Below are 72,089 nucleotides of genomic sequence, written 5' to 3' on the forward strand. Positions count from 1 at the left end.
TTCCATGCTGCTGGTGGCATCCAATCCTGGTTTTATCACATTTATACCCAACAAAAATAATAAAAGAACAAAAAAAGAAGTTGTCCAAAAGACAAAAGTAGTGATGTCTTTATGGCATGAAATACCTTACAGATTGGACATCACAAGAGAAAAATAAGTAAAGAGAATAAACCAACGCTTCACAAAATTTGGGCATTTTTATTACCAGAAAGCAGACAACAGAAGACTTGTTTTCCTGTGCCTATTCCATATTTATTTGACCAGCTGGTTTTTGTTTGGTCCAATAGAGGATGAGGTGAGCCCTCTTATCACTTTTCTTATGTGACGTCTTTTTTTGTTTGTTATTCTTAGGCTTTGGGTTTTCTTCACTTTCTTGACAAGTCCGATGAGCACAATTGCTCACAGTTCTGTTCCTTGTCGAACATGCAAAGACCTCCCCGGACTCTGTAAAATCCTACACACCCCATGGCAATCTATCCTCTAACTCTGAATACTCTTTGTGTGACTTATCCAAGGACATTATCTTGTACTCACATTATCTCACTGCTCTCTTGTCTGTCACCCTGATGTAAGGATCAAAGGAGCAAGGACTTCACCTGTGCTGTTCATCTTTTTCTTTATGGGTGTGGATGTATATGCACTTACATGGAAACAAATTTAGGAAAATGAGACATTATGAAGCACAGAGAATAACAGAGGAGATAAAACCAGGTTAAAGAGAGCTGTTTCAGTACAACCGTATTCACCAATAGTGAAGGACATTTTGAGAACTAACTGAAACAGCATCTACAAGAGCAGTAATTCCACAAAATCAACATGGACGAATAGTAAAATTCCCCATGACCTTGAGATAAAAGAGTATAACATATGAAGTTCTTAGAAATTTCTGGCACTAGCAGATGCTTTTTTAGTATTTGTTGAATGAATCAGGAATTAGGTTTCATTATATATGGAGATTTAATACATGACAAAGCTGCATTTCAGTTTAGTTGGAAAAGACTGGATTGTTGGTGGAAGTTGGCGCAAACAGCTTTCTACGTGGAAGGAAGTGCAGTGGCTCCTGGTCTCACACATCTCACAAAAATCAGAAAGAGTAAACCCTCAGTGTAGAGTAACCATCCCATTTTAGGTGCACATCCAGAAAACTACATAAAAAATCCCCTGATGACAAAATCATCATAATTAAGGCAAAAAATTCAGAAGTAAGAAGACAGAAATATTTAACTAAATAAAATTTAAAACTATTTTGTGGTCAACAATATTTAACTAAAAGTCAGTAGAGAAACTGTGATTTACAACAATTATTTGAAATGCTGCTAATTATAAATAGGCATATCATATGTGGACATATAATAATAATAGGAAATGAACATGGTGATCAAACATATGGATCTTTGCTGGGACTCACTAATAGTTTAAAAAATCAACAGAAATCTTTTTCACACCCACCACCCTGAGAAAACATTTAAAGAGGTCTCACATTGGTTGGGGTTGGTATTTTTAATCAAGTAGCAAACGGGTATTCTCTAATTTTGCTGTCAGAATTGTGAAGTACGACAACGTCTTGGAGTGGCTCTGCAGACACTTAAGAATTTTAAAAACACGTATCTTCTTTGGGGTGCCTGGCTGGCTCAGTCAGTAGAGCATACAACTCTTGAATTTGGCATTGTAAGTTCAAGCCCCATGTTGGGCGTAGAGATTACTTAGAAAATAAATATTTAAAAAAATACAGATATGCTTTAACTCAGGGTTTCTCAGTCTCAGCACTATGGATATTCTGGGCCAGAGCCTTCTCTGTGGGGGGCTGTGTCTGTGCATTGTAGGGTGTTTAGGGCTTCTCCACCCTCCACACATCCCTTCCCAGAGTGACAGCCCAAAATCTCTTTGAACATTGTTCAATGTCCCTTGGGAAAAAATCACCTAGGTTGAAAAACATAGTTTTAACTACTTAAAAAGTATTTTGTAGCATATATATTCAATAGTATTTCTCATTAAATAGTAATTTAATGAGAAAAAATAGGAAACACCATCAAATGTGTAAACAACACAGCCATGCCATGAAATGTCATGCAGACTTTGAAGTAATGAATCAGCATTACACTGGTTGACTAGAGGGACCTGTAGAAGGTACCCCTGAGTCAAAAGGACTGGGAGAGAAAAGCTAGAAAAAAAGATTGTTCCAGAACATGAAGAGTACTTCATACGCATAGGTGTCTTTGTATACATTCAAATTGAAAGTGTGTGAATGTGTATGCGTGCATAGCACAGAATAGTTTTAAAAGAAATTTAGGCTTCTGAAAGAAAGAGTAACGGTGAAAATGAACTTAGGTGAAGCAGAGTGGCTCAAAACAACCGTCTGAAATGAAATCGAAGGAGGACCTAAAGCCAACTTCTGAAAGAAAAGATTTAAAAGAGCTGGGGTAACTGGGCAATGGGCATTAAGGAGGACATGTGATGTAATGAGCACTGGGTGTTGTACGCAACTGATGAATCACTGAACTCTACATATGAAACTAATGATATGCTATATGTTAACTCATTGAATTAACATAAAATAAGTATAAAAAATAAAAGAGTAATAATTTAGTGAACTCGACATGGGTCCAAATCTACATTAGATTGCCAAGGACTTGGGAATAAAAGAATATGGGGACGCCTGGGTAGCGCAGTCATTAGGCGTCTGCCTTAGGCTAGGGCGTGATCCCGTCTATCCGGGATCGAGTCCCACATTGGGCTCCTCCGCTGGGAGCCTGCTTCTCCCTCTCCCACTCCTTCTGTTTGTGTTCCCTCTCTTGCTGGCTATCTCTGTCAAATAAATAAATAAATAATCTTAAAAAAAAGAATATGAAAAAGTCCTTTGACATGGCGAGAAAGTGAAATCTAAAGTTTTATTTCCATCTCACATAAAGAGATGTGGGACAAGTGTGCTTATGGAAGGTAAAAGTGATTCTTGGTCAAACGAAAGAAGGTTCGCTTCCAGGTGATGGCATTGTATTTTACACATAGATCCAATAAGAAGGGGCCACAAGGAACAATAAGGACTACAGAGACGTGAACACTAGTTGGAAATGTGTAAAATGGGTGATTTGTGAGCAGTAAGTATGCAGAAGGACATTCACGTTCATTTTTTGGAAAGCTGGTATTCACAAGTGAAGCATATTAAGGTGACAGATCATTTTTTTCAGAAAAAAAAACTAGAAAAAGCAGTGGAATGAATACATTATGATTAACTCACAGACTTTACCACACAAAATTTATACACTCTCACACATTCTGCACAAATATGTCTACACATACATAAAAAAGCCAAATGACAAGTAGCTAAATTGGTGAAATAAACAATTCTTTGCTCAAAATAATGTAACAAAAAACAGGAATAAAACTACTCTGACCCCACTATGCAAATACCAAAGACACCCACAGACATTTTCAATGGAGAAAGTGAGTGTTATGTTCAGGCTCACAGGTAATGAAGTAATTGTAAAGGAAGCTCATCAGCATACCCTTTTTCACATAATCCATGTAAAACATTTCATTTGAATACTCGAGAGAGAGGAGGTACTGTGATATTATGTTTCATGTACTGCTCTTGCGAGGATGCACCTCGGAGAATTCTTTCATCTGGATATTCTCCTCAATATGGAAACGTAGTCTAATATGTCCCATCTTAAAAGACAAAAGACATACACTCACTTCATTGTATATCCCTCCACAGCTAATACTTCACTTTTTTACTTTGGTTAAGTGCAAAGATCCCTGGGCTCATGTTCTACTTTTATGCTTCCCATCCCCTGTCAGTTGGGTTTCTATTATTATCATTTAGTAGTTAAGTTTGAACCTTGCATTTCTGAGTTCAATACTCACTTCTATTTTCAGCATCAGCAATACATAAATGAATCCATCAATACATTTCTTAATCAAGCCAGGAAACAACCTCAGCAAACTCTCAGGTCTGGGCTGGGCTGGACTGGTCCTCAAGTGACCTTAAGTAAATGCTCTTGACTTTCATTCTCTTGACCTTCTCCTGCAGTCCCTACTGGGCAGTAAAACTCATCTAGATAGGGTCTCTGAGAGGAAGGTTTCTACATGGACATCAAAATACCTGTCTGGTTGGTCGATGATGGAGGACGGAGCTCTGTCCCCAGACAAGAGAGCAGGAATGAGTCAGACTCCAGTGCCCCATCCAGACTCAGGACTGCACAAGAGACAACCCGGACTTGTCCAGCCCGAGGTTGCCTGTGCTGCGGGACTGCAACAGAGGAGTATTTACAGCTGGTTCGGTCTGCTCATTAGGATCATTTCCCTTTGTTCCTCCGACCTGTAGGCACATGATTTCCCTGCGGGACACTAGTGTGGACAGAAAGGAGAGTTTTCCTGTTGAGTTTTTGTTGCTAGGAGACCGGGTGATAAGCTAGGTGAAGTCAGTTTTTCTTACTCTTTTTCTATGATTTCTTCTGCCTTTCGGAGTTCTAAACTCCCAGCACCTTATCTCACTCCTGAGTGAACACTTTCTCCTGTTTGAGACTGAGGAATTGATCCTGACTAGGTCCCTTGGGTCCTTCAAAGCGTTGACTTGTGGATGATACCTTGATATCTCTAGAAAGTTACTTTTCCCTTTTCAACAAAGAGGATAAGTTTGTTCCTTTAATATAAAACCCTGCACACTACACTCCTTGGCTTCATGACAGTCTTGCCAAAACAATGAGGAATTTCACACTTCTATCACAAGTTCAGAGCTATGGCTTGAAAAGTCATTATAAAATATTTGCTAATTGTAAGAGATATATTGAGATATTTTATGCACTATACTCTGAGTTTAGCATCTTATAGGAGTTGCCTTATTTAATTTTTATTAAAGTTCATTCTGTGAGGAAGCACTAGTGTGAAGTCCATTCCCCATGGAGAAATGGGGCTTGAGGAATTTAGTGAGCTTCTCAAAGTTATCGCTGCAGAAAGGGATGGGTGCTGATTGCATTCTGTCAGGATGCTCCCAGTTTTCAATCTCTGTGCCAGTGGTCCCAACCAGAGGTGGTCCTTCCCCCCTGGGCACATCTGGCAATGTCTGAGGGACGCTGCTAAACACCTCCACTGAGCAGGACAGCTCCCAACACAGATAATGACCCTGCCTCAAAGGTCAAATGAGAATGTGAGAAAATGTACTCTAGGCCAGCACTTCTCCAACTTCAAAGTGCATGTGAATCACCTAGGATTCTGGCTCAAATGCAGATTCTGCTTTAGCAGGTGCTGGTGGGCACAGGAGTTCAGTGTTTCTAACAAGCTCCTGAGTGACGTTCATCCTGCAGGTCATGGTCCTCATAGAATGTCTTTAGCAAAAAATAAGACAATCTAGATAAGATTTTAAGTTCAGCCCATGGTGCCTTAAAAGGTCTAACTGGATATCTTTTTTTTCTTTTTGTCTTTTTTTAATAATAATTTTTTATTATGTTATGTTAGTCACCATATGGTAGATATATTATACTTACCAAAAGTTTTCTAAGTGAAGGACTAAATGTCAACTTTTAACCTGTATTAAGAACACAAAACTCCTAATTGATTTGTCAAAAGAATTATGAATCCAAGGATTTTTATATCCATGCTTTTCTAGCGAAGGAAGACACTCTTGCTTGTTGAAGAAGAAAGAGCAATTTTCTAGAGCTATCAGGAGTTGTTCTCCCACCACAAGTCAATGTTTTGGAGACCAAGGCGGATGGTCAAAGCAGGTTCCTCAGTCTTTGGGGAAAAAATTTTTCACTCAGGCCTGTGGAACGTTTCCATGTTAGAGCTCTAGAAACCCAGCAAGTTCAGGGAGGAGTAATAAACATTGGATGTGCCTGAATTCTAACCTGGTGTCTTGGGAACAGAGAATCAACAGGAAAGAATTCTGTTCTGTCCAGATAAATTCCCTTGGGGAGATGTTCTCAGGGGTTGGAGTAATAATGGGAAACATGTCTAATGAGCAGGTATAGGGAAGAGATACAGCAAACACAGGAGCTGTAAATATCCCCTCTGCTGCAGCCCCTGGGCATGTTCAACCTTGAGCTGGAGGAGACATAGTTTTTGCATTTGAATTCCTGTCTGCTGGAGGACCCATGCTTCACTCCTTCCTGCTGTCCTGTCTGGTAACAGAGCTTCGGTCTCCATCATCAACCATCCAGGGAGATAGACAGGAGGTGAATAATCCCTAATAGACTAGTGGGCAACTCCAAGCAGAAAGCGGCAGGTGTATGGAGACTCCGAGCCTGGAGACTGGGTTCTCAGGTGAAACTACAACTCGGGTTCAGTGTTTGTGACATGGACATGGGCAAGGCAGAGTGAGTGGGAAGCTGGTGGGTTGGTCAGGGGAGGTAAGACAATATTGGAAGCTATGGAATTTGGGGTTCAGTCTTCAGTGAAGAGTCCCAGGGCAGGAGTTAAGGTGGGGAGTTGGAAAGTAACTTAAATGCAATACAGAAAAAACTCCCTGGGTAAATGTGAATATTGGCTACAGGGCGCCCGCCATCCTGTGGTAGGTGTAGAGATGACAAGGGATTGAAATAAGGGGGTGGAACTGGGGACCCAGAGGTTGGGAAGGGATGGGGACATTGGAGAGAAGAGAAAACTCAGCCAAATCTCATTACCAGTGATAAGCACTCATTATTAGTAGGAGGGAACTAGGCTGAGCTTTTTCCATATATTCACAAAACCCGTCAGCCACCTTAGGGGGATACACGCCTCTAGTGTCTATTTGGGGGATGATAGTAACATTTGGAAGAGTTTAGTTGGCACTCCGAGTTCAAATAGCAAATGTGTGTAGATCCAAAATTCAAACCCTGACTTTTTATTATGAAAGTTTCACATTTTATAGCCTTTAGGAAAGTTCTTTTAAAAAACCAGCTTTTAACATCCCCCACTTTTGTTGTACCGTGTGTATTTCCTCTTGCAAATTGTGGTGTCTTCCCTTTGCTTGTTCTTCTGAAGGGATATTCAATCAGTCAGAAGTCTTGATAACGCAAAGACATCCCTACTTTTTTTTTTTTTTTGGATAAATTGCCTTTTGGTGCTTTATTATTCTGGGCATCAAGGTGCTGTAACGGGTTGGAGTGTTGCCTGAACTGAGGACATTTGCTCCTCCTCACCATCTCTGGGGACCACCTGAGCTTATTGGATCTTTGTCCCCACTTTTCTTCCTCAAAGTTGTTGGAACTGATTTTTTATGTTTCTTTGAATACTGGACACAAAATGATCCTATTAAAATGGAGACCCATGATTATATGCTCATAGGAGACTTATCTCCTGGAATTTGAATGCAGTTATACATTTTTAGGGGAAAGACAATTGGATATCTGTAGCTTGCCATGTGTCACTGTTTGCCTAATTATTGTGGTGGAGGTGACAATAGCCTGGTAGGGACTTTTAAACCAATAAATGAACAAATGTAAAGCAGAATGGTGAAGGGGAGTGGGAGATACAGGCTTCCAGTTAAAGAATGAATGAGTCATGGGAACAAAAGGCACAGCCAAAGGAATATAGTCTGTGATATTCTCATAGTGTTGTGTGGTGACAGATGGCAGCTCCTCAGGTCACGAGCACGGCATAATGTTTAAACTCTTGAGTCACTGTATTGTACACCCAAAACTAATGTAACATTGTGTGTCAACCATACTCAAGTTTTAAATATTAACTAATGAATCATTAAACATTATTTCAAAAAGTAATGAGGTTCTATATCTTGGATAATTGAATTTAAATAAAAAATTAGAAAAAGGAAATGGTAATTCACAAATGAGTGAAGAAGAAAAAAATTAAAAATTAAAATAAAAGTTCTCAAGTCTTCTCTCAAAGACTTGCACTGGTTTTGCCCTCTGATGGGAACACATTTCCCTAGATAACCTTGTGTCTCCTGCTGTCTCCTCCTTGAGGCCTCTGTGTAAATGTGTGTAGCCTACCCCAGCGCCCAGTAAAAAATAACCTCCATGCACTCTTTCCTTTTACGAGCTTTTCCTTCATTGCACCGGTCACCTTCTGATATTCTCTCTGATCTTTTGTTTGGTTATCTTCTCCATCACTGAATGTGCAGACACTTGTTTTCTGACACCTATACTCTTTTCCTGGAGGTAAGTAGGTACTCAAGTTTATTCCTCAAACATGTGACAGGATTTCTCATTAAAAGCATAGAATTCATGAGTACTTGGGGAAAAGGCCAAGTGTGGGATGCACATTCCTATTCAGAACAAGCATGGGGGATCCAGACAAGGGACACATTCCATACAAAAACTATTGATATTGACTTTTTGAATGTAAAATAAAAATTGTAGAATTACAATGATATTAGTAACGTTCATTATTGAGAAAAATAGTCATGTTAGTTTTTGTTCCCTGGTAGTGACCTCCAACACATGCAACCAGGAAATGATACACAAGTTTCAGAATTTCTTCTTCTCGGCTTATCAGAAGAACCAGAACTGCAGCCCCTCATATTTGGGCTTTTCCTCTCCATGTACCTGGTCACTGTGTGTGGAAACCTGCTCATCATCCTGGCCGTCAGCTCTGACTCCCACCTCCACATCCCCATGTACTTCTTCCTGGCCAACCTGTCCTTTGTAGACATCTGTTTCACCTCCACCACCGTCCCCAAGATGCTGTGGAACATCCAGGTTCAGAGCAAAGTCATCACTTATGAAGGCTGCCTATGCCAGATATACTTTTTTGTACTGTTTGCAGGATTAGACATCTTTCTCCTGACTGTGATGGCCTATGACCGCTTTGTGGCCATCTGTCACCCCCTGCACTACATGGTCATCATGAACCCCCAGCTCTGTAGACTGTTGGTTCTGATGTCCTGGATCATGAGCATTCTGAATTCCTTGTTAGAAAGCTTACTGGTGTTGCGGCTGTCCTTCTGTACAGAGGTGGAAATCCCCCACTTTTTCTGTGAACTCAATCAGATGATCCACCTTGCCTGTTCTGATACCTTTCTTAATAACATGGTGATGTATTTTGTAGCTATGTTGCTGGCTGGTGGTCCCTTCATTGGGATCCTTTACTCTTACTCTAAGATAGTTTCCTCCGTATGTGGGATCTCATCAGCTCAGGGCAAGTACAAAGCATTTTCCACCTGTGCGTCTCACCTCTCCGTTGTCTCCTTATTTTATTGTACAAGCCTAGGAGTGTACCTTAGCTCTGCTGCTCCCCAGACCTCCCACACAAGTGCAGTGGCCTCGGTGATGTACACGGTGGTCACTCCCATGCTGAACCCCTTCGTCTATAGCCTGAGGAACAGAGACATAAAGGAGGCTCTAATGAGATTCTCTGGGATGGCAGCTCTGAAAGGGACAATAGTCCTGGGTTGAAGACGTGCCCACAATTGCAGGGCACAAAGCCTGAGCCAAATGTATGATTCTTTGATAAGATTGTAGAAGTGGAGTGTGCCTCTTCTAATTTTTTTCCTGACATTTCTATTTTTTTTTATTTTGACCTCTCCTACAAAGTACATAACTCCATTGATTAAGCTTTGTGATATCTCTGATACCCAAGAGATTTTCCCTTTGTCATTTCCCTACTCTCTCAATGTTATTCCTAACCCTGCACATGAAATATTTGGATATTCTTGCTTATTTCAAAGGACTACATGGACCTACAGAATAATTTATTCTTAAATAAAATGCATCATAGTGAGTATTTTTTCTTTTGTTTGACTGAATACTACTCCTATGAAAATCTACTCTTGGCCACCACAGCTATTTATGTAAGTTTATAACAGAGAACAATCTGAGACCGCTGTGCTTCCCTTTCGTGAACAGCATTCCTTTGTATATCACCACCTTCACTGCTTTTCCTGAGAATGCAGACCTTGATGTACTGGCTGATTATGGGGACTTTTCTACACATTGGGATCCTTTTGTTACATAGCTTGTGTCTATCATGACTGCCATAGTCCCTGGCAAAAAAAGTGATAATAAAACACATATCTCCACAAGTTCATTTTTTTCTTTTGTTTCTCTGCCTTTGGAGATGTGTCATGAAAGAAGTTGCTGTGGCCAATGTCAAAGAGTTTGAAGCCTATGTTCTCCTCTAGGATTTTGATGGATTCCTGTCTCACATCGAGGTCTTTCATCCTTTTGGAGTTTATCTTTGCGTATGGTGTGAGAGTGGTCAAGTTTCATTCTTTTGCATGTAGCTGTCCAATTTTCCCAGCACCATCTATCAAAGAGACTGTCTTTTCTCCACTGGGTGTTTTTTCCTGCTTTGTCAAAGATTAGTTGTCAATAAAGTCAAGGGTCCATTTCTGGGTTCTCTATTCTGTTCCATTGGTCTATGTGTCTGTTTTTGTGCCAGTACCATACTGTCTTTGTGATCACAGCTTTGGATACATTTTATCCCTTTTTGTTGTCTGATTGCTGTTGCAAGGACTTCTTAGTTATATGTTGAATAATAATGGCGAGAGTGGGCATTCTTGTCGTGTTCGTGATCTTAAGGGATAGGCTTCCAGCTTTTCCTCATTGAGAATATTTGCTGTAGGCTTTTCATAGATGGTCTTTATGATTGAGGAATATACCCTGTATCCCTACACTCTGAAGGGTTTTAATCAAGAAACGCTGCTGTATTTTGTCAAATGCTTTTTCTGCATCTATTGAGAGAATCATATGGTTCTTGACTCTTTTCTTGTTTATGTGATCTGTCACACTGATCGATTTGCAAATGTTGAACCACCATTGCATCCTAGGGATGAATCCCACTTAGTCTTGATGGATAATCCTTTTAATGTACTGTTGGATCCTATTAGCTAGGATCTTGTTGAGAATTTCGGTGTGTATATTCATCAGGGATATCGGTCTGTAAGTCTCCTTTTTGATGGGGTCTTTGCCTGGTTTGGGGATCAAGGTAATACTGGCCTCATAGAATGAGTTTGGTAGTTTTCCTTCTGTTTCTATTTTTTGGAACAGCTTCAGGAGAATAGGTATTATTTCTTTGAATGTTTGGTAGAAAACCCGGGGGAATCTGTCAGGCCCTGGACTCTTGTTTTTGGGGAGGTTTTTGATCACTGCTTCAATCTCTTCATAATTAATTGGTCTGTTTAAATAATCAATTTCTTCCTGTTTCAGTCTTGGTAGTTTAAACTTTTCCAGGGAGGCATCCATTTCTTCCAGGTTGTTTAATTTATTGGCATAAAGCTGTTGATAAAAGTTTCTAATGATCCTTCTTATTTCATTGGTTTTGGTCATGATCTCTCCCCTTTCATTCATAATTTTATTAATTTGGGTCCTTTATCTATTCTTTTGAATACATCTGGCCAGTGGCTTATCGATCTTTTTTATTCTTTCAAAGAACCAGCTTCTAGTTCTGTTGATCTGCTCTACTGTGCTCCTAGTTTCTAATTCATTGATCTCTGCTCTAATCTTGATCAACTGCCTTCTCGTGCATGGGTTAGGCGTGTTCTTCTGTTCCAGCTCCAGCTTCTAGAAGTGATAATATAAAAACTGCATTTTAGATTTTTCTATTCTTTTGAGTGAGGCTTGGATGGCTATGTATTTTCCCCTTAGGACGGCCTTTGCAGTATCCCATAGGTTTTGGACCGATGTGTTTTCAATTTCACTGGTCTCCAAAAATTGCCTAATCTCCTTTTTCATTCCCTGGTTTACCCAATCATTCTTGAGGAGAATGGCTCTTAGTTTCCATGTGTTTGAGTTTCTTCCAAATTTTTCCTTGTGATTGAGTTCCAGTTTCAATGCATTGTGGTCTGAGAATATGCAGGGGATAATCTCAGTCTTTTGGTATCTGTTGAGACCTGTTTTGTGACCCAGTATATGGTCTATTCTGGAGAAAGTTCCATGTGCATTCGAAAAGAATGAGTATTCTGTTGTTCTGGTGTGTAGTATTCTGTATATATCTGTGAGGTCCATCTGGTCCAGTATATCATACAAAGCTCTTGTTTCTTTGTTGATTTTCTGCTTAGATGATCTGTCTATTGCTGAGAGCGGAGTGTTGAGGTCCCTTATTATTAATGTATTATTATCTATATGTCTCTTTGTTCTGCTTAAGAGTTGGCTTGTGTATCTTGCAGCTCCCCTGTTGGGGGCATATATATTTATAATTGTCATATCCACTTGTTGGATACATCCTTTAAGAATAATATAGTGTCCTTCTGTATCTCTAACAACAGTCTTTAGTTTAAAATCCAATCTGTCTGATATGAGAATTGCTACCCCAGCTTTCTTTTGAGGTCCATTGGCATGAAAAATGCTTTCCATCCCTTCACTTTCAGTCTGGATATATCTTTAGGTTCAAAATGAGTCTCTTGTAGACAACAAATGAATGGGTAATGTCTTTTTACCCAATCTGCAACCCAATTTTACCCAATCTGTGGCATTTTATGGGAGCATTCACATTGAGAGTGATTATTGAGAGATATGATTTTAGTGATGTCATGTTGTCTGTGAAGTCTTTGTTTCTATAGATTGTAAGTTTCTGTTCTGTATCACTCTTGGGGTCTTTTTACTTTTATAGAACCCCCTTAATATTTCTTGTAGGGCTGGTGTGGTGGTCACATATTCTTCCAGTTTCTGCCAATCTTGGAAGTTATTTATCTCTCCATCAGTTCTGAATACCAGCCTTGCTGGATAAAGGATCCTTGGCTGCATGTTCTTCTCAGTTAGAGCTCTGAAAATACCTTGCCAACCTTTCCTGGCTCACCAGGTTTCTGTAGACAGGTCTGACATTATTCTGATTTTCCTCCCTCTGTACATGAGGATTTTCTTCCCCCTGGCTGCTTTCAAGACTGTATCCTTGGATCTAATATTTGCGAATTGCACTATGACGTGACGTGGTGTAGGTCTGTTCTCATTGATCTTGGAAGGGGTCCTCTCTGCCTCTTGGACATGAATGCTAGTTTCCTTTGCCAGATGAGGGAAGTTCTCAGCTAAAATTTGTTCAAATATCTCTTCTAGACCTTTCTCTTTCTCCACCCCTCAGGGATACTGATGATTCTGACATTGGAAGTTTTCATTGAGTCAGTAATCTCCCTTAATCTACGTTCTTGAGATTGGATTTCTTGAGCCAAATTTCTGTTTTATTTTATTTTTTTTATTTTAATGTTCTTTTATTATATTATGTTAGTCACCATACAGTACATCCCGGGTTTCTGATGTAAAGTTCGATGATTCATTAGATGTGTATAACACCCAGTGCACCATGCAAATTTCTGTTTTAGCTTTCTCTTCTACCATCCCATCTTCCAATTCACTAATTCGATCAAAATAAAAAGCTTCTGCACAGCCAAGGAAACAGTCAAAACAACTAAGAGGGAGCACATGGAATGGGAGAAGATATTTGCAAATGACGCTACAGAAAAATGACTGGTATCCAAGATCTACAAAGAACTTCTCAAACTCAATACATGAAAACAAATAATCAAATCAAAAAATGGGCAGAAGATATGAACAGACACTTTTCCAATGAAGACATACAAATGGCTAACAGACACATGAAAAAATGTTCAAAATCATTAGCCATTAGGGAAATTCAAACCAAAACCACATTGAGATACCACCTTACACCAGTGAGAATGATGGAAACTGACAAGACAAGAAATAGCAAATGTTGGAGAGGATGTGGAGAAAGGGGATCCCTCTTACACTGTTGGTGGGAATGCAAGTTGGTACAGCCACTTTGGAAAGCAGTGTGGATGTCCCTTAAAAAGTTAAAAATTGAGCTACCTTATGACCAAGCAATTACACTACTGGGTATTTACCCCAAAGATACAGACGGAGTGAAGAAAAGGGCCATATGCACCCCAATGTTCATAGCAGCATTGTGCACAATAGCGAAATTGTGGAAGGAGCCGAGATGCCCCTCAACAAATCACTGGATTAAGAAGATGTGGTCCATATATACAATGGAATATTACTCAGCCATCAGAAGGAAGGATTACCCAAAATTTGCAGCAACATGGAGGGGACCAGAGGAGATTATGCTAAGTGAAATAAGTCAAGCAGAGAAAGACAATTATCATGGTTTCACTCATTTATGGAATATAAGAAATAGAAGGAAGATTGGTAGGAGAAGGAAGAGAGGAATGAAGGGGGGGAAACAGAAGGGGGAATGAACCATGAGAGACTACGGACTCTGGGAAACAAACTGAGGGCTTCAGAGGGGAGGAGGCGTGCATTGGGAAAGGCTGGTGATGGGTATTAAGAAGGGCACATATTGCATGGAGCACTGGGTGTTATACACAAACAGTGAATTATGGAACACTATATCAAAAACTAAGGATGTATTGTATGGTGACTAATATAACATAATAAAAAATTATTATTAATAAAAAAAAGAAGAAAGAAAGAAAGAAGAAAGAAAGAAAGAAAGAAAGAAAGAAAGAAAGAAAGAAAGAAAGAAAGAAAGAAAGAAAGAAATCTGCCAATGGAAAACACACACACACACACACACACACACACACACGAAGAGGAAGACATGGCTCATTTATTAACATCACCCCAAAGCTATAAAGGGTAAAGTAAACCCTCAACTAAATATATTCAATATCATATCAAGGTTGAGGGAAAGTGCAAGGAGGTTAGACCTCTGGAAGTCAGACTAATTCATGAGAATGAGGAATACAAAACTGGATTCACCTAATTTCTAATTTGGTCTCCCAGGACCAGAGTCTCAGCAGGAAAAGTTTCCTCTGTCCACATCAGTGGCCCACGGGGAATGAAGTGCTCTGCGGTGGGAGTAACAATGGAAGCAGCGCCTAGTGAGCAGACACAGGGAACTGTAAATATCTCCTCCACTGCAGTCCATCGCCATGTTGCATCCTTGTGCAAAAAAGGCATGGTTGTTGCTTTTGTGTTCCTAAGTCTGGCTGGGGGACCCATGCTTCACTGCTTCCTGCTTTCCTCTCTGGGAGCAGCTTTGGTCTCCAACATCAACTATCCAGGAAGGAATTGAGACCTCCACACAGAGACTTTCATCTTATAGACCCCACCCAGGTGAGTCTGAGAGCTCAGAAGGTATTTTAGGAAAGGATCAGAGAGAATGGAAGCTGAGAACTTTTCCTGAAGTTATCTGAGACTAGATAGACTCATATATAATTATTTATATAATGTGTTCAAAAGAGAAGTGTCCATTGGTCTCAGCAATACAGGCATCATTGTTGAGAATATGTGGTGGGAATGGAAGACCAGTTAGAGGAGAAGGGGGAAGGAAATGGGAGACCTAAAGTGGGTCCAGTGAAATTAGAACATATCCAAGGAGTTTTGCAGCTAAGGGGAGCAGGAAATCAGAGTATTTGGCTTGGAGATGTGTGCAGTGAACTCTTTAAGATGTAGTATTTTTCAGCACATTCTGTTTTTACAGAAAGACCCAGACCCATGCAGGTAACTATTTCCTTATAAAAGTAGTTCTTGAGACATTCGTTTCTCAGCATCTTCTCTCACAGTGTGTATTCACATAAAAAAATTGTATTTAATATGCAAAAAGAAGTACATTAACTAGTTTTACTTTGTAATACTTCATGACCAAGATGCGTGGAAATGATGAAGACAGTTGTGAGGTAAGAGAAAAAACTCAGCCAAATCCCTTCACCAGTGAGAATCACGTATTTACGCACAGGAAGGAACCATACCTTAAGCTTCTGCATATACTGACAGTAACATCCACCCTAGGAGGACGGGTGCTGCTGTCCCCACTGCTTGACTATGGATTTTCATATTTGGAACAGATTGGTTGTCTCTCCCAGGTTCAAACAGCTTATATGTGGTAGATCTGACATTCTAAACCTGGATTTCTGATTCCAAAAGTTTTGCATTTAACATCATTTGGAAGGTGTTTCATTATTTCATCTTTAAAACTCCCCTTCTATTGTCATACATTGTATATTTTCTGTTGTAGATTGCAGGTTTATTCCCTTTGCACATTTTTCTAGAGGGATATTCGATCAGTAAAATGTCTTAACAACATAAAGATACCACTCCTTTCTTGTTTAGATACATTATTTTTTCCTGCTTTGTTAATTACTGTGGGCATCAGGGGATGTGGACTGGAGCTGGAATGCTGCCAGGACCAGGGAAGATTTCTGCTCATCAGTCTCTCAGGGACCACCTGAACTTATTAGATGTCCTTTACCCCTTGTGTCTATTTCTGTCCTGTGTTTCTGGAACTGCTTTCTTATGTTTCTTTAAATACAGGACACAAGATGATCATATTAAAATGGAATCCCATGTTTCCATGTCCTTGGGAGGTCTACTAAGTAGAATTTAAGTACTATTTACAGAGTCTTGGGGGTAAAGGAAATCTGATATTGACAGCTTGCCTTGTATCATTTCTTTCAATGTTATTGTGGTTGAGAGCGAGAAAAGCATGGTAGCAGTGCAGTGCCAGGAAATCATAGTGCACTGTGTGTGTGTGGGGGGGGGCATGAGCAGTCCTCAGGTCAATGGTACCCAAGGTCATATACTCCAGTATGTGACCCTTAAATGCCCGAAAGTTAATTAACCAACAGATTTAAATAAGGAAGGGATCTATCTCCATTCCCAGAAACTAGGAACAAAGTTAATAAGATGCAAAGAACACCACGTGAAGGAAGGACTCCATGTGTCTTGAAGTCCCATCAGTGGCAGGAAAGCCGCCTCAGTCCTCAACGGTCTCTGCCACCACCTCTGATCTCTCCCTCTTGCTCATTCCCTCACCGCACTGACTGCATGTTGAGATCTGCAGATCTGCAGTAAGTGCCTTCTGCAGGGCCTTTGCTCTGCTTTCCCTGCAGGGCATACACCTCCCCCAGATATCCTCCTGCCTCCTGCTCAGTCTTTCTTGAAGCCTCTGTTAAAATGTCACCTTCTTTGTAGGACTTCCTAATCTCCTATTAAAACTTAGCACACTCACCAGCCACTCTTCTTTATACTGACTTTTTATTTTCCTTCACAATAGCTGTCACCATCTAACATGACTTTTAAAATTTTTAATGTGTACTTCCTACGGTCTTTTGGTATCAGTTGAGACCTGTTTTGTGACCCAGTATATGGTCTATTCTGGAGAAAGTTCCATGTGAATTTGAAAAGCGTGAGTATTCTGTTGTTCTGGGGTATAGTGTTCTGTATCTATCTATGAGGTCCATCTGGTCCAGTGGATCATTCAAAGCTCTTGTTTCTTTGTTGATTTTCTGCTTAGATGATCTATTGCGGAGAGCAGAGTGTTGAGGTCCCCTATTATTAATGTATTATTATCTATATGTCTCTTTATTCTGGTTAAGAGTTGGCTTGTGTATCTGGCTGCTATCCTGTTGGGGGCATAGATATTTATAATTGTCATATCCACTTGTTGGATACACCCTTTAAGAGTAATACAGTGTCCTTCTGTAACTCTAACTACAGACTTTAGTTTAAAATCTGATCTGTCTGATATGAGAACTGCTATCCCCGCAAGGCAAGAAACAACAAATGTTGGAGAGGATGTGGAGAAGATGGATCCCTCTTACACTGTTGTTGGGAATGCAAGTTGGTACAGCCCCTTTGGAAGACAGTGTGGAGGTCCCTCAAAAAGTTAAAAATAGAGCTACCCTATGACCCAGGAATTGCACTACTGGGTATTTACCCCAAAGATACAGACGTAGTGAAGAGAAGGGCCATATACACCCCAATGTTCATAGCAGCATTGTCCACAATAGCTAAACTGTGGAAGGAGCTGAGATGCCTTTCAACAGACAAATGGATAAAGAAGATGTGGTCCATATATACAATGGAATATTACTCAGCCTTCAGAAATATGATTACCCAACATTTGCAGCAACATGGGTGGAACTGGAGGAGATTATGCCAAGTGAAATAAGTCAAGCAGAGAAAGACAATTATCATATGGTTTCACTCATTTGTGGAACATAAGGAGTAACAGGGAGATCGATAGGAGAAGGAAGGGAAGAATGAAGGGGGGTTAAACAGAAGGGGGAATGAACCATGAGAGACTATGGACTCGGGGAAAGAAACTGAGGGTTTCAGAGGGGGATGGTGGGGGAATGGGCTAGCCTGGTGATGGGTATTAAGGAGGGCACGTATTGCATGGAGCACTGGGTGTTATACGCAAACAATGAATCACGGAACACTACATCAAAAACTAAAGATATACTGTATGGTGACTAACATAACATAATAAAAAAATTAAAAAAAATATGTACTTTCTTCACAATTAGATTGTTAGATTTTCTTTCTTTTCTCCAAGTTTTTATTTAAATCTCAATTGCCTAACATACAGTGCAATATTAGTTCCGGGGTTAGAATTTAGTGATTCCACACTTACAGACAACACCAGGTGCTCATCACCGCAAGTGCCCTTCTTCATCCCCATCATTATTTTCACCCAGCCCCCACCACCTCCCTCCAGCAACCCTCAGTTTGTTCATAGTTAAGATTCTTTTTCCTGGTTTGCCTCTCTTTTTCCCCCAACTGTTTTCATTTGTTTGTTTCTTAAATTCCACATATGAGTGAAATCATATGGTGTTTGTCTTTCTCTGCTTGACTTATTTCACTCAGCATAACACACTCTGTCCACAATTGCAAATGGCAAGACTTCATTCCTTTTGATGGCTGAGTAATATTGCATTGTGTATCCACATCTGTATCCATTCATCAGTCATGGACATTTGGGCTCTCTCCAGAGGTTGGCTGTTGTTGACATTGCTGCTATAAATATCAGGGTGCCTGTAACCCCTCAAATTAGTATTTTTGTGTCCCCTGGGTAAATACCTAGTAGTGCAACCTTCAGAATGAGAGAAGATATTTGCAAGTGACATATCTGATAAAGGATTAGTATCCAAAATCTATAAAGAACTTATCAAACTCAACACCCCAAAAAACAAATAATCCAGCTAGAAATGGGCAGAAGACATGAATAGATACTTTTCCGAGGATACACAGATGGCCAACAGACACATGAAAAGATGCTCAACATCATTCATTATCCGGGAAATACACACCAAAAGTACAATGAGATATCACCTCACACCTGTCAGAATGGCTAAAATTAACAACACAGGAAGCAACAGGTGTTGCCGAGGATGCAGAGAAAGGGGAAACCTCTTGCAATGTTGGTGGGAATGCCAACTGGTGCAGCCCCTCTGGAAAACCTTATGTAGGTTCCTCAAAGAGTTAAAAATAGAACTACCCTATGATTTCATTTTGTGTTATGAATGAGTACTATTCATATATATATATATATATATATATATATATATATATATATATATATATATATCACATATATATCATATCTTCTATATCCATTCATCTATTCATGGCCACTGGGTTGTTCCCAGATTTTGGCTACTGAACACCTAGGTATTTACCCAAAGGATGTATGGACTTTTCTATCTCAGAGTCCTATACTCTCTCTTTAGAAGATGTCAGTACTCAACATATATTCCTCAAATGCAGGAAAGCATTTCTCATTAAAACTGTAATACCTGCTCTCTTAGGGAAAGGGCTGAATGGACAGGAATTCCTAATCAGAGGTGTCAGGTAACTTCCCTTAGATCAGATCAATACTAAAAAATGTATTTTTCTTTCTTGATAACAAAATAGAAATGGTAGCCCATCACTCTGTTAATAATGCCCAGTTGCCACAAATCAAAAGTACAATGCAGTATCTCCTCACACCTGTCAGAATGGCTAAAATCAACAACACAAGAAACAACATTTTTTTGGTGAGGGTGTGGAGAAGGGGAACACTCTGGCCCTGTTGGTGGGAAAGCCTGGTGCAGGCACTCTGGAAAACAGTGTGGAGTTTCCTCAAAAAGTTAAAAATAGAACTGCTTTATTTTTTTATATAATAATATTTTTTATTACATTATGTTAGTCACCATACAGTACATCCCTGGTTTTTGATGTAAAGTTCAATGATTCATTAGTTGCGTATAACACCCAGTGCACCATGCAATACGTGCCCTCCTTACTACCCATCACCGGCCTATCGCTAGAACTGCTTTATGATCCAGCAATTGCACTGCTATGTAGTCACCCAAAGACTACAAAAATACTAATTCAAAGGGATACATGCACCCAAATCTTTTTAGCAGCATTACCTACAATAGCCAAAATCTGGAAACAGCCCAAGTACCATAGATAGATGAATGGATAAAAAATTGTGATATGTGTGTGTGTGTGTGTGTGTGTGTGTATACATATATATATGGCTATTGTATATATGTTTGTGTGTATGTATATATGATATATACATATATATACAAACACATACTGAGGAATATTATTCATAAAGCAAAATGAAATCATGCCATTTTCACTGACGTGGGTGGAGCTAGAGTGTATTATGCTAAGCCACCAAAGTCAGTCAGAGAAAAACAAATACCATGATTTCTGTCATATGTGGAATTAAAGAAACAAAACAAAGAAGCAAAGGGGAAAAAATGAGAGAAAGAGAGACAAATGAAGAAACAGACTATTAACTACAGAAAACACACTGCTGGTTACCAGAGGAGAGGTGGGTGGGGGGATGGGTGAAATAGGTGATGGGGATGAAGAAGGACACTTGTGACGAGCGCTGGGTGTTGTATGGAGTGTTGAGTCACTATACTGACCACCTGAAAGAAATATTACACTGTATATTAACTAACTGGGATTTAAGTGAAAATTTAAAAAATGAAAAATTATCATGCTATTTTTTTTCTTTCTTTGTAGTCTCCACCACCACATGGAAACAGACAATGACACACGAATTTCAGAGTTTCTTCTTCTGGGATTATCAGAGGACCCCAAACTGCAGCCCCTCCTATTTGGCCTTTTCCTCTCCATGTACCTGATCACTGTGTTTGGAAACCTGCTCATCATCCTGGCCGTCAGCTCTGACTCTCACCTCCACACCCCCATGTACTTCTTCCTGGCCAACCTGTCCTTTGTCGACATCTGTTTCACCTCCACCACCGTCCCCAAGATGCTGTGGAACATCCAGACTCAGAGCAAACTCATAACCTATGAAGGTTGTATCACTCAGATATACTTTTTCCTACTCTTTTCAAGCTCTGATGACTTTCTCCTGAGTGTGATGGCCTATGACCGCTTTGTGGCCATCTGTCACCCCCTGCACTACATGGTCATCATTAACCCCTGGCTCTGTGGACTGCTGGTTCTGGTGTCCTGGATCATGAGTGTTCTTAATTCCTTGTTACAGAGCTTAATGGTGTTACAGCTGTCCTTCTGCACAGAGGTGGAAATCCCCCATTTTTTCTGTGAACCCAATCAGATGATTCAACTTGCCTGTTCTGACACCTTTCTTAATGACATGGTGATGTATTTTCTAACTGTGCTGTTGGGTGGTGGTCCTCTGGCTGGGATCCTTTACTCTTACTCTAAGATAGGTTCCTCCATACATAGGATGTCATCAGCTCAGGGCAAGTACAAAGCATTTTCCACCTGTGCATCTCACCTCTCCGTTGTCTCCTTATTTTTTTGTATGGGCTTAGGAGTGTACCTTAGCTCTGCTGCTACCCAGAGCTCCCATGCAAGTGCAGTGGCCTCGGTGATGTACACGGTGGTCACCCCCATGCTGAACCCCTTCATCTACAGCCTGAGGAACAGAGACATAAAGAGGGCTCTGAAAAGAATCATTGGGGTTCCAGTGATGTGAGGGCCCATCGTCCTGGGGTTGAAGAAGTGCCCATGATTGCAGGGCTCACAGCCTCAGAGCCTGGACCTGCCATTCTTCGACCAGGCTGTGGAGGTAGAATCTGCTCTTTCTATATATTTTCTGGCATTTCTATTCATTTGAATTCAACTTCTCTGTACATTTATGTAATTCACTTTATTAAACTTCTCTTCTCTCTGATATATTGACAGTTTCCCCTTATCTGTTTTAATCCAGTATTTTCCCCACCCTGGAAATTTCGTAAGTTACATGGGCACAAATGGCTGGAAATTTCATATCTTACATGGGGCAAGTTGGATTTCTTAAAAATCTTTTCATTTCAAATGGTTTGTATCATGCCAAATAAATTTTCCCTAGATTTCCCAAAGGAATATTCATGAGTTGTATTCTTCATATGGAAGAATCTACACTTGGCCACTAAGCCCTTCACGTGACTTTATTATAGATGAAAATACAAAATCCCAGTTTTCACCTAGAGTCTGTCCATCTTTTTACGTTACTACCTTCAGTCCTCTGCCTGATAATGTGGACTCTAACACTGTTCCCTTTAAGTCTTGGGCTCCAAAATATTTCTTTTTCTTTTCTCTGTGTTTACATCACAGTTCACGCTGTGCATCTCTTAGCTGAAGCATGGAACACTGGTGTCCACAACTGAGGGGGATATTCACTGAGGTGAAGGTTTGCTTAGTGTCTTGTATGTTTTATCACTGAACTGTCTCCCTGTTCTCAGTTCTGGTCTCTTTTATAATTGTATCCATTTCCTAAGACTGCACACAAGCCTTTCTGAAAACACGTGTCTTCATATAACGCCTTTATTGTTGAAAGAGATTGCCTGGTGGGCTGTTGTTCTGATGTATCCTGTGCTATTTAACAGTCTCTACATTGTCTTTTTTTATTTTAATGTTTTTTTATTACATTATGTTAGTCACCATACAGTACATCTCTGGTTTCTGATGTAAAGTTCGATGATTCATTAGTTGCGTATAACACCCAGTGCACCATGCAATACGTGCCCTCCTTACTACCCATCATCAGCCTATCCCATTCCCCTACCCCCCTCCCCTCTGAAGCCCTCAGTTTTTTTCTCAGAGTCCATAGTCTCTCATGCTTCTAAAGGTCATCCATGGTGTTGTGTGGAGCTGTAGTCCACTGCTTTCTTCAACTAATACATTCGACTCCATTTATATATGAAGGTTAATCTTACAGTTTATGAGAAAAATAATTTACCAAATGTAAATTGCCTTAATTGAATTTCACTATTTCTATACCCATATGTGACACTTCGCCTTCTTCCCGATTATAAGACGTTTCTCTGACCCCTGTCAGGTGGGACTCAGCTACATGTGCTTTTGGTCTGACATGAGTCATACACCACCAGAATTTAAATTCTCACTAAGTTTTGGAGTATAATTGCATACTTATTATGTAATTACATACAACAAGCTGCACATATATTAAGAGTTCATTTTGCTGAATTAAAGACGTCATACTTGAATCAAGCATACATACTGTACGGGTCTGTTTGTAAGAACTTGAGAAGAGGCACAGGAAGTTTTACCTACATTTTTATGTTATTGTTAAATATGTAATTCACCTGGACATCCATTACCTTATTTCTGAAGACAATGTGGAACTTGAAATGAATGCTGCAAGGAATAAATAAAGTGTTGGATACACCTTGTCAAGTCCAAAGAAAACACTTGGGAGTGAGGAGTGTGTGTGTGTATGTGAGTGTGTGCACTCGTGCACATCTTTCTTTCAAATAATCAGGCTCACACATGTGTGCACACATTCACACACTGGTTTATAATCCCAACAATGTTGTTGAAAGAAAACTTGAGAGAAAGTTGCAGAATATTGAAATGAAAAGGAATGTTTGCGTGAATATGAAATAGAAAAAATGTACAAATTTTGACAGAAAGATTTAAAGTAGAATGAGTGACTTAATTTACAAAATTTTTACGGTGGGGCACCTGGGTGGCACTGTCAGTGAGTGTAGGACTCTTGATTTTGGCTCAGGTCGAGATGTCAGCATCCTGGGACTGACCCCGAGTCAGGCTCCACACTCACCACAGAGTCTGCTTGAGTTTCTTTCTCACTCCCTCTGCCGCTCCTCCCAACTCTCTCTCTCAAGCAAATAAATCTTTACAAAAAAATTTTGGGTGACTTAATTTTAATAATGAATTACTTTTCCTATCTTAATGCCTCAAAGGCCTCAAAATTAGAACCATACTGACATTTATGCACCGGGAAATTGCGGTACCATCTGATGAGGCCAAATATCTCCAAGTTAGGTCCAATTTCTCTATTTAATGTGGGATTTCAACACAAAATGCCTTGGCCATTACATCAGAAACTAATTATGTATTGTATGGTGACTAACATAACATAAGAAAAAAATTTTTAAATGCCTTGGCCCAAAGGAAGCTAACTGAATAATTTGAGAAGTTCAAACTCAGTTCCTGCAAACAATATCATATTGGATAAATATTTGCATTAGATTCCTTTCACTGATGTCAACGATATCCACGTTAGTGTCTCAAAACAAATAATTCCCTTAAACTTTTAAATATCAGAAGTATGGAAGGGGTCTCATGGGCTAAAATAATGATATCTTCAGGCTATGACCCTTCTGGATTCTCCGGGGAGAACATCCCCATTCCCGCCCCAGTGTCTAGTGGCTCCCACATTCCTTGGCTCAGGGAATCTCCTCCATCTGTGAAACCAGCACAACAATAGTTTCCAGTCTCTGTCTGATTCCATTTTTCTTCCTTACTCTTCCATATATAGAGGGCCATTGTGATTGTACTAGTCCAATGTGGAAAATCCAGGCTTATCTTCTTACTGTAGGATAAGGACTAGTACCTTTATTCCATCTGCTGTCTTAGTTACTCTGCTAAATAAGCTACATTTTCACACGTTCTTCAGGATGACATCTTTTGGAGGTCCGTCTGGTGCCTACTCCAAAATCTTTTTTGTACATATTATTTGATATCCCTCAAGAACCCTTCTACTTAAAAAATTGAGCACAGAATTTTTCATCACCCAAAGAGTGAGTGAAAAACTATTCTTTTCAAAAATATGGGCAAGGAAGATTCCTGTGGGAGAAGACCTAAAACTACCTACACGGGACACTAACACAGGACCACAACCTTGCTCTCAAGCTGTGCTCCACAGACCAGGACCTGAGCATCAGCACCACCTGGGAGCTTATTAGAAATGAGTCTCTAGGGGCACATGTGGGGCTCAGTCTGTTAAGTGTCTACTTTCGGTTTTGACTCAGGTCATGATCTCAGGGTCAGGAGATGAAGCCCCACATTGGGCTCTGCGCTCAGTGCAGAGTCAGCTTGATATTGTCCTTTGCCCTTTCCCTCAGCTGCCACTTGTGCTCTCTCGAAATAAAAAGTAAGTAAATAAATAAATAAAAACTTTTTAAAAAGTGCAGAATCTCTGGACCCACTGGAGACCTGATGAGTCAGAATTTGAATTTTAACTAAGAACTTTGGTGATCTGTATGCACAGTGAAGGTAGAGAAGAGCTGGTCTAGAATCCTATCTCTCACCTTCTCATTGTGGACACTGGGGCTGGATAATTCCTTTTGCTGGGTGCTGGCCTGTGGGTTACAGGTGTTTGGGAGCAGCCCCCAGACATGGCCAAATATCCCCAGTTGAGAACCACCATGCCAGGATTTCAGAACTAAAAACATTCTGACACAATTCTAATCGAAACTCCATCCCTTCCTTGCTTTATACATTAGAGCAGAACGTAAATCCCCCTGAGCCCCATTTCTACAACAGAGAATGGAGTTCATAAAAGTACCACTGCAGAGAATGAACATTTGTCAAAAATAAATGTGACATGCCCTATGAGGTACTAAGTTAGGTTGTGGTACATGATGTGTAAATGTATATCTCACAATTAATAAACACTTCAAATGAGGGACTGAAGGCCAGTTCTTAATGTGTGATCTAACTGTGACATTCCTAATTATTTTGGCTAAACCATCATGCAGCCAAGGAGTGCAGTACCCAAGATTTTGTAATAAAGGAACAAAGGTCTCACCTTTCTCAAAGAAGGAAATGGTAATTTTCTTTCTTTTTTTTTTAGTGTGTATTTTTAATTAGAATAATGCACTTCTTTTTAAAAAAATTTTTAAATAATATTTTTTATTATATTATGTCAGTCACCATACAGTACATCCCTAGTTTTTGATGTAAAGTTCCATGATTCATTACTTGCGTATAACACCCAGTGCACCATTTTCTAGAGATATCAGGGGTTGTGTCCCCACCATAAGTCAATCCTTTGAAGACCTAATGGAACGAGTCATACGAATTCCTCAGTATTAGACTTTCGAGAAAACTTGAAGCCAGGGTTGTGATCAAGTGCTGGGAAGATTAGACCTCTGGAAATGGGATAATTAATGGAGAAAAAGTAATACAAACTGAATTCACCTGGCATACAATGTGGTCTCCTAGGAACAGAGACCCATCCAGAAATATCTCCATTCTGTCCAGACCAGTTTCCCCAGGAGAAATCATGCACTTAATGGTGGGAGCACCAAGAGAAATGTGCCTAATGAGCAGATGTGGAGAGCTGTAAATATCTCTTCTGCTACAGAACCCCATGGTGGGCATTTTGGTTGGACAGAGCATTGTTGTTGCTTTGGAGTCCTACGTCTGCCTGGGAGACCAATGCTTGACACCTTCCTGCTGTCCTGTCTGCAAACAGAGTTTGATCTCCATCAACAACTATCCAAGGAGGAATTGTGACTTGCAAAGGAAAAGCTTCTCTTGGAGTTCTCATGCAGGTGAGTTCAAGAGCCCAGCAGGTACTGCAGGAGAGGATCAGAGGGAACAGAAGCCAAGACTTCTACCGAAGGTCACCGAGAATCCATCCAGCATAGCCAGGATGCCACAGGTCACAGTAGCTGTTTTCTGGCTTTACCAATAAATGAATGTATTTATTTAGGTTGCTGAAAAGAAAAGTGAACCTTGCAATCAGAAGTGCAAGTAGTAATGTTGATAATTAACTGGTATAAATGGAAGCTGGTTAGAAGGAATGGGGAGGCATAAAGTGCTTCCAGTAAAAGTAGAACAGAAATGGAAGGATTCACAAATAGGGTATTAGCTGTGGAGAGATATACAGTGAAGTGAGGGCATGTCCTTTTATTTTAAGATGGGGCATCCTAGGCTATGTTTCCACATGGATGAGAAAGATCCAGACCAAGGGATGATCGCAAATATATCCTTGCAATAGTGGTGCATGAAACATACACACACTGTCTTCTCTCATTCTGGGAATTCACTTGAAAAAAACATATGTGGTAGTTGAAAATGGGTTTGCTAATGAGCTTTACTTTGCATTATGTTAGAACCTGTGAGGCTGACTGTATTTGTGGGTTTGTTGGTTATTTGGTAGCTTCTCTGTTAAAAATTGTCTATGCAAGTCTTTTGCTTTTGGATAGTGTTATAAGAATGGATTTTTTTCTTCTTTTTAAAAAACGTGATCCTTGGGGTGCCTGGCTGGCTCAGCAGGTGGAGCATGTGACTCTTGATCTCAGGGTTGTGAGTTTGAGCCCTGTGTTGGGTACAGGGATTGGTTGGAAATAAAATCTTTAAAAGAAAGACATAGGGTGTTCTACGCAAGTAGTGAATCATGGAACTTTACATCAAAAACTAGGAATGTACTGTATGGTGACTAACATAATATAATAAAAAAATAAAAACAAAAAAATAAAAGAAAGACATAAGATAAAAATTTGATCTTTTCTAACCAAGAATTGGAGTTTTTATATAAACTGCTGGCCATTTAGTTCTTGTATGCCACAGAAATGTATTTGTGGGGAATCTATGGAAGTGTATGAATTTTGTGTGACCAAATCTATCAGTCAGTCATATTGTGCTCTCTCAGTTGTTTAAAATATTTTTTATCAGTTATAATTGACATATACCATCCTATTAGTTTTGGATGTAAAACAAAAGGATCCCATACTTGTATATAATGCAAAATGATCGCCACACCTGACACCATGAATTGTCACTAGGTTTTTTCTTGTGATGAGGACTTTTAAACTTTACTCTCTTGGTGACTGTCCCATCTGAGACACTGTGTTATTAACTGTAATCATCATTTTGTACATTTCTTCTCATGCATTGCTTTTTCCTTTTTCTTTTTCTTACTGAAACAGTTGAGTAGGCCCTTCAACATTCTTCACGTGTTGGTCCTTGCTACATAAGAAAAAGAAAGCGCTTCATTTTTAGGGATGATAAATTATCCTTTATGCATGTTTCTGACTTGTTTTCCCATCTCCATTATTCCTTAGTGTTCTTTTTGCCATTTGTGATTAGGTCTGTTTCTGAAGGTTGCATCCTCTTTGGCCATCATCTGGAAGACATTCTTCTTTACCATTTGACTAAAGGTCACCTTTCTGTTGTATAAGCCTACTTGAATCCCTAGATATTTACATAAGATGAAATTACACCTTAGTTACAGCTTCCTCCCCACGTGTAAATGCCCCTTAGACATATCCTTTTATTTCTGAGTCTTTGGCAATTTAATCTAAAATCAGAATTAGTGACCCATGTTGTTGTCATTAAGTTATTGCTCTTGTAGATCTTTATATAAGTCAGTGGCAGATTTTTCATTCCATTTGGTTGTTTTCATTCAGTACAGTTGTTTAGAAACAATAGACTTAACCTAATGTCATTCTCACTGACATTCTCTGTTCCATAAGTTCTGTTTCTTTTACAACTTCTCCTCCATTTTCCGCATATATACATATTCATGCACTTTCATACAAATGCTTCGATAGGACCCTATGCACAGCATAAATGCTCTTTATGTTTTAGTACAGTCTTTTTTTCTCCTTGTGTCCACTTTTCCTTTATTCTTAACAATTTCTCTTGAACTTGCCTTCAATCAACTGATATAATCCTAGGTCCTTATCTCAATGTCTTTGAACATTTCATGGGGTGTCTGTACTATTCACACAATCAGTGGTCCTTCATATTTTTTCTGAAGGAAATACTATTGTGTCACTGCCAGAAAAATATTTGGGGATTGTTAACTTAAAAAGCTCTTCTCATCACCCCCCCCTTTCTTTATCCCTTCCTTTTCCTACTGATCTTCCTAGTTCTTATGTTCCATAGATGAGAGAAACCATATGATAATTGTCTTTCTGTGCTTGACTTATTTCACTTAGCATTATCTCCTCCAGTGCTGTCCATGTTGCAGCAAATGTTGAGAAAATGTTCTTTTTGATAGCTGAGTAATATTCCATTGTATATATGGACCACATGAGAGACTATGGACTCTAGGAAACAAACTGAGGGCTTCAGAGGGAAGAGGGGTGGGGGAATGGGATAGGCTGATGATGGGTAGTAAGGAGGGCACGTATTGCATGGTGCACTGGGTGTTATACGCAACTAATGAATCATCGAACTTTACATCAAAAGAATAAATAAATAAAAATAAAAAATTAAAATGGTCTTCTCAACCAGGGGCCATCTTGTCACCCAGGGAACACTGAAGCAATATCCAGACAGTTGTCACCGTCACACTGGGGAGGGGCAGGCGGTGGTCAGGGTGCTAAACATGCTATCATGCACAGGGAGACCCACCGCAGACACGGATCTGGCCCAGAGTGTCAGTCAGTGCAGAGACTGAGAAACCCTAAGTTAAAGAGTATCTGTATTTTTAGTATTTATAGTTCTCTTCAGGTTGTTTCTCCATCATCACACTTCCCTCTTCTACCCCTCAAATTAGAAAGAGCCCCTTTTATTGCCAGTTAGGAAGTTCCAGTCCCAATCAGCAAGGCAGCTCTTCGTGGGCTTTCCCAGCTGATGGGTGTGAGAGAGAAGTCTTTCTTGTTGTTTTCTCAAACTATCACTCACCTTGAGCATAGATTTGTATATTGGATCCCCATTCCTTTGACAATTATTATTATTATTATTTGTCCATACATTTCATGCCTATTTGCTACACTGAACTGCATTTCAAATGATTTTTACAGAGTTATTATTATTCAACTGATTTATGGGTGGTTATTTTTGACCATACATAAAGTTTAAATTTTACAGAGTTAAATATGCCTTTCTTTTTGCTTCTGATTATCTCACCTTAATCATGATGGTGTTGCCCACCTGTAGATTTCACGTGCACTTTTTCTATGTTCATTTACAAATATTTATTTACCTTTATGGTGGTGTCCTTAATCTCTCTGATATTTTAAAGGTGGGTAAAATAAGGAACCACTTCATTTCCTTCCAGACAGATAGCCATTTGTGCCAGCTTTTATTCAACCATCCAGTCTGTTCCAATTGAAGTACAATCTTCTCATCTATTAAATGCCTATCTCTACTGGGATCTAATTTCTAACTTATTCAGCAAATACTTACAGAACAACCACTATGTGCCAGAAAGTTCTAGATACATTTTATGTTATATTCTCTTTGCTAAATTAACTACTAATTGACGTTGATACTAGTCAATAAGTGTGTGGTATGTCTTGGTCAGTTTGTTTTTGACATTCCTTTTAGGTTTGTTTAATACAGTTGTGTAAAATCACCCTAGTTAATGGGTTTCATCTCCTTTGCCATCCTTATTATTCTATAGGTCCTCAATTTCTTCAGTGTGTGTTTATATAAAGACACACATACTCCCATAGCTTGGGAAAAACAAAGGGAACAATGCACATGAGTGTTCTGCTCACTTGGTCCTGCCCATAATAGCAAAGGCAGAAAGCAGTAAAATCAACATGTGTGTGTGATATAAGGTCCTCATGGAAAAATCGCATGGGGAGCTATCTTGAGTAAGGATGAATTATTATAGCAGGTGCAGGATCTGGGCAAAGACCAGAACCAGAACTAGAGAGTGTCCATTGGACTTGTCAAAAATATCAAAACCCAGGGGCGCCTGGGTGGCACAGCGGTTGGGCGTCTGCCTTCGGCTCAGGGAGTGATCCCGGCGTTGTGGGATTGAGCCCCACATCAGGCTCCTCCGCTGGGAGCCTGCTTCTTCCTCTCACACTCCCCCTGCTTGTGTTCCCTCTCTCGCTGGCTGTCTCTGTCTCTGTCAAATAAATAAAATCTTAAAAAAAAAAAAAACACATCAAAACCCAAAGAACAGGAATAACAAAGAAAAGATGTCACATAAGACAAGTGAGGAAGGGACTTGCTTCCTTGCCTCACCCCCCAACAAGGCAAATAAACAGTGATTGGTCAAATAAATGTGCACTGGCCACCAGGAATGCAAGCCTTCTGCTCCTTGATATTAAAACAGCCCACCTGCTGTTCTACTTTGTGTATTTCCTGTTGTGAAGTGTTGGTTTACACCTTTTGCTCATTTTTCTTTCAGAACAGTCCATCTATGATGTGTTTCATGCCATGAAAATATCACTACCTCTGTCTTTTTCCTCCTTTAATGTTTTGGCTGGCATCAAGGGGATCCAAGGAGAGCAGGAATATCACCAGAACCAAAGAGACTCTTTCTTCCTCCTGGTTGGTCCCTCAAGGGCCTCCTGCACTATTAGATCTGTTTTCCTTCTCATGTCCATGTCCTTCCCCTCTTTTCTCTCTGTTTTTACTGATCTGATCACCCATGTTTCTTTAGATTGATATTAGGCAGAAAATGCACATATCGGTAGTTATCCCCAAGTTTATTTGTCCATAGGAATTTCTGGGTACCACTTCTGAATTCTTTTTTAAAAAGATTTTATTAGTTTATTTGACACAGAGAGACAGAGACAGAGAACAAGCAGGGGGAGCAGCAGAAGCAGGCTCCTGGCTGAGCAGGGAGCCCAAGGTGTAATTTGACCCCAGGACCCTGGGATCATGACCTGAGCCAAAGGCAAACACTTAACCAACTGAGCCACTTAGGTGCCCTCCACTTCTCCATTCTTTAGGAGAAAGATAATGAGATCTGGCAAGCTTGCTGTGTATCCACTGCTGGCCTAACTAGTTTGGCTGGGGGTGAAAAAGTCATGGCAGTCGGTAGCCCAGGAGGTCATGGTGTGTGTGTGTGTGTGTGTGTGTGTGTGTGTGTGTGTGTGTGTGTGTGTGTGTTGTGAACTGAGGGCAGTCCTCAAAGCAGGAGTACCAGGACTCACATATTCTAAGGTGACCCTTATTGACAGAGGCCAGAACTCGATCAACAGAAGTTACTAATGGGGTGTCTATTTCGACTCATGGGACATCTTTATAACAAAATTAAGAAAGTTCTGCAAAATTAATAAAATGAAGGAATCCCTGTATCTTGAAGTTTCAGCTGGTGCTGGGTGACTGCTTCATTCCTCAACACACTGTCACCATCTCTCATCATTCTCCTTCTTGCTCCTTCCCCTCACCACCCTGGCTTTCTTTTGAGCCTTGGTTTTCTGAATCAAGCAGCTTCGTCAGGGACTTGGCACTGGCCATTGCCCCTGTTGGGGACACACTACCTGAGATAACCTATCTCTCTTCCTATCTCCCTTGAGGTCTTATTCACATGTCACCTTCTTTGCAGGTCTTGTATGGACATCCAGTATAAAAACTGACACCCCATCAACTCCTTTATACCTGCTTTCCTTGTCTTCACAGCTCCTGTCACCTTCTGACATGTTATTTGATTATTAGTATTTGCTTATATTTTCTCTCCATCATAGGATTGTAAGGACATTGTTTATCAGCACCCTATATTCATCGCCCAAACAGTGCCTAGAACGTGGTCGATACTAAGTGTGTATTCCTCACCGGAATGAAAAATATTCTCAGTAAAAAAAAAAAAAAAAAAAGTCTGCATTATGCTTGGGAACAGTCTAAGGTTGAAATGGAATTTCTGATGAGAAATGGTGCTAAGGGTGCCCTAATGGGGACAAGACCACACACAAATATTAAAACTAATTTCCTGGCTCTAAAATATAAGTGGGAGAACTTATACTAGGTTACAAAAACACTTGTTTGTGTGAAATTAGTCATTTGTTTTTCTATTTCCTGGTAGTTACCTCTAACCCATGGAGCCAGGGAACCTTACAGGAGTTTCAGAGTTTCTTCTTCTGGGATTTTCAGAGGGACCAGAACTGCAGCCCCTCCTATTTGGGCTTTTCCTCTCCATGTACCTGATCACTGTATTTGGAAACCTGATCATCATCCTGGCCATCAGCTCTGACTCCCACCTCCACACCCCCATGTACTTCTTCCTGGCCAACCTGTCCTTTGTCGACATCTGTTTCACCTCCTCCACCGTCCCCAAGATGCTGCTGAACATCCAGACTCAGAGAAAAGTGATCACTTATGAAGGCTGCCTCACCCAGATGTGTTTTTTCCTACTCTGTGCGGAGTTAGATGACTTTATCCTGTCCGCAATGGCCTATGACCGGTATGTGGCCATCTGTCACCCCCTGCACTACACAGTCATCATGAACGCTCGGCTCTGTGGACTGCTGGTTCTGGTTTCCTGGATCATAAGCATCCTGCATGCCTTGTTAGAAAGTTTACTGGTGTTGCGGCTGTCCTTCTGTCCAGAGGTGGAAATCCCCCACTTTTTCTGTGAACTCAATCAGATGATCCAACTCGCCTGCTCTGATACTTTTCTTAATAACATGGTGATGTATTTTGCAGCTGTGTTGCTGGCTGGTGATCCCTTCACTGGGATCCTTTACTCTTACTCTAAGATAGCTTCCTCCATACTTGGGATCTCAACAGCTCAGGGCAAGTATAAAGCATTTTCCACCTGTGCATCTCACCTCTCAGTTGCCTCCTTATTTTATTTTACGAGCCTAGGAGTGTACCTTAGCTCTGCTGCTACCCAGAGCTCCCGTGCAAGTGCTGTGGCCTCGGTGATGTACACGGTGGTCACGCCCATGCTGAACCCCTTCATCTACAGCCTGAGGAACAAAGACATTAAGGAGGCTCTGTTGAGATTCTCTGGGATGGCAGCTCTGAAAGGGTCAATTGTCCAGGGTTGAAGAAGTGACCACAATTGCAGGACCCAAGGCTGACCCAAATGTTGAGATTCTTTGATTGAATTATGGAAGTAGAGTATGCCTCTTCTAATTTTTCCCCTGAAATTTCTAATTTTTTTTTATTTCTACCTCTTGTACAATATATGTAACTCAATTTAGTAAGCTTTGTGATACCTCTGATACCGAAGAGATTTTCCTTTTGTAATTTGCCTACTCTCTCAATGTTATTCCTAATCTTGGATGTGAAATATTTGGACTTTCTGCTTATTTCAAAGGACTACATGGATCTGCTAGGAATAGTTTCTTCTCAAAATATATCATAGTGACTATTTTTTCTGTGGTTTGTCTGAATACTACTCTTATGGAAAATCTACTTTTGGCCACAACAGCTATTTGTATAAATTTATAATAGAGAAAAATCTGAGACCCTGTGCTTCCCTTTTGTGAATATCATTCCTTTGTGTATCACTACCTTCACTGCTCTTCCTGGGAATGCAGACTTTGACGTACTGGCTGATATAGCCAATCTCGGGGATTTTTCTACACATTAGGATCCTGTTTTTACACAACTTATGTCTATCATGACTATCGTAGTCACTCACAAAAAAAGTGATATTGAAAGACCGGTATGCAAGTGAAATCTACACAAAAAGACAAATATAGGAAAAATAGATTTACATAATATGGCCTTAGAATCACTTTAAAGATGATGAAGAAAAATATTAAATAATACATTTATTTCTATGCAAAATATTTCCTTCTCATGCACTTTATACTCATTGAATTATGGAATATCAGGGTACATTTGTAAGGAATATTCATTAGAATGAAAGACTGTTGGCATGTTTGAGGTCTTATTAAATTATTTTCTGGACTCTGGTTAAAATTTTCCAGTGCTACACACAAATATGATTCCTTCCATTTCTCCGTATGAAATGCCTCCCAGTTTCAAAATGTTGCCCTAACATCTAACGGGGCAGCAAATGAACATCAGTATCATCAATTATGTATCATCCTCATAACCACAGGATGACTCACCAGCAGGCTTGGATTCCTGTCCAGGTGTGTGATTCAGAGTCACAAGTTGTGGGCACACATGCATGTCCTTCCAACCTTTCCATGTGACCTCTAAGGGACCTCAGTGGAGTCATTTTTTTTTTTAATACAGTTGCATGAGATAATGTTGAAGAACAGAGTAATCATGAAGGCTACTTTCAATTATCTGAAAAAAGGCCTAGAATAAAAAGATTCAGATGATTACAAATGCTGTCATTTCTGCCTGATTTGATTATTACATTAGTTAGCTATTGCTACGTGCAAAGCATCCTAAAATAAAACGGCTTAATGTAACATCTTTATTATTGAAGAGGTTGTAGGGTAGGGAGTTCTGATCTCTGCAGGGCTCCTCATGAATCCGTGGTCAGGTGTGCATCTATACATTGTGTTTCTTTTTTCTTTCTTCCTTCCTTTCTCTCCCTTTCTTTCTTTCTTTCTTTCTTTCTTTCTTTCTTTCTTTCTTTCTTTCTTTCTTCTTTCTTTTTTAAATTATATTATGTTAGTCACCATACAGTACATTCCTAGTTTTCGATGTAGAGTTCCATGATTCATTACTTGCATCTAATTGTTTTTCCTAGGCTGATCCATGAGGTGTGTGGCCGTAGTGCTCTTCCGTCTTGAGCCAATTTATGTCATTTCACTCCTTTTATATATGTAGGTTAACCTTCTAGTTTAAGAGGAAAAAATGATTTTATCAAATGTGAATTGTCTTAATTTAATTCCACTATTTTAATACCCACATGTGAAACTCTGCTTTTTCACAGTTGGAAGGGAGCTCTCCCACCCCGGTAGGTGTGACCCAGCTACCTGTGCTCCAGATCTGACCCTGAGTCATGCACCCCTAGAATGTTTAAATTCTAATTAACTTATTTGAGCATTATGACCTGCAATAAATATGCAAACAACTTAAGCAAAATTGACAAACCTTTAGTTAGATGAAAGAAAAGGAATGGGGGAGAAGGTGGAAATAAATAAAATCAGCAGCAAAAGATGATACCTGACAACCAATACCACAGAAATGCAAAGAATCTAGGAGACCACTATGAACAATTTTACTCCAGACAATTGGAAAACCTAGAAGAAATGGATGAATCCCTAGAAATGCACAAACTACCATGACTAAATTAGGAACAAATAGGGAATGTTAACAAACCAATGATGAGTAAGGCTATTAAATCAGTTATCGAAAATCTCCCAGCAAAGAAAAGCCCAGGACCAGAGAGCTTCATAGGTGACTTCTACTTATCATTTAAGGAAGAACTATGAAAATCCTTCTCAAACCCTTCCAGAAACTTACAAAGGAGACCACATCCTCAACCTCCTTTTACAAGGCCAGAATTACCCAGATAACAAAGCCAGAAAAGGTCAGTACAAAAAAAAAAAAAAAGAAAAGAAAAGAAAAGAAAAAAAAAGAAAATCATAGACCAATATCCCTGACGAACAGAGACACAAAATATTTCAAAAAATATTACCAAACTGAATTAAATAGCACATCAGAGGGCTTATATACCATGATCAAGTGAGATTTATCCCTGGGATACAAGGATGTTTCAGCACATGCAGATCAATACATGTGATACGCCACATTAATATAATAAAATAAAACAAATGTATGACCATCTTAATACATGCAAAAAGGTTTTGACAAAATACAACATCCTTTCATGATTAAAAAGAAAAAAACGTGAAACAAAGTTGGTATAGGAGAAACATACCTCAGCATGAAAGACCATATATGACAAATCCACAATGACATCATACTCAATGGTGAAAGGTTAGAAGACTTTTCCTCTCAGATCAAGAACAAGATAAGGGGGGGGGGAATGGGACAGACTGGTGATGGGAAGTAAGGAGGGCACGTATTGCATGGTGCACTGGATGTTATACGCAACTAATGAATCATCGAACTTTACATCAGAAACCAGGGATGTACTGTATGGTGACTAACATAATATAATAAAAAAACATTAAAATAGAAAAAAATTAGAGTGCCCACTCTCACCACTCCCATTCAACAGAATACTGCAGGACCTAGATAGAGCAATCAGGCAAGATAAAGAAATAAAAGGCATCCAACTCAGAAAGAAAGAAATACAATTGACTTTATTTACAGATGATATAACTAAACATAGAAAATCCTGCAGACTCAACCCTTAAGAGCACACTCACTGTGATGAGCACTGAGTCATGTGTAGAATTGTCGAATCACTATATTGTACTCTACTATATTGTCATTATGTTGATTTTATGTTCTGCACCAATAAAACTATTGAATTGAAAATTACACTTTTGGTAGACCTTTTACGGAGATGGTCCACATTCACCACTTGTCTCTGGATCCATGGACTTCACAATGTGACTGTGAAGCTCCTCCCATTGAGACATGGAGTCTATTTATCCACTTTTGAATCTGGGCTGAAATTCGTGTTTCATTTGCCTTGGCTAATAGTGTATGCTGAAAATGACAGTGTGCCTCACAGGGCTTTGCTGTGTTTCCGCTTCTCTCTTGTAACCCTACCTTATACCCATGCATACAAATCCAGGCTAGCCTGCTGTAGGAGGAGAAGACACGTGGAGCACAGCCCAGTTGCACTAATGATGGCCAACCTAGACCAGCCTACCATTAGCAAGCCTGCAAATGTGAGAACACAGCAAGGTTAGTGGAGCACTTCCAGCTGACCTGCAGCAGACCCCAGCCTCATGAGGAGACCAGAAGAAACCAGAAGAATTGCCCAACATAGACTCCCATGAAATTGGAAAACAACAACAACAACAACAACATCTTATATCATTTATTTTGGCATGGTTTATGCAGCAACAGCTGACTGATATAATAGTCAATGTAAACATAACTGAGAATATTAAGAATAATCTACTTCTTCTTATTTTTGACATTTCTTCTAATATTTGAAAGGAGTAGTCATAATGGCCTGGACTGTACTAAAAGTGACTACCATTGAGATTCCCTTCCAGGTAACTGGGAGAGGTTGGAAAGGTTTGTATGTTTTTGCAGGAATAACTTATGGGACTCTCAGCCAGAAGTTTGCATTCCCAGGGCATTACTGGGCAGGAATTCTGGCTCATGTCTGAGTTGCCCTTTGATCATGAGGTTAAAGAGGATTTAGGGCATAAAAAAGGTAAAGAAATTAATGACATGATTATTTGTCATTTGGGTGTTAAGATTGAGAAGTTCTTTTTTAAAAAAAAAATTATTATGTTATGTTAGTCACCATACAGTACTTAATTAGTTTTTGATGTAGTGTTCCTTGATTCATTGTTTGCCTATAATACCCAGTGCTCCATGCATTACATGCCCTCCTTAATACGCATCACTGGGCTAGCCCATCCCCCAACCCCCCTCCTCTCTAAAACCCTCAGTTTGTTTCCCGGAGTCCATAGTCTCTCATGGTTCGTCTCCCCCTCTGATTTCCCCCCCTTCATTTTCCCCTTCCTTCTCCTAATATCCTCCCTGCTATTCCTTCTGTTCCACAAATAAATGAAACCATATGAAAATTGTCTTTCTCTGCTTGACTTATTTCATTAGCATAATACCCTCCAGTTCCATCCATGTTGATGAAAATGTTAGGTAATCATCCTTTCTGATGGCTGAGTAATATTCCATTGTATACAGATCTTGGATACCAGCCCTTTATCTGTGGGGTCATTTGCAAACATCTCCCATTCCGTGGTTTGCCTCTTTGTTTTGTTGACTGTTTCCTTTGCCATGCAGGAGCTTTTTATCTTGGTGAAATCCAAATTTTTCTTTCATTTCCCTTACCTTTGGAGACATGCCTTGAAGAATTGCTGTGGCTGATGTTGAAGAGGTTACTGCCTATGTTCTCCTCTATGCGTTTGATGGATTCCTGCCTCACATTGAGGTCTTTCATCCATTTAGAGTTTATCTTTGTGTATGGTGTAAGAGAATTGTTGAATTTCATTCTTCTGTGTATAGCTGTCCAATTTTCCTTTCCCCATTTATTGAAGAGACTGTCTTTTTTCCATTGGATATTTTTTCCTGCCAAAGATTAGTTGACATAGAGTTGAGGATCCATATCTGGGCCTTCTACTCTGCTCATTTGATCTATTAGTCTGTTTTTGTGCTGGTATCATGCTCTCTTGGTGATCACAGCTTTGTAATATAGCTTGAAATCAGGCAATGTGATGCCCCTAGCTTTGTTATTCTTTTTCAACATTTCTTTTGCGATTCAGGGTCTTTTCTAGTTTCATAAAAATTTGAGGATTGTTTGTTCCAGCACTTTGAAAAATGGCATTGGTACTTTGATTGGGATGACATTGAAAGTATAGATTGCTCTGGACAGCATAGACATTTTAACAATGTTTATTCTTCTGGTCCATGAGTATGGAAGGTTTTTCCATCTTTTTGTGTCTTCTTCAATTTCTTTTAAAAAACTTGACTTTAATGAGGATCCTGTTCAGGTACCAAGAAGAGTTTGGAAAGACATGCGTTTTTGTGGATTAAAAAAAATGGTTATCCAGAATCACATAACAAGGCAGTAGGAATTCAAGGTGTCTGTGTCCTGCAGAGACCTCTTGATTCTAGCCCAATGACATTCATTTTCAGTTGACTTCCAGAAATGGAAGAATGTAAATTTGTTTCTTTTAAACCTTCAGTGTGGTAATTGGTGATAGCAGCAATAGGAAAGAGCCAATGGCATTTGTCCAGCAAAAATTTTCTTTGAAGAAACTGAATTTAAGCCTCTCAATTCATTCACTTAGCTTCCTTGGGTAAGGCCATTTTGTGTTGAAACCCTACCGTAAGTGAAAGAAAAATCTAAAGTTATTTTGGAGATATTCAGCCCTATTAGCTGGCATAGATGAGTTCTCCTAGCATAAATATCCATTTGGTTCTGTATATGAGGTTCTGGGCAGTAAGACAGGAAAAAGGATTCACTGTTAAAATTAAGGCCAGCTGTTCTACTTTAATTTTTTTAATCTAAATTTCCACATTGCTACAATATCATGTGAATGTAAGCTTTCATTCTTTTCTTTCCTTTACCCTAGAAGTTTCTCTCAAGAATTTCAACACAATAGATATGGTTATAATGGGTAATAATGAGCATTATGACCCTTGTGCATGTATCTCCAAGCATGTGAATATGTTTTCTTGAAGTAAAAATGTGTATGAATTCACATACATTTACATACGCACAACCCCTTAGTCGTGAACATTATTTGAACCCAACAAAGCATTTCCATACATTTCACCTTTCATCACAACATCCCTTGAAGTTAGGTTTATGATTCCACATTGCCTTCAGAAGAAAATGAAGGCTGGAGGGATTACACCCTAACAATTGCACAATGAAGTAGTGAGAGCTTACTGTGCACCTTCTTGAATTCTATGGAAATGGAATCATGCAGTATGTACCCATGATTTTTCAATGACTCCCTCAATTCCTAAAGTTGTACACTTTAAACATGTACAGTTTATCACAGGTAATAATGCTCCAATAAGTTCATTGGAATTTAAAAATTCTAGGGGTGCATGACTCAGGGTCAGATCTGGAGCACAGGTAGCTGGGTCACACCTATCGGGGTGGGAGAGCTCTCGTCCAACTGTGGAAAAGCGGAGTTTTACATGTGGATATTAAAATAGTGGAATTAAATTAAGACAATTCTCATTTGATAAAATTATTTTTTTCTCTAATACTAGAAGATTACCTACATATATAAAAGGAGTAAGATGACATAAGTTGGTTCAAGACAGAAGAGTGCTGCAGCCACACACCCCATGGATAAGCCTTAGAAACACAGTCTCTAGATTCACACCTGACTAAGGACTCATGAGAGCCCTGCAGAGATCAGAACAACTCCCACCTTAAGCTCCCCTTCCATAATAAAGATATTATATTAAGCCATTTTATTTTAGGATGCTTTGTATGCAGCAATAGCTAACCGATGTAATAATCAAATCTGACAGAAAAGACAGCATTTGTAATACTCTGATTCTTTTTATTCTAGGCCTTTTTTTCCCCCTGATAATTGAAGGGAACCTTAATGATTACTCTGTTCTTCAAGTGTATCTCACATAACCATGTTTAAAAATAACTCCACTGAAGTCCCTTTGAGGTAACATGGAAAGGTTGGAAGGACATGCATGTGTGCACAGAACTTGTGACTCTGAATTGCATCCCTGGACAGGAATCCAAGCTTGCTGGTGAGTCATCCTGTGGTTATGAGGATGAAATATAATGGATGATACTGATGTTCATTCACTGTCCCTGTAGAGATTATGGCAAAACTTCAAGTACTGGGAGATACTTCATTTAGAGAAATGGAAGGAATCATATTAGTTTGCAGCACTGGAAAATTTCAGCCAGAATCCAGAAAATAATTTAATAAAACCCCAAACATGCTACCAGTCTCTCATACTAATAAGTAACCTTACAAATGGACCCTGATACTCCATAATTCAATGAGTAGATGAGTGCCTGAGAAAGGAATATTTTGCATCGCAATAGATGTATGATTTAATATTTTGCTTCATCATCCTTAAGGTCAAGTTTGACTCTAAGGCCATATTATGTCAATCTATTTTTTTCTGTATATGTCTTTCTGTGTAGATTGCACCTGGAGACATGTATTTTATTATCATTTCTTTTGCCAGTGACTATGGCAGTCATGGTGAACCCAAACCATGTAACAACAGGATCCACTGTGTAGAAAAGTTCCCATGAGCAGCTAGAAAAGCCAGTACGTCAAAGTCTGCATTCTCAGGAAGAGCAGTGAAGGTAGTGAGATACAAAGGAATCATGTTCACAGAAATGAAGCACGTGGTCTCAGATTGTTCTCTGTTATAAACTTACATAAACAGCTGTGGTGGCCAAGAGTAGATGTTCCATAGGAGTAGTGTTCAGTCTAACAAAAGAAAAAAATACTCACTGTTATATATTTTATTTGAGAAGAAATTATTCTTAGCAGATCCACATAGTCCTTTAAATAAGTGAGAATGTCCAAATATTTCACATCTGAGTGTTGGAAGGACATTGAAAGAGTAGGAAAATGAGAAGAGAATAATCTCCTGTATATCACAGATATCACAAAGCTTAATAAATTGAGTTATGTACATTTTAGAGAGAGATCAATATAAAAAAATAGAAATTTCAGGAAAAATAATTAGAAAAGGCATATTCTACTTCCACAACCTGATCAAAGAATCTCAACATTTGGATCAGGCTTTGGGCCCTGCAGTCGTGGGCACGTCTTCAACCCAGGACTATTGACCCTTTCAGAGCTGTCAGCCCAGAGAATCTCAACAGAGCCTCTTTTATGTCTCTGTTCCTCAGGCTGTAGATGAAGGGGTTCAGCATGGGGGTGACCACCGTGTACATCACCGAGGCCACTGCACTTGCGTGGGAGCTCTGGGGAGCAGCAGAGCTAAGGTACACTCCTAGGCTCGTACAATAAAATAAGGAGACAACGGAGAGGTGAGATGCACAGGTGGAAAATGCTTTATACTTCCCCTGAGCTGATGAGATCCCATGTATGGAGGAAATTATCTTAGAGTAAGAGTAAAGGATCCCAACAAAGGGACCACCAGCCAGCAACATAGCTGCAAAATACATCACCATGTTATTAAGAAAGGTATCAGAACAGGCAAGGTGGATCATCTGATTGAGTTCACAGAAAAAATGGGGAATTTCCACCTCTGTACAGAAGGACAGCTGCAATGCCATTAAGCTTTCTAACAAGGAATGCAGGATGCTCATGATCCAGGACAGCAGAACCAGCAGTCTACACAGCCGGGGGTTCATGATGACCATGTAGTGCAGGGGGTGACAGATGGCCACAAAGCGGTCATAGGCCATCACAGTCAGGAGAAAGATGTCTAATCCTGCAAACAGTACAAAAAAGTATATCTGGCAGAGGCAGCCTTCGTAAGTGATCCGTTTGCTTTGAGTCTGGGTATTCAGCAGCATCTTGGGGACGGTGGTGGAGGTGATGCAGATGTCTACAAAGGACAGGTTGGCGAGGAAGAAGTACATGGGGGTGTGGAGGTGGGAGTCTGAGCTGACGGCCAGGATGAGGAGCAGGTTTCCAAAGACAGTGATCACATACATGGAGAGGAAAAGCCCAAATAGGAGGGGCTGCAGTTCTGGACCCTCTGAAAATCCCAGAAGAAGAAACCCTGAAACTCCTGTAAGGTTCCTGGCTTCATGGGTTGAAGGTAACTGTCAGGATATAGAAATTAAATGACTAATTTTTACACAAACAAGCATTAGTAACCTAGCATACCTGCTACCAGTTATATTATTATTATTATTATTATTATTATTATTATTATTATTATTATTATAATGTTTTTAATTATGTTATGTTAGTCACCCTACAGTACATCCCTGGTTTTTGATGTAAAGTTTGATTATTCATTAGTTGCGTATAACACCCAGTGCACCATGCAATACGTGCCCTCCCCACCACCCATCAGGAAATTAATTTCAATGCATGTGTGGGGTCTCATCTCCCAATTAGGGCATCCCTAGCACCGATTCACATCAGGATTTGCATTTCCTCCTCAGTCTGTTCCTCAAGCATAATGTAGACTCTCATTTTAATGAGAATGTTTTGCTTTCCTTTAAGGAATACACACTGAGTATTGACCATGTTCTAGGCACTGTTTAGGCGATGAATATAGGGTGCTGATAAACAATGTCCTTATAATCCTATGATGGAGAGAGAATATAAGGAAATACTAATAATCAAATAACATGTCAGAAGGTGACAGGGGCTGTGAAGACAAGGAAAGCAGGTGTAAAGGAGTTGATAGGGTGTTATTTTTTTTATACTGGATGTCCACACAACACCTGCAAAAAAGGTGACATGTGAATAAGACCTCGAGGGAGATAGGAAGGGAGATTGAGTTTATCTGAGGGGCAACAGACAGTGCCAAGGCCCTGAGGAAGCTGCTTGATTCAGAAAACCAAGGCTCAAAAGAAAGCCAGGGTGGTGAGGGGAAGGAACAAGTAGGAGAGTGATGAGAGATGGTGGCAGGTGTATTGAGAAATAAAGTGGTCACCCCATATCAGCTGAAACTTCAAGACACAGGAAACTCTTCATTTTGTTAATTTTGCACGGCTTTTAAAATTTTGTTGTAAATATGTCTTGTGAGTTGAAATGGACACCCCCATTAGTAACTTCTGTTGATTGAGTTCTGACCTCTCAATAAGCATCCCCTTGGAATATGTGAGCCCTGGTACCCCTGCTCTAAGAACTGCCCTCCGTTCACAACACACAGACACACACACACACACACACACACACACACACACACACACACACACACACCATGACCTGCTATGGTCCCCTGGGCTCCTGACTTTTTCACCCCCAGCCACGCTATTTAGGCCAGCAGTGGATACACATTAAGCTTGCCAGATCTCATTATCTTTCCCCTAAATAATGCAGAAATGGTACCCAGAAATTCCTATGGACAAATAAACTTGGGGATATGTATTGGTGTGGTCATTTTATGCCTAATATAATTTTAAAGAAACATGGGCAAACTTTCTGTAAAGACAGAGAGGAAAGAGAGGAAGGACATGGACATGAGAGGGAAAACAGATCTAATAGTGCAGGTGGCCCTTAAGAGACCAACGAGGAGGAAGAAAAAACATTTTTGCCCAGCAAAAATAACAAAGGATCAAAAAGACAAAAGTTGTGATATTTTCCTGGTGTGAAACATGTTATAGATGGGATGCTCCGAGAGAAAAATGAGCAAAGGTGTAAACCAACACCTCACAATAGGAAATATACAAAGTAGAACAGCAGGTGGGCTGTTTTAATATCAAGGAGCAGAAGGCTTGCTTTCCTGGTGGCCAGTCCACATTTATTTGACCAATCGGTGTTTATTTGGCATGATGGGGGGTGAGGCAAGGAAGCAAGTCCCTTCCTTACTTGTCTTAAGTGACATATTTTCTTTGTTATTCCTCTTCTTTGGGTTTTGGTGTTTTTGACAAGTCCAATGGACACTCTCTAGTCCTGGTTCTGGTCTTCACCCCAGATCCTGTTCTATACATCCTGCATGTGCCATGACAACCCATCCTCTTACTCAATATAGCTTCTCCACATGATTTTTCCATGAGGACATTATGTCACACACAAATTTATATTAATCCTTCAGCCTTTGCCAGTATGTGCAGGACCAAGTGAGCAGACACCTCATGTGCATTGTTCCCCTTCCCCCCCAAGCTATGGGAGTATATGTGCCTTTATGTAAACACACATTGAAGAAAATGAGAAGTTATAGAATAAGAAGAATGACAAAGGAGATGAAACCCATTAACTAGGGTAACTTTACACAACTGAATTTAACAAAACTAAAAAGAACATCAAAATCAAACTGAACATGATAGAGCACACACTCATTGAATTAGAAGTTAATTTAGCAAAGAGAATATAACATAAAATGTATCTAGAACTTTCTGGCACATAGCGATTGTTCCGTAATTATTTGTTGAATGAGTTAGAAATTAGGTCACAGTAAACATGGACATTTAACAGATGGGGACGTTGTACTTCAATTGGAACAGATGGTTGAATTAAAGCTGGCACAAATGGCTATCTGTCTGAAAGGGAAGAAGTGGTTCCTTATTTTACCCGCCTTGAAAAAATCAGGTGATTAAAGACACCAGCATAAAAGTAAATAATCCTTTGTAGATGAACATAGGAAAAAGTGCATATAAAATCTACAGGTGGGAAAAACCATCACGATTAAGGTGAGAAAATCAGAAGCAAAAAAGGAAGACAAATTAAACTCCATGAAATTTAAATTATTTTCATGATCAAAAATACCCAACCAAAAATCAGTTGAATAATAACAGCTTTGTAAAAATAATTTGAAATGCAATTTAATGTGGGAAATAGGTATGGAATGTATGGACAAATAATAATAATAATAATGGACAAGAATGGGGATCCAATATATGAATTCTTGCTCAAGGTGAGTGATAGTTTGAGAAAACAGCAAGGAAGACTTCTCTCTCCCACCCATCAGCTGGGAAAGCCCACGAAGAGCTGCCTTGTTGATTGGGCTGGAACTTAGTAACTGGCAGTGAAAGGGGCACTTTCTAATTTGGGGGTAGAAATGGGAAGTGTGAAATAATGGGGAAACAACCTAAAGGCAACTATAAATACTAAAAATACAGATACTCTTTAACATAGGGTTTTTCAGTCTCTGCACTGACTGACATTCTGGACCAGATCCTTCTCTGCGGTGGGTCTCCCTGTGCACGGTAGCATGTTTAGCACCCTGACCACCACCTGCCCCTCCCCAGTGTGACAGTGAAAACTGTCTGGATATTGCTTCAGTGTTCCCTGGGTGACAAGATGGCCCCTGGTTGAGAGGACAGTTTTAACTTACTAATCTCCAAATATTTTTGTAGCAGTGACACAATAGTATTTCTTTCAAAAAAGAAAAAAAAGAACAACCACTGATGTGTGACTAGCACAGCCACACCATGAAAAGTTGTACAGACATTGAAATAATGAACTAGGGTTATATCCATTGATTAGAGGCAACTTCATGAGAAATTGTTGAGAATGAAGGAAAAGTCGACACAAGGAGAAAAAAAAGCCTGCAGGAAAACATAAAGAGCAATTATGCTGTGCATAGGGTCCTATCGAAGCATTTGTATGAAAGTGCATGAATGTGTATATATGCAGAAAATAGAAGTTGTAAAAGAAACTAAGAACTTGTGGAATAAAGAATGTCAGTGAGAATGACATTAGGTTAAGTCTATTGTTTCTAAACAACTGTACTGAATGAAAACAACAAAATGGAATGAAAAATCTGCTACTGACATATAAAGACCTACAAGAGCAATAACTTAATGACAACAACATGGGCCACTAATTCTGATTCAAGATTAAATTGCCAAAGACTTGGAAATAAAAGGATATATCTGAGGGGCATTTACACGTGGGGAGGAAGCAGTAACTAAGGTGTAATTTCATCTTAGGTAAATATCTAGGGATTCAAGTAGGCTTATACAACACAAAGGTGATCTTTACTCAAATGGTAAAGAAGAATGTGTTCTAGATGATGGCCAAAGAGGATGCAACCTTCAGAAACAGACCTAATCACAAAAGGGCAAAGAGCTGGTGATGGATAGTAAGGAGGGCACGGATTGCATGGTGCACTGGGTGTTATACGCAACTAATGAATCATCGAACTTTACATCAAAAACTAGGGATGTACTGTATGATGACTAACATAATATAATACAAAATATTATTTAAAAAAAGGCCAAAAAGAACACTTAAGGAATAAAGGAGATGGAAAAACAAGTCAGAAACATGTTTAAAGGGTAATTTATCACCGCTAAGGATGAAGCACTTCTTTTTCATGTATAGTACGGACCAACACATGAAGGATATTGAAGAGCATGCTGGACGCTTTTAGTAAGAAGAAGAAAAATGAAAAACAGTGTATGAGAAGGAATGTACAGAGTGGTGATTACAGTTAATAACACCCTGTCACAGATCAAAGAGTCACCAAGAGAGTATAGCTTAAAAGCCCTCAGCACAAGAAAAAAACTTTGTGATGATGCACGGTGACAGGTGTGGTGATCATTTTGCAATATATAGAAATATGGGATTCTTATGTTTTACACCCAAACTAACAGGAAGGTATATGTCAATTATACCTCAATAGAAAAATTTTTTAAGCAAATGAGAGAGCGCGATACGAAGGACTGATGGATTTGACCACACAAAATTCATAAACTTTCATACATTCCCCATGAATACATTTATATAGACATAAAAGAACTAAGTGGCCAACATTCAGTTTGTATAAAAACTCCAATTCTTTGTTAGAAAGGATCCAATTTTTATTTTATTTATATCTTTAAAAGATTTTATTTTCAAGCAATCTCTATACCCAGCACAGGGCTCGAACTCACAACCCTTTGATCAAGCATTGTATGCTCCACCTGCTGAGCCAGCCAGGCACCCCAAGGATCACATTTTTAAAAAAGAAAAAAAAATCCAGTCTTGTAACACTATCCAAAAGCAAAAGACTTCCATAGACAATTTTTAACAGAGAAGCTACCAAATGACCAACAAACCCACAAATACAGTCAGCCTCACAGGTTCTAACATAATGCAAAGTAAAGCTCATTAGCAAACCCATTTTCATCTACCACATATGTTTTTTTTTTCATGTGAATTCCAGAATGAGAGAAGACAGTGTGTGTATGTTCCATGCACCACTATTTTTTTTAAAGATTTTTATTTATTTATTTGACAGAGATAGAGACAGCCAACGAGAGAGGGAACACAAGCAGGGGGAGTGGGAGAGGAAGAAGCAGGCTCCTAGCGGAGGAGCCTGATGTGGGGCTCGATCCCAGAACACCAGGATCACGCCCTGAGCCGAAGGCAGATGCTTAACCGCTGTGCCACCCAGGTGCCCCATCCATGCACCACTATTGCAAGGATGTATTTGCAACCATCCCTTGGTCTGGATCTTTCTCATCCATGTGGAAACATAGTCTAGGATGCCCCATCTTAAAATAAAAGGACATGCCCTCACTTCACTGTATATCTCTCCACAGCTAATACCATATTTGTGGATTCTTCCACTTTTGTTCTATGTTTACTGGAAGCACTTTATGCCTCCCCATTCCTTCTAACCGGCTTCCATTTATACCAGTTAATTATCAACATTACTACTTGCACTTCTGATTGCAAGGTTCACTTTTCTTTTCAGCAACCTAAATAAATACATTCATTTATTGGTAAAGTCAGCAAACAGCTACTGTGACCTGTGGCATCCTGGCTATGCTGGATGGATTCTCGGTGACCTTCAGTAGAAGTCTTGGCTTCTGTTCCCTCTGATCCTCTCCTGCAGTACCTGCTGGGCTCTTGAACTCACCTGCATGAGAACTCCAAGAGAAGCTTTTCCTTTGCAAGTCACAATTCCTCCTTGGATAGTTGTTGATGGAGATCAAACTCTGTTTGCAGACAGGACAGCAGGAAGGTGTCAAGCATCAGTCTCCCAGCCAGATGTAGGACTCCAAAAGCAACAACAATGTTCTGTCCAACCAAAATGCCCACCCTGGGGTTCTGTAGCAGAAGAGATATTTACAGCTCTCCACCTCTGCTCATTAGGCACATTTCTCTTGGTGCTCCCACCATTAAGTGCATGATTTCTCCTGGGGAAACTGGTCTGGACAGAATGGAGATATTTCTGGATGAGTCTCTGTTCCTAGGAGACCACAAAGTATGCCAGGTGAATTCAGTTTTTATTACCTTTTCTCCAATAATTATCCCGTTTCCAGAGGTCTAAACTTCCATCACTTGATCACAACCCTGACTTCAAGTTTTCTCAAAAGTCGAATACTGAGGAATTCATCTGACTTGTTCCCTTAGGTCTTCAAATCATTGACTTATGGTGGGAATACAACCCCTGATATCTTTAGAAAATTACCATTTCCTTCTTTGAGAAAGGGGAGACATTTGTTCCTTTTCTATAAAATCTTGGATACTGCACTTCTTGGCTTTGTGACAGTTTAGCCAAAATAATTAGGAATGTCATAGATCACAGGTTAAGAACTGGACTTCAGTCCCTCATTGTGAAGTGTTTATTAATTATGAGAGATACATTTACACATCATGTACCACAACCTAGCTTAGCACATCATAGGGCGTGTCACATTTATTTTTGACAAATGTTCATTCTGTGAGGTAGTACTTTTATGAACTCCATTCTCTGTTGTAGAAATGGGGCTCAGAGGGATTTAAGTTCTGCTTTAATGTACAAAGCAATGAAGGGATGGAGTTTTGATTAAGATTATGTCAGAATGCTTTTATTTTTTATTATAATAATATTTTTTATTATATTATGTTAGTCACCATACAGTACATCCTTGATTTTTGATGTAAAGTTCTGGCATGGTGGTTCTCAGCTGGGGATATTTGGCCATGTCTGAGGGCTCCTGCCAAACACCCATAATCCACAAGCCATCAACCAACAAAAGTAATTATCCAGCCCCTCTGTCCACAGTGACAAGGTGAGAAATAGGATTCTAGACCAGCTTTTCTCTACCTTCACTGTGCATACAGATCACCAAGATTGTAGTTCAAATGCAAATTCTGACTCATCAGGTCTCCAGTGAGTCCAGAGATTCTGCACTTTGTAAAATGTTTTTATATTTCATTTGTTTCAAGAGAGCACAAGTGGGGGCAGAGGGAGAGGACAATATCAAGCTGACTTTGCACTGAGTGCAGAGCCCAATGTGGGGCTTCATCTCCTGACCCTGAAATCATGACCTGAGTCAAAACCTAGAGTAGACACTTAACGGAATGAGTCCCACAGGTGCCCCTGTGACTCTGGATTTCTAATAAGCTCCCAGGTGGTGCTGATGCAGCAGGTCCTGGTCTGTGGAACATAGTTTGAGAGCAAGGCTGTGGTCCTGTGTTAGTGTCACATGTAGGTAGTTTTAGGTCTTCTCCACCAGGAATCTTCCTTGCACATATTTTTGAAAAGAATAGTTTTTCACTCACTCTTTGGGTTGTGAAAAATAGAAGGGTTCTTGAGGAATATCAAATAATATATATAAAAAAGTTTTTGTAGTAAGCACCAGAAGGACCTCCAAAAGATGTCATCCCAAAGAATGTTTGAAAATGTTAGTTTACTTTTTTTTTTAATTGTTATTATGTTATGTTAGTCACCATACAGTACTTCCCTAGTTTTTGATGTAAAGTTCCATGATTCATTGTTTGCATATAACACCCAGTGCTCCATGCAATACGTGCCCTCCTTAATACCCACCACCGGCCTAGCCCAATCCCCCACCCCCTCCCCTCTGAAACCCTCAGTTTGTTTCCCAGATTCCATAGTCTCTTGTGGTTCATTCTTCCCTTCCTTCTTCTACCTAATACTTAGCAGAATAATTAAGATAGCACATGGACTAATGCTACTAGTCATTATCCTATGATAGAAAAATAATCCTGGATTATCCACATTGGACTAGTGTAATCACAATGGTTCTCTAAATGTGGAAGAGCAAGGAAGAAGAATGGAGTGAGACAGATGCTTGAAACTACTGTTGTGCTGGTTTTGCAGATGGAGGAAAGACCATGATCAAGCAATGTGGGGGCCACTGGACACTGGGATGGGGATGTTCTCCTCCGGAGCATCCAGAAAGGTCACAGCCCACATAATTATTTTAGCTCAGTGAGACCCCTTTCATGCTTCTGATCTCTAGAACTTTCAGAGAATTATTTGTTTTTATAAACTAGTGAGGTAATTTGAGACAACAGACATTTATTCAATAAGATATTATTTATAGGAACTGAGTTTGAGCCTCTCAAATCATTCAGTTAGCTTTTGTGTTGAAATCCTACATTAAATAGAGAAATTGGAGTTAATCTGGAAATATTTGGCCTCATCAGATGGTACAGAGAATTTCCTGTGTAAATGTCAATATGGCTCTGATTTTGAAGCCTTTGAGGCATTAAGATAGGAAAAGTAATTCATTATTAAAATTAAGTCACCCTAAAGTTCTTCTCAAAAGATTTATTTATTTGTTTGAGAGAGAGTTGGGGGGAGGGGTAGAGAGAGGGAGATAGAAACTCAAGCAGACTCTGCTGTGAGTGTGGAGCCTGACTCGGGGTCAATCCCAGGATGGTGAGATCTCGACCTGAGCTGAAATCAAGAGTCAGACACTCACCGACTGTGCCACCCAGTTGCCCCACCATAAAAATTTTGTAAATTAAAGTCACTCATTCTACTTCAAATCTTTCTGTCAAAATTTCTTTCAATGACACTGTTGGAATTATAAACGAGTGAGTGTATGTGTGCACACGTGTGAGTGTGTTGACTTGAAAGAAAGACATGAATAAGTGCACACACTGACGTACATACACACACTGCTCACGTACACACACACACTCCTCACTCTCAAGTATTTTCTGTGGACTCCACAAAGTGTATTAAACCCTGTATTTGTCCTCACAGCACTCATTTCAAGTTGCAGATTTTCTTCAGAAATAACGAAATGGATGTCCAGGTGAATTACATTTTTAACAATAACATAAAAATGTAGGTAAAACTTCCTGCACCTCTTCTTGAATTCTTACAAATGGACCCATACATTTTGTATGCTTAATTCAAGTATGACACCTTTAATTCAGCAAAATGTACATTTAATATATGTTCCACTTATACTTCAAAAAGTTAATGAAAATTTAAATTCTGATGGTGTATGACCAATGTCGGACCAAAAGCACATGTAGCTGAGTCCCACCTGACAGGGGTCAGAGAAACGTCTCATAACTGGGAAGAAGGCGAAGAGTCACATATGGGTATAGAAATAGCGAAATTCAATTAAGGCAATTTACATTTGGTAAATTATTTTTTTTCATAAACTGTAAGATTAACCTTCATATATAAATGGAGTCAAATGTATTAGTCGAAGAAAGCAGTGAACTACAGCTCCGCACAACACCATGCATGACCTTTAGAAATACAATGTAGAGACTGATAAGTAGTGCAGAATACATCAGAAGGGTCCACCAGGCAATCTCTTTTGACAATAAAGGCGTTACATGAAGACACGTGTTTTCAGAATGGCTTGTGTGCAGTCCTAGCGAACAGATACAATTATAAAAGAAACCAGAACTGAGAATAGGAGGACAGTTCAGTGATAAAACATACACGACACTAAGCAAACCTTCACCTCAGTGAATATCCCCCTCAGTTGTGGACACCAGTGTTCCATGCTTCAGCTAAGAGATGCACAGCATGAAATGTGAAATAAAAAAAAAAGGGAAGAAGAAAAAGAAATCTTTTGTGTGGTAAGAAAATGAATGTTTTGAAATTTTGCATATTCATGGTCATCCTGACACGAAGAACATATCAGGTTGATCTGTTTATTCAAATGTGTCTTTCCATGGAGACTCCACTGGGAGAGAGATACTTGCTAATCAGTGTTTGCTGTGGCTACGGTGGGCTTTCTGGACACTCAGTTGAATCACAGAGTCAAATCAGGAGACCGGTTAGGAAACACAGGAGCATGTTTATAGAGAAAGTGCCTGACATGAACCTTTTGATTTCTGAGGCATGCAATTCAAGGACAGCCATGTTGAATCATACATTGTCAGGTGTGGGACAAAATTATCAGATAAGTACTCAGGTTGCCCAGCCATGAAGTACCTCTTCAGAAAGCCCTGAGTAGCCTCCATACTGACACATGAGTGACTGCTTTTTCCCCTCGAGCAGCTGAATTCTACTCATATAAAATTCTCCAATAAAGTGTTAAAACGCAAACCCCTAAGCACTCTGGCCACGAACTTTAATAAAGTTAGATCCCTCAGAGGCACTGTCTCTCTCTCTCTCCTTCTCAATGCCTCTCCCCCACTCTGAGACCTCATAGAATAGCCTTTGGGCATTCCATGTGCCCTCCAGGACCTGTGAGGAATAGACCTGGTTTTGTTAGAGTTCTCTGATGGGTGCTGCTGAGGCATTTCTTGCAATCACAGTAAGAAACCAAGGGCTGGTGCAGCCACAGCAGAAGCTCTGGTCAGGGAAGCATCTGTGGGAATGTCCACAAGCACAGGGCACAGGGGGGTGCCCAGGCTTTCCTAGCCTGAGCATCCCTGTCAGGAGCCTGAGATGTAAAGGGGACAGTGTTGGAGTCCATTTTCAGAAAGACGAGTGAAGGTAGTGGTGTAAAAAGATGGACAGACTCAGGAGAAAAAGTGGGGTTTTGTATTCTCCTCTGCAATAAAGTTACGTGAAGGGCTTAGTGGCCAATGTAGTTTCTTCCATATGAAGAATATAACTCATGATTATACCTGTGGGAAATCTAGGGAAAATTTACCTGGTATGATATAAGTCATTTGGAATGGAAGTATTTTTAAGAAATCCAACTTACCCCATGTAAGATCAGGAATTTCCAGGCATTTGAGATCCAAGGTTGGGGAAAACACCGGGGACACATGAAAATGGACAAAGGAGAAAACGTATATCAGACAGAGCAGAAGCTTAATAAGCTGAGTTATGTAAATGTATGGAGAAGTTGAATTCAAACAAATGGAAATTCCAGGAAATAAATAGAAGGGGCAGATTCTACTTCCAAAGCCTGATCAAAGAATAGCAGTTCCTGGCTCTGAGGCGGTGAGCCCTGCGATCATGGGCACTTCTTCAGCCACAGGACCATTGTCCCTTACATCACTGGAACCCCAAGGATTCTTTTAAGAGCCCTTTTCATGTCTGTGTTCCTCAGGCTGTAGATGAAGGGTTTCAGCATGGGGGTGACCACCGTGTACATCACCGAGGCCACTGCACTTGCGTGGGAGCTCTGGGGAGCAGCAGAGCTAAGGTACACTCCTAGGGCCGTACAATAAAATAAGGAGACAACTGAGAGGTGAGATGCACAGGTGGAAAATGCTTTATACTTGCCCTGAGCTGATGAGATCCCAAGTATGGAGGAAACTATCTTAGAGTAAGAGTAAAGGATCCCAGCAAAAGGACCACCACCCATCAAGACAGCTGCCAAATACATCACCAAGTTATTAAGAAAGGTGTCAGAACATGCAAGTTGGATCATCTGATTGAGTTCACAGAAAAAGTGGGTGATCTCTACCTCTCTTCGGAAGGACAGCTGCAACACCATTGAGGTCTGTAACAAGGAATGCAAGACATTCGTGATCCAGGACACCAGAACCAGCAGTCCACAGAGCCAGGGGTTCATGGTGACTGTGTAGTGCAGGGGGTGACGAATCGGTCTGTCATAGGCCATCAGAGTCAGGAGATAAATGTCCAACCCTGAAAAGATTATGAAGAAGTACATCTGGGTGATGCAGCCTGCATAGGTTATGACTTTGCTCTGCGTCTGGATGTTCAGCAGCATCTTGGGGACGGTGGTGGAGGTGAAACAGATGTCTACAAAGGACAGGTTGGCCAGGAAGAAGTACATGGGGGTGTGGAGGTGGGAGTCAGAGCTGACGGCCAGGATGAGGAGCAGGTTTCCACACACAGTGATCAGGTACATGGAGAGGAAAAGCCCGAAAAGAGGGGCTGCAGCTCTGGTTCCTCTGATAGTCCCAGAAGAAGGAATTCTGATATGCTCGTATCATTGCCTGGTTGCATGTGCTTGCATTAACTACCAAGAAAGAGGAAGAAAGATCATTAATTTTCACACGAAGGGCATTGCTCACATGGTTGACCTGGGACAATTTGTATTTTGCACTCATGAAATTATTTTTGGAGGAGCACGTGTGTGGCTCAGTTGGTTAAGCACCTGCCTTCAGCTCAGATCATGGTATCAGGGTCGTGGGATGGGGCCAAGAGTTGTGAGGCTCCCATCTCAGTGGGGAATCTGCTTCTCTTTCTCCCTCTGCCCCTCCCCCTGCTTGTGCTATCTTTCAGAAAACAAATATGACCTTAAAAAATAAAGAAATAAATTTCATTATCTTGTGAAGGGATTTTCCCCTTTAAGAGATTCCCTTCTGTTTCATCTCTGATTAGGCATTTGGTCTCATTTTCCCACCATCCCCCCACAGAGTTCATCCATTCTACGTTTTTATTAGAAATGCCTTTTGTGCGTTTGAGGAATACGTATTGAGTGTCAAATATACTCCAGGCAATGAGTACAGGATCCTGAAAACCAAAAGCCACTATAATCCAATGATGCAAAGAGAACAGAAACAAAAATATCAATAATACACTGGCAGGTGACAAGTGCTATGAAGAGAACAAGGGTGGGTATCAAGGAGAGAGTAGATAAGACTGTCATTTGGTAATGGGTGTTCAGTCAAGACCAGTAAACAAGGCGACATTTGAACAGATACCTCAGGGAAGAGAGGGCAAGAGCTGCAAGCATGTCTGGGGAAGTGTGTGGTGGCAGAGGGAATGGCCTCTGCAGAGGGCCTGAGAATTATACCATTTTGAGCTATTTGAGTCCAAAAAAAGGAAGCAAGTGTGGGAAGGGGAATAAGCAGGAGAGCGGTCAGAGATGGTGTCAGGTAATTTCAAAGAAATAGTGACTGCACTGCAGTTAAATTCCAATAAAAAGGAGTTACTCACCCACACTATACACTTCTTGTATTTTATAATCTACTTGCAATGGTGTCCTGTAGATTGAAATAGAGCCCCTCCCGAGTACCATTTGGTGATTGAGTTCTGGCCTCTCTATTTTAAGAGTCAACTTGGAATATATTAGACTGTGAATGCGAGCTCTGTGGATTCTTCTTACTCCACAAGGTACACACACACACACACACACACACACACACACACACACACACACAGTTCATTGCTCCTTGGGCTGTGTTTTTACCGTGACTCCTCACTCCCAGCCCCAGCAATAAAGCAGGAGTGGCTGTAACTCAGGCTGGCCAGATCAATTATCATTCCCCTAAACAATGTAAAATGCTACCTGGTATTGCAATTAGCAAGTTTCCCATGGATAAATAAAATTGACGGGTTAGACTGGCATGCTCATTTTCTGTCCTGTATTTTAAAGGAAACACAAAGAATCTGCTCAAAAACCAGAGAGAGTGAGAAAGAGAGAGAGAGAGGGAGAGAGAGAGGAGCGAAAGAAGGAAATTAAACAGAAGTGACAAAAAGATCTAATGGTTCAGGCGGTCACTGAAATCTTAGGGACCAAGACGAAGAAAGCACCCCTGGTTCTGACAGCATTCCAACTCTTATTATCTCCCTGATGTCCTGCAAAATAGTAGAAAGGCAAAATTAAATTTGGTCAGAAGACAAAAGTAGTGGTATCTTCATGGTTTCATTCCCCGTGAGTGAGTGTGCCTAGAGAAAAGGGTGCTAAGGGGGAGAAACCAGCACTTCAGCAGAGGAAACGGGCCAAGCACAGCGTGGCTGGGCATGGCAGGATGAGCAGAAGGACACTTGCTTCGTGTGTGCCTGTCTCATATTTATTTGATCAAATGGGTTTCCTGGGATCTTCAAGGGGGCGGGGTAAGCCCCTCTCCCTTTCCTTATGTGGCATCCTTTCTTGTTTTTTCCTGGGCTTCACGTTCTGATCTCTTTTTGACAAATGCAATGGGCACACTCTAGACCTGTTTCTGGTCTTTGAAAAACATCCAAAGGCCTGTTCAGACCTTGCTGTGCAAAATTCTGCCCAAGTTGTGACAATCTGTCCTCTGGCTCTAAATGATTGTCTTGATAAGATTCATGCCTGAGGCTGTCATTTGACACACACATGTCATCGTACCATGACTTCACCACCATTACGCGAGCACCAAAGATCAGGGCCTTCACCAATATTGTTCACTGTAGATTTTCAAAATGGGATGTGAGCATATATACACTCATATGGAAACAAATTTGAGAAAATGAGAAGTTCTGACCTATAAGGACTGGCAGCAGCACCAAAATCAGTAACGGAGTTACTCATGCAACTGTGTTAGACAAAACCGAATGGAGCATTGAAATGAACTGAGATATGATGTGCAACAGTAGTAATTGAACAACATCAACATGGATCAGTAATTAATTTAGCAAAGACCTTGACATAAGACAATATAGCATAGAAAGTCCCTAGAACAGTCTCGTCTGAGCAGATGCTCTGTTCGTATTGGTCCATCAAATCAGTAGCTAGGTTTCAGTGCAAATGGACATTTCCTATAGGCCAAGGTTGTATTTCAATTTACTCGCTAAATGTTGTTCCATACAAGCTGGCATACATGCTATGCATCTGGAAGAAAATAAATTGGTTCCCGATCTCGCACATCAAAAACAATTCAGACGGATAACAGACCTCTATGTGAATGGGAACTGCTCATTCAGGTGAAGGTGTAAAATACTACAGATACAAGCTACAGGGGAACAAAACCACTGTAATTAAAGCAAGAAAATCAAAAGGAAGAAGAGAGACGTATTTAACTGTATAAAATTTAAAACTTTTTCTGGATAATGTATCCAACCAAAAGTCAATGAACAATAATGCCGCGAGCTACACAATAGGCATGGAGTTTATAGACGTATCATAATAATAGACACCTAACAATGAACGTGGTGCTCCAATATATAAATATTTGTCAATTTTAGTAATAGTTTAAGAAAACAACAAGAGATCTTTTCACACCCATCAGCCTCTAAGACCATGTAAAGATCTTTCATGCTGATTGGCTTGGAATTTTTAGCCAGGTAGCAAAAGAAGATTCTCTACTTTTGCTGGCAGAAATGTGAACTATTACAATGTTAGGAAAACAACCTGAGGACAGCTATAAATATGAACATACAGATATTCTTTAGCTAAGGGATTCTTAATCTCAGCACATTGACATTCTGGTCCAGACTGTTCTCTGTGGTGGCCTGTGTCCTGGGTTTGTAGGATGTTTAGAGCATCTCTGGCCTCTCCTGAAACCTCCCATATGACTCCAAATTGCTCAGTGTCCCCCTAGGGAACAATATTTTCTCTAGAGGAGAACCAGATTTTTTTTCACATTCATAGAACTTTTATTATAGTATATTGTTATAATTGTTCTATTTATTATCATTGTTAACTTCTTGACTGTGCCTAATTTGCAAACTAAACTTTATCATGGTATGTACATTTGGGGGAAAGAAGCATGATATATATATAGGGTTTAGTACTATCTGTGGTTTCGGGCATCCACTGGGGGTCTTGGAACACATCCTTCACAGATAATGGGGGACTATTGTATAGTCTATTGATTTTGTTTCTCTGGAGAAAATACAAAAATATGAAAAACAAGAGCAAAACAGGGCACAGGACTTACACTAGGCCATGTTTTCCTAGCAAATGAACACACTATGCTACCCTCCGTAGACTAAATATTTGTGTCTCCCCAAAATTTATATGTTGAAACCCTAACCCCCAGTGCGATGATATTAGGAGGTGGAGCTTTTGGAAGGCATTTAGGTCTTGAGGGTGGAGCCCTCCTGAATGGGATTAGTGCCTTTATAAAAGTGACCCCAGAGAGCCTCCTCCCCCTTCCTGCCAGGTGAGGACACAGTGAGAATACAGCCATCTGTGGGCCAGGAAGCCCGGCACACCACACCTTAAATCTGCCAGTGCCTTTTTTTAATATAATAATATTTTTTATTATATTATGTTAGTCACCATACAGTACATCCCTAGTTTTTGATGTAAAGTTCCATGATCCATTACTTGCATATAACACCCAGTGCACCATACAATACATGCCATCGGTAGGAGAAGAAAGGGAAGAAGAAAGGGGGGGTGAACAGAAGGGGGAATGAACTATGAAAGGCTATGGCCTCTGGGAAGCAAACTGAGGGCTTCAGGGGGGGATCGGGTAGGCTGGTGATGAGAACCAGATTTTTAACATAAGAATCGCCAAATATTTTTGTAGAATTGTTTTAATAGCAATGTTTTGAGGAAGAATAGAAAAAGCTTTCACGTGTGAGCAGCACGGCCACTTTGTGAAATATGATGCAGACCCTGAAATAAAGAATCAGCACTTCTCTAGTAGACTGGAGGCAAGTCCATGAGGTATTATTGAGAAAGAAGGAAGAATGGACACAGGTAGGAAAAAAGACTGCCTAAGAGCATTTATGAAACTAAGAGCATTTATGACGAGCATTTAAGAAACTAAGAGCATTTATGACGAGCACAGGATACCACTCATCATTTGTACAGTGGATGAATGGGTATGTGTGCATCGTCTAGGAAGAGAAGTTTTAGACACTAAGAACTTAAGGAAGAAAGATTGTCAGGAGGAATGAAATTAGGTCAAGTGTAGTGTTTTCAAAACAACTCTGTGAAATAAAATTCTATGAGAATCTAAAACTATCATATATAAAGACAATTATCATATGGTTTCACTCATTTATGGAACATAAGTAGGAAGATCGGTAGGAGAAGAAAGGGATAAAGAAAGGGGGTAATCAGAAGGGGGAATGAAGCATGAGAGACTATGGACTCTGGGAAACAAACTGAGGGCTTCAGAGGGGAGGGGGTTGGGGTACTGGGATAGGCTGGTGATGGGTAGTAAGGAAGGCACGTATTGCATGGTGTACTGGGTGTTATACGCAACTAATGAATCATCGAACTTTACATCAGAAACCAGGGATGTACTGTATGGTGACTAACATAATAAAATAAAAAATAGTATTAAAAAATAAAATAGTAATTCCATGCTATCAAGATGGGACACTCATTCCAGATTAAATGTTCAAAGACTTGGAATAAAAGGACATGATAGAATGAACTTTACAACTGGGGAGGAAGCAGCATGTAACTGAAAACGTTTTTCTTACATAAAGATATATGGAATCAAATAAGCTTTTGGAAGCTAAAGGTGATATCTTCAGTCACATGTAATGAAGAGATGCTGGTCAAAGACGAGGCAACTGTTAGAAATGGATCTCATCACACACAGCCAGAAGGACCCCTGGGGAGTGACAGAGATGTGGAAACAGGTGGGAATGTATCTAGAGGTGATTTATTAGCACTGAATGTATAAAATGCCATTTATTTTCTACTTCATGTATTGCAAGGATTGGCAAGTGAAGAAGATCAGTGACAGCTCAATTTTTTCAGTAAGGATAATAAAATCAAAAAAGCAATGTAGGGAACACCATACAACTGAGTACAGACTTGAGCCCATACTACTAATAAACACAATTCCCCACATACATGTCTATACATACATGAATAGAACTCAATGCAAGCAGCCAAGTTGGTAAAATAAAAACAACCCCCCTTCCAATTTCTTGTTTAAAAGAATGCAATAAAAAATGGAAATACCGCCCCACACACACTGTAGAAATACAAAGACCTGGTAGATCTGTATCTTTGGGGTAAATACCTAGTAGTGCAATTGCTGGGTCGTAGGGTAGCTCTATTTTCAACTTCTTGAGGAACTTCCATATTGTTTTCCAGAGTGCTTTTGTCACAAATTTATCTCTGAGTTTCTCATTTTTTAACAGCCAAAATAAAGGACATCATTTGCTTTTTGATGTGTGTAAGATAAAATCAAAGCATTAGCTCTGAAGATGCCATTTCCTGGCACTAACAGTTAGTGTTTATTGAGCACCTGCTATGTGCTAGGAAAGCACTGTTCTAAGCACTTTATATGCATTTCCTCTTCATGATAACCCTGTGAAGTAGCAACTATTATTCCCATTTTACAGGGAAAATAAAGGGAAGCATTTTCTCCTCTGAGTCCATGTTAAGAGAAGTATGATAGAGTACAGTAGTTTCAAGCATTTTTGACCCCAAAATATAGTTATTTAAGAAACACATTTTATACAGCAATCCAGTACACACATATAAAAAACTAAAATTTTCATGAAACAATACTTACTTAAACTTATTACAAAGGAAAGAGTAACATTAAAATCAAACATTTATTAGTATTAAATATCACACACACAGAAAGCAAAATAAACAGTACAAAACCAAGAAATATTTGGCGGTTGAGACCATGAAATTGATTTCACATCCCAGTAATGGACTGTAGTCTCATGCTGTGTAAAACACTGAGATAGGGACAAAGTCTCCATTAGTACTACGATGAAAACATGAGTGAATTTCACAGAGCTGTTTCTCAAAATATTCCTCAATATCAGGTGAAGCGTAACAATGCTCAATTCAATAAAAGCAATGTAATCAGGTGAAGCAAAACAGTGTGGTCTGAGTACACAGTCCTCTGGATACAGACTAGATCTAAAAATTTAACTGGACTTTTGAGCAAGAATCCTTAACTAGCGTACACGGGATACTGAGGGAACAGGAGGTTTCTGAACTTAAATATATGCATGTGTATAAATGCACTTTTCAGGCACAAGAGTCCACAGTTTGCAGCAAATTTTCAAAGGGGTCACTCCTTCAAAGTTTAGAACAACTGGGGGGAACTGCTACCCAATGTTCATAGCAGCGATGTCCACAATAGCCAAACTATGGAAGGAGCCAAGATGCCCTTCGACAGACTAATGGATAAAGAAGATGTGGTCCATATATACGATGGAATGTTACTCAGCCATCAGAAAGGATGATTACCCAACATTTGCACCAACATGGATGGAACTGGAGGACATTATGCTAAGTGAAATAAGTCAAGCAGAGAAACACAATTATCATATGGTTTCACTTATTTGTGGAACATAAAGAATAGCATGGAGGACATTAGGAGAAGGAAGGGAAAACTGAAGGAAGGGAAATCAGAGGGGGAGACAAACCATGAGAGACTATGCACCCAGGGAAACAAATTGAGGGTTTCAGAGGGGAGGGGAGTGGGGGATTGGCTAGGGCTGTGATGGGTATTAAGGAGGGCACCTATTGCATGGAGCACTGGGTGTTATACACAGATAATGAATCATGTAACACTACACCAAAAACTAAGAATGTACTGTATGGTGACTAACATAACATAATACAATTTATATGAATATATATATGAATAATGATAAAAATTATTATTTAAAAAAAAGAGGTTGACAGCCCATTTGGAAAACCCATAAGACAAAATTTAGTTATTAGAACTGCTCTTAGTTTACCAATTCTCCCCCCTTCCATTTCTCCTCCATTAAGAGGAAGAGGAGAAGAGGAGGAGGAGGAGAAGGAGGAGGAGCAGGAGAAAGAGGAGGAGCTGGAGGAGGATTCAGTTAAAGCTGAATTCAGCTATAGTCACTTCAGGTAACCAGCAAGCGTTTTTATTACCTATATAAAATAATAAAGGGTGCTGATATGTTGACTACTGTGTGTGAAACTACATACATAGCACTTCATAAGAAGCAGCTATGGGATTTTGGAAATTATTATTATTTTTCACTTATTTATTTATTTTTAAAATTTAATAATATTTTTTATTATATTACATTAGTCACCATACAGTACATCCCTGGTTTTTGATGTAAAGTTCGATGATTCATTAGTTGCGTATAACACCCAGTGCACCATGCAATACGTGCCCTCCTTACTACCCATCACCAGCCTATTCCATTCCCCACCCTCCTCCCCTCTGAAGCCCTCCGTTTGTTTCTCAGAGTCCATATTATTATTTTAATTGATAATAACTGAAAAATCACCCTTTGTATGATTAATGTAAATCTGTTTTACTTAACATTACCCCTGGTTTACCAACCATTACTAAAACAAATTGCAAAGATTTTGCCATTATGTCATCTCCTTCATTCATCTTTCCAATGCTTATTCTAAGTGCAATCAAAGGTGATAATTACTGAGACATCTAAATTTATTCTAACAATAGTGTATTCCATGTATCTAATATTGAAATTTCATGAATAAAATAATGTTAATGGCCCTCACAAAATAAAGATGTGTTTTGCATATACAATAGAATATTACTCAGCCATCAGAAAGGATGAATACCTACCATTTACATCAACATGGATGGAACTGGAGGGGATTATGTTAAGTGGAATAAGTCAAGCAGAGAAAGACAATTATAATATGGTTTCACTCATATGTGGAGTATAAGGAATAGAGCAGAGGATCATAGGGGAAGGGAGGGGAAAACGAATGGGAAGAAACCAGAGAGGGAGACAAATCTTGAGAGGCTCATGACTCCTGGAAACAAATGGAGGGTTGTGGAAAGGGAGGTGGGTGGGGGGATGGGGTAACTGGGTGATGGGCATTCAGAAGGGCATGTGTGGTGATGAGCACTGGATGTTATACGCAACTAATGAACCATTGAACACTACATCGAAAACAAATGATGTACTATATATTGGCTAATTGAATTTAAATTAAAAATAAGATTAATAACTAAAACAAAAACAAAAACAAAAAAATCCCCAAAGACCTGGTAGAGACAATGTACAATACAGAGAACCAATGTCCACTTCTTTCTTTAACATCATCAGTGAATCCATTAATCAGTTCATCTGGCCAGCAAACGAGCATAGAGAGTTCTAGGTTCTGGGCTAGGATGGCGACAGCCAGCTGACCTCAGGTAAATGCACCTGGCTTGGACTGTGTCTGACCCTTTCCCGCAGGATTTGCTGGGTTCTCAGACTCACCTGTGTGGGAACTCTGAGGAAGGGGTCCCCGTGTGGCAGTCTGAATTCCTCCTGGTTGGGAGTGTTGGTGACTAAACTCTGTCCCCACACAAGATGGCAGGAAGGAGGTTGCTGTCAGTCTCCCAGCCAAGCTTAGGATTCCAGAAGCAACAAGCAGGTCCCATCCAGGCCAAGGTGGCACAGGCAGAGGGATTGCAGCACAGGAGATATTTAGAGCTTCCTCTGTCTGTTCATCAGGCACGTTTCCTTCCTGCTCTCCCAACCTCCAAGCACGTGATTTCCTTGTGGGGCACTGGTGTGGACACAAAGGAAAGTATCCTGGAGATTGTGTGTTCCCAACACACCAGCTTATAACCAAGTGAATCCAGAGTTAATTACTCCTTCCTGGGGAACTCCACTGCTCCCAGAGTTCAGACCTCCTGGCACCTTACCCAACCCTGACTTCAACTATTCCCCAAAGTCTAGGACTGAGCAATCTCTCTGGATTAGATCACTTGGGTCTCCAAAATGTTGACTTGTGGTGCAGACATTGCCCTGCTATCTACAGACAATTGTTGTTTTTCTTTTCAACAGCAAGGATAACTAAGTTCCTTTGATAGAAACCTTGAGCAAGACATACCTCAGCTTCTTGACACATTTAACAAACAATTAGGATTTTCATAGTTATAAATTCAGAGCTGTCATTTAGTCCCTCATTGTGAAGCATTTGTTAATTATAAGAAACAAATTTAAGGCCACCTGGGTGGCTCAGTCTGTTGAGCGTCCCACTCTTGGTTTTAGCTCAGGTCATTGACTCTGTGTTCTGGGATCAACCCTGTGGGGTCCCAGGCTCTGCATGGAGTCTCTTTGTCCCTCTGCCTCCTCCTCTACTACTCCCCCTTCTCACATAAGCTCTCTCTCTCACAAATAAATAAAATCTTTTAAAACATAAAGAAATATATTTAGATTTGTTGCATTATATTATGAGTTTGGAATAGAGAAGTAGATTATTCCCTGTAGCCTCCAGAACGAACCAAGCCTTGAAAAGATCTTCATTTTAGCCCAATGAGAACCACTTCAGGGTTCTGACCCATAGAATTCTAAGAGCATAAACTTGTTTTAAAACACTAATGTTGTCATTTTACATTGACATTAAGACTTGAATACAAATATTTATCCAACAAACTTGTGTTGAGAAACCTGAGATTAAGCTTTTACATTCAGTCGCTGAGCTTCCCCTGGGTAAAAACATTTTGTGTTATATTACACCTTTAAGTAGAGGAAGAACTTTAAAATCAACTTAGAGATATTCATCCTCTTTAGCTGGTAGAGAACTTCTCAGGGAACAAATACAAATGTGCTTTACATGTTGATGTCTTTGAGGCATTAAGATAGGAAAAGTAATCCATCATTTAAATGTATTCTATCATTTACGTTAAATCTTTGTGTCTGCATGACTACATTCTTTTAATTTCATAATTCAAACATTTATTCTTTTTATATCTACACTCTTCAACTTTCTCTCAAGCTTTCTTTCAACATAAAGGAAGAGATTATAAAATAGTCTGTTTAAAACGAATAAAAATGGTGGCTAAATAAACATAATAAAAAAAGTTTTCATCAAAGAAACATGGATCATGAATATGAAAAAAAAAAAACGAATCAACAAACACACAAAAAAAGGGAGTAGCAGGGGCGCCTGGGTGGCTCAGTTGGTTGAATGTCCAACTCTTGATTTTGGCTCAGGTCGTGACCTCAGGGTCATGAGATCAAACCCCTTGTCAGGCTCTGCCCTCAAAGGAGAGTCTGCTTCTCTCCCTCCCCCTGCACTCTATCAGCAATAAATTAAATCTTTAAAAAAACAAAACAAAACAGAACCAGTCCTATAAATATAGAGAACAAACTCATGGTTGCCAGAAGGGAGGTAGGTGGATGGGCAGAAAGGGTGAAGGGGAGTGGGAACTACAAGTTTCCAGTTATGGAGTGAATGAGTCATGGGAGTAAAAGGTGCATCATGTGGAATATTGTCGATGATATTATAATAGTGTTGCGTGGTGACAGACAGTAACTATACTTGTGGTGAACACCTCATAATATATAGAGAGGTTGAATCACTATGTTGCACACTTGAAACTAGTGTGTCCTTGTGTGCCAACTATACTCAAATAAGAAAATTATTTTAAAAAATGAGTCTGTGCTATTATGATAAGTGAAATAAATCAAGCAGAGAAAGACAATTATCATATGGTTTTGCTCATATGTGGAACATAAGGAATAGCGCAGAGGACAATAGGGGAAGGGAGGGAAAACTGAAGGGGGAGAAATCAGAGAGGAAGACAAACCATATGAGACTCTTGACTCCAGGAAACAAACAGGGTTGTGGATAGGGAAGTTAGGGGGGATGGGGTAACTAGGTGTTGGGCATTAAGGAGGGTACATGATGTGACGAGCACTGGGTGTTATACGCAAGTAATGAATCATTGAACATTATATCAAAAACCTATGTTGTACTATATATTGGCTAATTGAATTTAAATAAAAAACAAAAGGTAAGAAATTTTAAAAAAATTAAAAAATGCTTAAACTTCATTCATTATAGGTCTATTTTCAAGTACATTAAAAGTCCTGTTGACATTATTATCTTCAGAAATACCTTCTGCTCCCTTCTTTATGATGAAGTTGTGGGAAAATTGCAGGAGAAGAAATGGTTGAAAATGTTACTTTAATTTTAATGTCAAAAATTGGAGACATTAGGTAAAAAATAATAAAAAAGAAACCCAAATAAATGATGGGCTTTAGTGAATAATAACATATCAATATTTCCTTATTAATGGTAACAGAATTATTATATTAAGGTAAAGTATTAATAATAGAGGAACCTGGAAGGGGAGGTGGGAATATATGGAAATTATCTGTTCTATTGGCTCAGTTTTTCTAGAAATCTACAACTGTTCTAAAAAATATAGTCTATTAGTAAAAATATTAAATATTGTACTCAATAATAAAAAGATTAAAAAATCCAAAAGTAAAAATGAGTCTGGGTTTATGCACATGTGTGTTTATTTGAAATAAAAATGTATACAAATAAATACATGCATAGATATGCATACACCTTTGTAACTGAACATTTCCTTTGGAGTCAACAAAATATGCCCACCCATTTTATTTACTTCTTACAACATTCGTTTGAAGTTATGTTTACTATCCCATATTACTTTCAGAAATAAAGAAGCTGAGGGGCGCCTGGATGACACAGTCAGTTAAGCATCTGCCTTTGGCTCAGGTCTTGATCCCAGACTCCTGGGATCCAGTTCATGTTGGGTTCCCTGCTCAGCGGGGAGTCCGCTTCTTCCCCTACCCTTCCTCCCTGCTCGTGATTGATCTCTCTCACTCTCTCTCAAATAAACAAATAAAATGTTTAAAGAAAGAAATAAAGAAGTTGACACTCAGGGAGATGACATTTTAACAATTACATTAAAAAGCCATTAAAGTTTATTGTGCATTTTCTTGAAAACACCAAGTAGAAACATGCAATATGTATTCTAATTTTTGTATGTCTCCCTTAATTCATAAAATCTTACATTCTAAATAGTTGCAATTTATAGTATATTATTACACTCCAATAAATCGGTTAGAAGGAAAAAGGTCTAACGGTGCATGAGAGTAGAGCACACGCAGCTGATTCACACGGAGTAGGAGCAGGAGAAATCTCTTCCAACTAGGAAGAAAGCAAATGGTCATATATGGACACTGGAACAGGAGAAGTAAGTTAAAACAATTCATTTTTGATACTCTTTTCTCCCCTGCAAAATAGAATATAAAAATCTATGCAGAAATAGGGTTGACTGATCATATATGGCTCAGGATAGAAAAGCACCAAGGCTACACACACGACATCATGAATGATCCGCAGAAACACAATGGAGAGACCCACAGCTGACTGCAGACCCACAAGGAGAAGAGCGCAGCTCAGAACAACTCGTCAGTGTACGTATCCCTTGATAACGAAGGCGTTATGTTAAATCGTTTTCTTTTAGGTTGGCTGGTTATGTAGCAATAGCTAACTGACTCAATAATCAAAGTGAGCAGGAGTGAGGCCAGCAGGAGCGGTTCAGTATCCGTACATCAATCCACGTGATACACCACATTAATAAAATAAAGGGTAAGAACCATACGCTCCTGGGACTTTCCCAGATGGCAGAGGAGAAGGAGACCTTAGCTTTGTCTGGTCCCGGGAATTCAGCTAGATACCTATCCGGTCATTCTGAACACCTGCAAACTCCGCCAGAGATCTAAGACAAGAACTGTGGCAATTCTACAAATAGAGAAGCGAGCCCTTTCTGCAAGCTAGGAGGTGCTGAGAAGGGAATCCGAGGTAATCTATCAGAAGATAAACTGCGGGGGGAGGACCTCTGTAAACCAGCTACCAGAAAGTGAAATAGCAGCCGAGTGCAGAGTCAGTTCTTTAGAAGTCTGCCCCTGTGAGGGACTTCCCTACCTAAAAGGAGCTCAGGTGGTGAAGTAGGGTGGGATCCCAGGTGGGACAGAGTGGTCTCAGGATCCCCGAGGTCACAGAAAGAACAGGGGAGCCTGAGGGAGGCAGAGTTCCCAGGCATCTGAGAGGGGAAGCAGGCTGCAATCAGGGAGCCCAGGATTGGGCTTTCAGATTACTCACGCCATAAATTAGGAACCACAGCAGCATCCAGAGACCTCACTCGGAGCAGGGCACCAGCAAGCAGCAGAACCACAGCGAGAGCTCCCTCCTTCCCCCTGGCAGGAGTGGTACAGGTGTGCTGCCCAGGAGTCTGCAGGGTTTGGAGACTCCAAGTGGGGTCTAGTGCTTGAGATAGAAATGCTCGGTCACAGGCTGGGTGAGTGCAGAGTGCAGATGGAGACCAGGGAGACAGGAGTGACTGACAGTTTTTTCTGAGGGTGCACTGAGGAGTGGGTGCTGCAAACTTCTGGCTCTGGGGCTGGAGATTGGGAGGCTGCCATTTTCATTCCCATCCCCTAAAACTGCACAGAAAGCCTTTGGGGAACAAAAACCACAGGGAGCAATCCAGAGCAGATTACTTAGCTTGGCCCAGGGTCAAGGGCAGCACAGCTCCTCTGGGCAAAGACAGCTGAGAATCAGCAGAACAGGCCCCTCCCCCAGAAGGTCAGCAAGAACATCCAGCTAAGACCAAGTTTACAGATCACACAACACTGCAAAACTCCAGCACTGGGGGAAAACAGTATATAGAATTCATGGTTTTTTTTCATGGTTCTTTATTCTTTTGATTTTAATGTTTTTTTCTCTTTCCTTTTCAACCAATTTCTTATCAACTCTTTTTTAGTCTTTTTTAATTTTCATTTTTATAGCTACATTCTATCCTTTCAGGGTATTTAATTTTATTTTTGTGTGTATATAAGTTTTTCTTTTTTTACAATTGTAGGATGCAATTTCTTCTACCAAACAGACCAAATTACACCCAGAATCTAGTGTGTTGCTCTCTTCTCCCCACCTGTCTGATTATATTCACTCTCTTTTTTTAAAGTCTTTTTAAATTTTTATCTTTACATTCTATCCTTTCATTGTATTTAATTTTATTTTTGCATATATATATGAAAACTATATATCTATATCTATATATTTCTTTCTTTATAATTTTGGGATATAGTTTCTTCTAACAAACAGACCAAAATACACCCAGGATAGACTGTATTGCTCTATTCTGTTCACCTGTTTGTTTATATATTTTTTTCTTTTTTTTTCTTTTAATTTTCATTTACTGTTACATTCTAACCTTTCATTGTATTTAATTTTATTTTTGTGTGTGTTTTTATTATTATTATTATTATTATTACTGTTATATAAGTTTTTCTTTCTTTACAATTTTGGGATCTACTTTTCTAACAAACAGACCAAAATACACACGGGATCTGGCGTATTGCTCTGTTCTGTTCACATGTTTGATCATATTCACTCTCTCTCTCTTTTTAAATTTAAATTTTTATTTTTTCGGGTTTGGGTCTCTTCTGATTTGTTTAGTGTATATTTATCTGGGGTCATTGTTGCCGTTTTAGTATTTTGTTCTCTTGTTCATCTATTCTTCTCTGGACAGAATGACAAGACGGAAAAACTCACCTCAAAAAAGAGAACAAGGGCACAAGATATGATGAGTACTGGGTGTTATATGCAACTAATGAATTGTTGAACACTACAACAAAAACTTATAATTTACTATATGTTGGCTAACTGATATAATGAAAAATTTAAAAAAAATCAACACAGAAATCTGTCGCATTTCTATACATCAATAACAAAGCAGCAGAAGGAACGATCAAGGAATTGATCCCATTTACAATTGCACCAAAACCATAAGATAGCTGGAAATAAACCTAACTGAAGAGGTAAAAGATCTGTACTCTGAAAACTATAGAACACTTGTGAAAGAAATCGAAGAGGACACAAAGAAATGGAAAAGCATTCCATGCTTATGGATTGGAAGAACAAACTTTGTTTTGTTTTGTTTTGTTTTGTTGTCTTTTTTGTTTGTCTATTTTAGTATTTCACTTTTGTTAATATTTATTTAATGTGGTTTTAAGTGGTGGTGGTAAAGAGAAGACATTTTATTTATTTTTTATAATAATTTTTATTTTGTTGTGTTAGTCACCATATAGTATGTCTTTAGTTTTTGATGTAATGTTCCATGATTCATTACTTGTGTATAACACCCAGTGCACCATGCAATACGTGCCCTCCTTTACACCCATCACCAGCCTATCCCATTCCCCCAAGCCCCTCCCCTCTGAAGCCCTCAGCTTGTTTCCCAGAGTCCACAGTCTCTCATGCTTCATTTGTTAAAAGGTCTATATACCCAAAGAAATCTACACATTTAATGCAATCCTTATCAAATTACCATCAACATTTTTCATCAAGCAGGAACAAACTATCCCAAAATATGTTTGGAACCACAAAAGGCCCTGAATAGCCAAAGCAATCCTGAAAAAGAAAAGCAAAGCTGGAGGCATCATGATTCAGAGATGTAGTAATTAAGACAGAATGGTACCGACACAAAAACAGACACATAGATCAATGGAACAGAATAGAAAACCCAAAAATGGACATACAACTACATGGTTAATCTTTGGCAAAGCAGGAAGAATATCCAATGGAAAAAAAAAGATAGTATATTTAAGAAATTGTGTTTGGAAAACTGAACAGCAACCTGCAGAAGAAAGAAACTGGACCACTTTCTTACACCATATACACAAATAAATTCATATTGGATGAAAGACCTAATTCAGTGATAAAACATAGAAGACTCTAACCAACCCTTCACCTCAATGGGTGAATAAACCCCCTCAGTTGTGGACACTAATCTTCCATATTTCAATAAGTAGATGCACAGTATGAACTATACATTTATTTTTTCCCCTCAGAGTATTTATTTATTTATTTATTTATTCTTTTAATAATAATTTTTTATTATGTTAGTCACCATACAGTACATCCCTAGTTTTTGATGTAAAGTTCCATGATTCATTAGTTGTGTATAACACCCAGTACTCCATGCAATATGTGCCCTCCTTAATACCCATCACCAGCCTATCCCATTCCCCCATGCCTCCCCTCTGAAGCCCTCAGTTTGTTTCCCAGAGTCCATAGTCTCTCATGGTTCATTCCCCCTTCTGTTTGAACAATATGTTTTTTTAAGAAAAGAAAGAACTATTTTGAGTAGTAATAAAATGCATGTTTTGAAATTTTGCTTGGTCATATTTATGGTTATTTTGACACTAAGACCATATCAGGTGGATCTGTTTATTCAAATTTGTCTTTCCATGGAGACTCCACTGGGAGAGCGATGTTTGCTTATCAGTCCTTGCCAGGGGCTGTGGAGGCTTTTTTCCTGGAGCTGACTCAAGAGTGCAAAAGCAGGAGACCAGTTAGGAAGCACAGGAGGATGTTTATGGAATAAGTGCCTGACATGAAGCTTTGGATTTCTGAGGCATCCATTTCAAAGACAACCATGGTGAATAAACACATTGTCAATCGGGACACAATTACCAGGGAAGCACTCAGCCATGAAGTACGACCTCAGAAAGCCCTGGGTCACCTCCACGTGGACACATGAGTGACCCTGCTTTCCCCTTCAGCACCCAATTTCTGCTCATTTAAATTCTCCAATAAATCCTGAACCCACAATCCCCTAACCATTCTGGCCATGGACCCTAATAAAGGCAGGTCCTTCAGGGCAGCTCACTCTCTCCATCCCTCTCAATGCATCTCCCCCGCTCTGAAACCTCTCCAAAAGGCCTTAGGGCAACTCCTGTGCCCTTGAGGACCTGTGAGGAATAGACCTGGTTTTGTTAGAGTTCTCTGATGGTGCTGCTGAGGCCTGTCTTGCAGTCACAGTACGAACCCAAGGGCTGGTGCAGCCACAGCAGAGGTTCTGGTCAGGGAAGCATCTGTGGGAATGTCCACAATCACAGGGGTGCAGGGGGTGCCCGGGCTTTCCTAGTGCGAGCATCCCTGTCAGGAGC

The 72,089-nt window shown here is 39.8% G+C and overlaps 4 protein-coding genes and 1 pseudogene across 4 annotated transcripts; 3 read left to right on the forward strand and 2 right to left on the reverse strand.

Moving 5' to 3' along the window:
- The first annotated feature begins 8,375 nt into the window (after nucleotides 1-8,375).
- LOC123792313 (olfactory receptor-like protein OLF4) lies at nucleotides 8,376-9,329 on the forward strand. Its single transcript, XM_045797482.1, has one exon. It carries the CDS (start codon nucleotides 8,376-8,378, stop codon nucleotides 9,327-9,329), a length of 954 nt encoding a protein of 317 aa, XP_045653438.1.
- An 11,338-nt stretch (nucleotides 9,330-20,667) lies between these two features.
- Nucleotides 20,668-21,600, forward strand: LOC123792312 (olfactory receptor-like protein OLF4). Its single transcript, XM_087866662.1, has one exon. The coding sequence runs from the start codon at nucleotides 20,668-20,670 to the stop codon at nucleotides 21,598-21,600; it is 933 nt and encodes a 310-aa protein (XP_087722788.1).
- Nucleotides 21,601-32,608: 11,008 nt separating this feature from the next.
- Nucleotides 32,609-33,562, forward strand: LOC123792315 (olfactory receptor-like protein OLF4). The gene has a single exon (XM_045797483.2). The coding sequence runs from the start codon at nucleotides 32,609-32,611 to the stop codon at nucleotides 33,560-33,562; it is 954 nt and encodes a 317-aa protein (XP_045653439.2).
- Nucleotides 33,563-41,841: 8,279 nt separating this feature from the next.
- Nucleotides 41,842-48,515, reverse strand: LOC123792291 (olfactory receptor-like protein OLF4). Its single transcript, XM_045797463.2, has 2 exons — nucleotides 48,510-48,515; nucleotides 41,842-42,807 (listed from the first exon to the last, which is right to left on the reverse strand). The coding sequence occupies exons 1-2, from the start codon at nucleotides 48,513-48,515 to the stop codon at nucleotides 41,842-41,844; spliced, it is 972 nt and encodes a 323-aa protein (XP_045653419.2).
- Nucleotides 48,516-53,805: 5,290 nt separating this feature from the next.
- LOC123792317 (olfactory receptor-like protein OLF4) lies at nucleotides 53,806-54,731 on the reverse strand (annotated as a pseudogene).
- Between the last annotated feature and the right edge of the window lie 17,358 nt (nucleotides 54,732-72,089).

The sequence above is a fragment of the Ursus americanus genome, chromosome 14, assembly GCF_024610735.1.
Source record: "Ursus americanus isolate L20-20 chromosome 14, mUrsAme1.1.p, whole genome shotgun sequence".
Taxonomy (NCBI): Eukaryota; Metazoa; Chordata; class Mammalia; order Carnivora; family Ursidae; genus Ursus; species Ursus americanus.

Bases quoted from the DNA above. Each gene is read 5' to 3' on its own strand.
- LOC123792315 (XM_045797483.2), top strand. From the start codon at position 32,609: ATGGAGCCAGGGAACCTTACAGGAGTTTCAGAGTTTCTTCTTCTGGGA.
- LOC123792312 (XM_087866662.1), top strand. From the start codon at position 20,668: ATGGAAACAGACAATGACACACGAATTTCAGAGTTTCTTCTTCTGGGA.
- LOC123792313 (XM_045797482.1), top strand. From the start codon at position 8,376: ATGCAACCAGGAAATGATACACAAGTTTCAGAATTTCTTCTTCTCGGC.